This window comes from Anneissia japonica, unplaced genomic scaffold, assembly GCF_011630105.1.
Source record: "Anneissia japonica isolate Jap-2015-1 unplaced genomic scaffold, ASM1163010v1 scaffold8322_len84185_cov191, whole genome shotgun sequence".
Lineage (NCBI taxonomy): Eukaryota > Metazoa > Echinodermata > Crinoidea > Comatulida > Comatulidae > Anneissia > Anneissia japonica.
This window is the reverse complement of record NW_022700376.1, coordinates 1627-58243: the sequence shown is the minus strand read 5'-3', so window position 1 is coordinate 58243 and position 56617 is coordinate 1627. Positions and strand designations below refer to the sequence as shown.

The 56617-nt window shown below is 34.2% G+C and overlaps 5 protein-coding genes across 5 annotated transcripts in view; 2 read left to right on the top strand and 3 right to left on the bottom strand.

Annotated features, from left to right (window-relative positions):
• LOC117103317 (synaptophysin-like) overlaps window positions 1-12225 on the bottom strand; it is a 16361-nt gene extending 4136 nt beyond the window's left edge. The window contains exons 1-4 of the mRNA XM_033243858.1: window positions 12080-12225; window positions 7150-7206; window positions 6464-6585; window positions 2255-2441 (exon numbers count right to left, since the gene is read on the bottom strand). Of these exons, the coding sequence (XP_033099749.1) occupies window positions 2255-2441; window positions 6464-6585; window positions 7150-7206; window positions 12080-12103 (390 nt within the window). The 5' untranslated portion in view covers window positions 12104-12225. The remainder of the gene's footprint in view (window positions 1-2254; window positions 2442-6463; window positions 6586-7149; window positions 7207-12079) is intronic.
• A 6-nt stretch (window positions 12226-12231) lies between these two features.
• LOC117103318 (proteasome subunit alpha type-5-like) lies at window positions 12232-15906 on the top strand. Its single transcript, XM_033243859.1, has 9 exons — window positions 12232-12348; window positions 13278-13317; window positions 13435-13501; window positions 13723-13917; window positions 14097-14204; window positions 14606-14664; window positions 14846-14948; window positions 15106-15192; window positions 15375-15906. The coding sequence occupies exons 2-9, from the start codon at window positions 13289-13291 to the stop codon at window positions 15450-15452; spliced, it is 726 nt and encodes a 241-aa protein (XP_033099750.1). The 5' UTR covers window positions 12232-12348; window positions 13278-13288; the 3' UTR covers window positions 15453-15906.
• Window positions 15907-19853: 3947 nt separating this feature from the next.
• LOC117103319 (nicotinamide phosphoribosyltransferase-like) lies at window positions 19854-34818 on the bottom strand. The gene is made up of 9 exons (XM_033243861.1): window positions 34638-34818; window positions 31322-31552; window positions 28610-28738; window positions 27995-28153; window positions 27031-27161; window positions 24472-24700; window positions 23835-24095; window positions 21596-21715; window positions 19854-20537 (listed from the first exon to the last, which is right to left on the bottom strand). Exons 1-9 carry the CDS (start codon window positions 34680-34682, stop codon window positions 20424-20426), a joined length of 1419 nt encoding a protein of 472 aa, XP_033099752.1. The 5' UTR covers window positions 34683-34818; the 3' UTR covers window positions 19854-20423.
• A 10064-nt stretch (window positions 34819-44882) lies between these two features.
• On the top strand, window positions 44883-47214 carry LOC117103316 (meiosis expressed gene 1 protein homolog). The gene is made up of 3 exons (XM_033243857.1): window positions 44883-45037; window positions 46016-46166; window positions 46470-47214. Exons 2-3 carry the CDS (start codon window positions 46029-46031, stop codon window positions 46596-46598), a joined length of 267 nt encoding a protein of 88 aa, XP_033099748.1. The 5' UTR covers window positions 44883-45037; window positions 46016-46028; the 3' UTR covers window positions 46599-47214.
• A 6330-nt stretch (window positions 47215-53544) lies between these two features.
• On the bottom strand, window positions 53545-54712 carry LOC117103313 (toll-like receptor 2 type-2). The gene is made up of 2 exons (XM_033243855.1): window positions 54355-54712; window positions 53545-54203 (listed from the first exon to the last, which is right to left on the bottom strand). The coding sequence occupies exons 1-2, from the start codon at window positions 54710-54712 to the stop codon at window positions 53545-53547; spliced, it is 1017 nt and encodes a 338-aa protein (XP_033099746.1).
• Between the last annotated feature and the right edge of the window lie 1905 nt (window positions 54713-56617).

Sequence of the window (56617 nt, the reverse complement as noted above, 5' to 3'; positions counted from 1 at the left end):
ACATATCAGTTGGCAAAGTGTACACATGTTAGGGATTTCCCTCATGAGTGGAGGGGGAGGGGGATTGGCAGGTCTAGGCCTCTATTATAGAGGAAATACACAATATGGGAGGGAGGAAAAAATTTTATACAGAAGATATTCTTAACAATTTGTTAGATTCCAAATTTGTTAACCTTGTTCTTTTATGATACTTTCATTTAATCATATTTTACTGCTAATTTGCTGTACTTCCGATCCAATGGCACATTATACAAGTCTCGTCTCAATGCGCCAATTTGAGGGAATGCTCAGGCAAAAGGAACAAAAAGGGAAAAGGTATGTATGGGGAAAAAGCAGGAAACAGAAAAGAGAGAACAGACAAAAACCAAAAAAACAGAAGAAAAAGACAGAAAGCAAATCTCATTTTGAAAATATCCACAGAAAGCAATTCACAAACAGATCATGGGAAATCATTCCAAAGTCTAGGAGCAGCAATTGAATACGCACTACCACCGAAAGTCTTTGTGCAACTACTGTAGAGGGAACAGTAATAGAGTGGATGCAGAGGTAGTTGATCTCAAACTGCATATAAATGTGGAAGATTGCAAAGTTGAAAGTTCAGAAATATAAAGATAGGTAGTTCAGTGATTTGTATAAATATATGAAGATATGAAGATATGAAGAAGCCCATGAAACCAATCGTGCTGCCATGTTAAGCTGCAGCTTACTAACTGACTTTTGCGGCACCCCATACAATAGACCATTATACAATAATCTAGTTTTGAAGTGATGAGTGCATGAATGACTTTCTTTGATGTATCTTCATTTAAGTATTGATGGATCTTCTTGATATTCCGTGCATAAATGCAACTGATTTGCAAGTACCAATAATACGCTTTTCAAGGGACATTAGTCAAATTGTAATTTTGTCGTTTAAATAACTTCTTATATCCTGTTTGTTGTGCTGTATGTTGATTTTTGATGTCATATCGGCCATCTATTTTATTGATTTTTTTTAAATGTTACTTCTATGTTATTTCTATTTTTTTCTAGTTTTATCATAATGTAATTTTAACCAAGTTGCCTTCAATTCAATTTTTATTGCCAAGGGCTTCTGTTTTCGAATGTGAATTTGTATCTATTTTCATATTGTGTTATAAAATGAGTTTCTATATGTAATTATATTTAATATGTATGTATTTTTCTGAATAAAATATACCTGAAATAAATGGAACACAACAAGTTTTTGACCAATCATACTTGGATATCATTGATATTGTACGCTTTCATCTTGGATTTGGCTGCATAGAAATGAGTTAAACTGGGCTTAAAGGAAATGTACAGTTGAGTATCATCTGCATAAACATGATACTGAATGAAATGTTTTTGAATTACTTGATTCAGAGAGAGAATATAAATCAGAAACAGAATCGGAAAAGAGTGGATCCCTGAGGAACTCCACAATTGACATTAAAGCCCCTAGGGGGTTTTCAGCATAAGAGTTACAAGAGAATGCCGAGTTGCTAACTCGGCAAAAACTCGTAGGACGATTCGGAAAGCTCGATTCTGAACTCGTGGCGCTAATTTTGAACATGTTCAAAATTATCGCCACGAGTAGATAACTCGTAGTAAACTCGAAGAACTCGTAGGTAGCTTGTAGAGTACTCGGGGTACTCCTACCTAGCTCATACACTACTCTGGATACTCGTCGGTGGTTTTGTCATCTACGAGTTTGATGCGAGCACCCAAAAACGAGTACAAATAAGTACGAGCACACCGAGTTGGCTCGTACCCAACTCGTATCTAATTCAGTACAAACTTGTTAAGCTCTTAATAATCTCGTAGTTAACTCGGTGCTCTGCTCAGCATAATTCGTACATAACTCGTAACCAACTCCATAAAGTCGTACCTCACTCGTAGCTAACACGTAATAAGCTCGTATAGGTCCTTTCCAAAGATCACGAGTTTTAACTCGTAGAAATCGTACGACTCTTAGGTGAAATAAACCTAGGTGAGAGAGGGGCTTAAGTCGGCAAGTGCCTCAAAGTTGTTAAACATTAGGCATTACATAAATACTGATTATTTTACTGTAGATCTGTTTTATTGATAATAAACCAAGCACAGTGGATGGTAATGATGATGATAATGATCACAATGATGGCCATGACTTTCTTTGTGAATGACATGGTACTTACAGATAATGATGATGAATAACAACTGAATGATGATAATAGTGTTTCAAAATAACAATAAAAAAACAATTTTAATAACTTACAGCCATTGGAACCATATCCCAATTGAGATGCTTGTGTTCCAAAAAGACATACCAAGCGGTGATACCAATAACATAGAGAAAGGCAAGTACACCTATACATACAAAGAACTTAGCAGCTCCAGAAGCATCACCACCAAGGTAGTAGTCACCCATTGTACAACCTCCAGGTACAAGAACTTTGTTGAGTCTAAACAGGTATCAGAGTGAGGTATGATGGCATGGAGAAATATTGTACATATGACAAATACGAATTACAAATGAATACAAACTAAAAACATATACATTGTATCCATAAAATCAGATATTATTAATATGGAAAATGGGTGTTGTTATCTATGTGTGAAAATAGAGTAGAGATAATAAATACAGTTCGCTCTCCAATTCAAGACCCTCTAATTCCAAGACCCCTCTAATTCAAGACCACTTACCAAGTACCCACTAACCCCCTATCTTTTAACACTGAGCTCACGCTCTAATTCAAGACCACTTACCAAGTACCCACTAACCCCCTATCTTTTAACATTGAGCTCACCCTCTAATTCAAAACCACTTACCAAGTACCCACTAACCCCCTATCTTTTAACACTGAGCTCACACTCTAATTCCAAGACTCCTTAATTCAAGACCACTTACCAAGTACCCACTAACCCCCTATCTTTTAACACTGAGCTCACCCTCTAATTCGAGACCAAAACCAACATTATGGAAGTAACAAGTGACAAGATACCTCCTATTGAAGGAGAAAATAAAATAAAACAGATAAAGTTTTTAACAAGAAACATTCTAAAATTTGGAGAAATTGAACTTCAACATTTACAGATATATTTTCATTAGTTCATCCATACAACTTAAGGTTTCTAAGATTATTCTCTTTGTATCTTTTTGTGCAAGTTGGTTTTTGAAAAGGAATTTATAGGGCACTAGCTGTTAATCATGAGAATCATAGCTATCGGTAGAGCTGGGGGGGGGGGGGGGGGGAATTGCAGTTAACAAATTTGGTTTTTAAACCAGAGATCCCAAGTCACCCGAAAATCGCGGGTTTCTTCCGATTTTTTAGGCTGTCTCCCGCCCTCCCGATTTTTATTAATTTTCTCCCGGTTTTTCTAAATATCACAAAAAATGTAATTTCCACGATGTCATATAGCAATGAAACAAAATTTATTTATCTGAAGAAAATATATTATGGCACCCCCGCTCAGCCATAAAAATGTCATAAGCTATATCAGGGAGTTGTTATTTAAAGTTGTTTATCTAAATAACAGCTTCATGGCAAGGTTTAAGCCTAGATCTGTGGTAGACAAATGTTGCGCAGCGCGTTGTAAGGCGTCACGGCGCGTCGATACAGGAGGCGATCGCTTCACGAAAAAAATATCCCTATTTTTTGCTTTTCCAACTTAGGATCTCTGTTAAACTGACCTGCTACCCCTAATACAGATACAGGATTTCAAATTTAGTGGGGTATGAGATCATATCCACACCAGCCCCCAACCTCTAAATGTCTGGAAATTAATGCTGACAACCTGTAGAGCCACTACCCCTCACCAATGCATTCACAAGATTTAAAGTTAGCATGGTTATCGAGCCTATTGGAAATATGGCACCTGGATACCCAAAAATAGCAGAGCTGGCAAAGATGTAGAGCCTCATCCCTCCCCCATCCTCCTACACAATGACAGGCACAAGATTTAAAATTAGTGGTGACTAGAGTTCGCACCCTGCTCAGCCCCACCATGGACAAATAGAGGCAAATGTAGGTCTACTGTGACAATGATAAACTGTTGAAAATTTAATTTCTATCAGTCAGTGCCATAAATAGATGGATGAATTAAGTTGTTTATTCCTCTATGAATAAATAAAGAGCGAGGAAAATGAATATATTATAGTAGAATGAATAACTAACAGCGCCTGGTTTTGGTTGCATATTGTTAATATTTACACAATGTGCAAGGTATTGTGAAATATTAACAATATGCAATTAAATAAACACGTGTTATGTATTCACTGGAAGCAATATGCTATGCATTATGAAATGGGTCTACAAATATGAATACCGTAGAGTTTTAAATAACATACAGTAGTGCTGATACAATTATATTTACACCTTCCGGTCCTTGCCAAGTTCGGCCTGAAGTATTTTAGATGAGTTGTACTATCACTTGAATTGTTAAAAATCTTTTAAGTATGTGCTCCCTTACATTTGCTTATGGTAGGCATTACACAGATTTCACATTAATTTTCAATAGTCAATTTTTAGTTTATTTGTGGCAGACAGACCATGTAGATATACCTCTATGGACAGATCTAGGCCTTCCAGGTGATAAAGGCATAATTGACAGAGCACTAAGATTCAAGGGTGATCCACCTTTTTTCGTGAAAGGGTGGAGGGGCACACTGTTAGAATGTGGTTGGTTTTACAGTGGGGGGTCCAGAGGCCCTGCTGTGAAAACTTTGTTAATATGGGTGCCCAGAAAAAATATGAAATACAGTAGAACACCTGCTTTGGTACATTCCTATTCAGGGGATACCCCTTAAGGGGACACTTTTTGATGAAATGAGGAAAAATAGATCTTTTAACGCTACAGCCAACCCCAAAGAGACACTATTAAGAGGATGGGGACACTTTCTGTGTTGGCCAAATGGTCAAATAACCCCTATTAAGGCAGTGTTTAAGTTGTCATTAACCAAATCCTAATAAAAGCTAAATTTTAATAAAAAATTTTCATTTAAAATTAGCCAAAATTTTATTTTTGCTAATCAAACTTCTATTTGGCAAATTATTTTCACACCAAATTAGCCATATTGCTAAATATTTTTTTGCCAGCTTAAACTCTGTTAAGGGGACCCTTATTTTTTTTCGATTGTATTGCAACTGTGAGCAGTATTAAAAAAGAAAAACTCATTTAACTTTATAATATTTTGAGACCTTTTGAGCAATAAACCAGAATTTTCGCCACTGAAGCCTTTGATTGACCATCGGCATGGCCTAATGCATGTGTTACTTTGTATATTGAACCAATCTTGCCAATTTTTTACCCGTAGCCATGGGGATTTCTTTTTCTTTGTTTTTCGTGTACATTCATGTAGGATTCTAATCCATACCATAACATGCACCCTTAATTGGAAATCGTTACTCTATTTGTTACATCAAACCAATAGAAAGCTCATATTCAGAGTTCAAAGATATTTGGTCACTAAAATTGCACCATGAAATAATATTGGGAACATATAAAACAATTGTTGTTTTAATTATATTTTAGCTGATTTCATATGATAATTTAATTGTATATGCATTGAAAAATACTGCTATAAATTCGTTCTAATTCTACTGTAACTGATTCTTACTGATATGTCAATAAAAATAGTTATAAGAATGTCATGTTTTATAAAAACATGCTAAAAAACCCTATTCACTAGCCGAGTATGTCTTTTTTTTTTTTTTTTGCGTAATAATTAGACCATTTAGACAAACAGACCTGATAATTGGAACAAACCGGGACTTTAACATACGAAACCTAAAAAATATGATTGGAAAAAAAACTTATGATGAGTTAAAAAGGTTGTTTATGTTTTCATATTTTTTTCAATGTGTTTTAAACAAGTAGGTACAACATATTTAAACAGCAAACATAAGTTTCTTGGAAACAAATAAATGGTTGTCTCATGTTGTCTTTTGGAAACCACTTCGAGTTTCAGTCTTCATTTAGAGTTTCAGGTTCAGTTACCCTCTAATTATGCTCTTTAGAGACCACTCTTAGACTGTGGTCTCTATTTAGAGATTTCTAATTTGAGACCAAACCCCAAGACCACACCAAATTTCAGGAAAGTGGTCTGGAATCTGAAGGCGGACTGTATTAATTCAAAACTTAGGTGGACAGAACTGTCTTGGCTGCTAATTTAAACAAAAAAAACAAAACAGGTTGGTGCACTTGGTAGAGGATAGCACAATTTTGGAGACAAATTGACATATACTCATTCGCCGCTTACTATTTACTAAGCACTTAAGTATAAATACACATGCTCACTGGTATCTCACCTAGTTAGCGCTAAGTACTTTTTGAAATAATGCTAATGCTATGACTTATCATTAGTTGATGTAAAAAAAATGCAAACAATGGGCTTAAAACTAAAGTCAGTTCAATATGTGCAGCTAATACTGTTTAATACTATGGAATGGACTAAATACCAGAGTATAAGTTCAGTAGTACTTACTCAAAAGGATAAGCGATTTTGAACTTTTTATTTTGGGGCCCACCAGTTTTATTACAGGTGATGGTATACCGCAATTCATCACCATAACCTGCTGTGGTAGCAAACATACAAACAGCAAGAATCTAAAAGAAAAAGCAATGAAAGTCAATCATTTTGTTGTATTTCCTTGACATCCAACAACAAGTACACTTGCCACTTCAGGATGGAATGATGCTTTATAAACTAAGTCTCTTTTATGAGGTTTAAGGAGTAGAGTTGTTTTTTAGTTGAGAAAAAAAATCCTGCAGTGACAGGCTTTGAACCCAAGACTCTAGGACTGGAAAGCAGGCATCTTACCCAACAAGCTAAAGCTCCAATCCACAATTACAATAAGGTTATAGAAACATGTTCATGTAATAACATTTATAAAATTGCCAGTTTGGCAATTAATGACAACAATAAAAGTTTAGTAACTATTACAATAAAGCATGGATTGTTATAAAATATTACTTAGGGGCTAACAAATAAATAAGTAAAACATTATGTTTGAAAACCTAAATCTGGTATTCCAAAAATGTGATAACTTTCTCATAAACATACTGTGGTTTGTTGTTGTGTGTGTTGTACCTAAGCCTTTACTTCATAATATTTAAGTTTTTTTCAGTGGACTTAATGATAAAACAAACAAAATACAGTACAGTACTTACAAATTCCAGGATCTTGATAAATCCACGTGGCTCCACTAGAACTCTCAACCTCCATGGCTGTAAATTAAGAATACTAAGAACTTATTAACTAGCAACAATAAGAATCAATAAGTTTGAACACTGTGCAAGGAAATCTTGCAAACGCCAAAATTCCCCCCCACCCCCAAATAATTATCTTACCCCTTTTCCCCCACCCAAATTATATCAATCGCTTTAGTGAAGTTGACGCAAACTAAAATTTATCAAAAATCACCTAAGAACCACCATGGCCAATATGAGACTAAAGAGCCTAACAGTGTACACAGAAGACAAGCACTTTCCATCGACCTTGATGATTTTGTTGATAGATTTGTTAGGAAGTTTCCAAATGCTGGAATAACGCTGGTGCAAGGGATGTAAAATCCAATTGATAGCAATTTTGTTATTGGTCAATGTTTTAGCTTTAGTACTTTATTGGTACATAATTTATGAGCGCAGTTTAAATGTTTTAGTGACTTTTATTAATAGTTAACAATGCACCGTTTAGATGTGTTGAGAAACTCTTTCAAAAGAAGAACTGGCCAGGACACACGCTACAACTACCAGATTAGACACACTGTCAAAGATAGCTGGCATTAACATAACAGCACATGAGGAAAGCGAAAGGAAAAAGAAGCAGACCTAATCACTCATGGATAAACAAATAAACAAAGACCTCAAACCAATCAACAAAACAATAAATACTTTATAAAACAATAAATACTTTATAATGACTACGACAGGCTGAATTGCAAGAGAGTGATAGCAAGGCTATTAATGGCTTGACTAAACCAAAAAGGTCAAAAGAAGAAGTAGGGCCTAGGCCTGTAGTCATCATCATGCCATTAAAACCGGGCCTACAATATATTAATGAATATTCTTTATTCTATATTCAAAGTTTATAGAGAGGGTGACATTTCCAACTAGATCAAGAAGGCCAGCTGATTTAGGGGCCCTCTATTAAAAATATAAAACATACCTGAAATTAATTAGATAAATACAATATTTACAAAATGACAAAAACAAATATGCAAAAAAATGAACAAGCAGAGACAAACACACACAAACATTTAAGAATATCCTTGGGAAAAAAATATAAAAATAAATAAAGAAATAATAATAAATAATTTAATAAATTATAAAAAATATGTAATTAGATAAAAAATGTGATAAATAGATGTTATATTCGTACTACTATCAAATATGTTTTCAAAACTAGATTTAAAAGCAATGAGGTTTGAACATTAATATGGAAAATACTAAAAAAATAATACCTGTTGAAATATTTCAGAAAAAATATATAATTGAAATGCGGCTGAATGCCAATGTTCTGTATGAAATTTAATAATGTGATAATTTTCATTATTATTAACATTCCAATGATAAGCTCGTTCCGCAGTCACCCATCAATGGGAAAATAAATTAATACTTTAAGTAGTATCAAAATGTGAAAATCGATTAAGATGTGCACAAGCTGCTCTGTGCAGTTTCTAAAACTATGCAACATTCTCCTTACGTGTGTTCCGACAGAATAATAGAAAATAATGAAACAACTTCAGTAGTAGACTTTAAGAACACTGATTTATTATAAACTCGGATATTTCTGCCACTCCTGTGGCCTTCATCAGCGAGAATGAGGAAAACATCATGAATCAATATAATATAGGCTGTCTTATCAAAAAAGAATAAAGGTGACAGAGAGCAAATGAGGAATACTTATAAAACTGTACAATGATTGGTCTATTTATCTATGCATACTGAGTATCTCAGATACTCAGTAGATATATATATATATATATATATATATATAATTTTTTATTTATTTATTATTATTTATTCTTGGTGTTTTACTAATTCATATTTATATAATATTTTTATATTTTAAATACCAACCTTATATCTCGTTTTTATGTGTTATGTATGGGAACCACTTGCCAGTTGATTAAGTTCGCTTTTTTGTTTCCTGTCTCCTCTGTTTTTTTGCTCTTTGCCCGTCATTGTTTATTTTATTTGTATTTTTTTGTATTTGCATGGTAAAGGTAAAAGGTAAAGGTAGGAGAATAACCCATAACTTGCAGCGTCATTGTGCTGAATTGCATATGGGTGTGGTCTGTTACTACCTAGCAGCCGTATAGAGGCGCTTCTTGGTAGATACATGTTCACATCATTCCACAACGACAGGGGCTGAAATGAACCATAACATCGGGGTAACCCCTACTCTTCCGAAAGATGCAATGGGTTCTTTAAAGTGCACACGAGCCAGATGTATACACTGGACCTCCATTTTAAGTCCTTATCCGAGAAGGAGCGGCTGGAACAAGCGCCAATGTTAAGGCTGTAGCTAGCGGTGCCCCTGCCTTACCGCTCGGCCACTCGACTCGGGTTTGAGAGAGAAATAAATGAAATGAAATGAAAGATTTCCTTGGACAATTTGCAAATTAATTTGTGGTAGTCATTCAAAAACTGTGCAGGAAAAAATTATACCACACTATTGCAACAAAAAAATAGTGAGCACAGATTAAATTACAGATGCATATAATTAATACAGACATGATGTCTGAGTTAACAAACATTGAGCTTCTTCATATTTGTCATAAAATACACACTGTAGCTAGGTACACACAAAAAATTATATCCTTTAATTGACTTCAAATATAGTTTCACATTAATTCAGTGGAAAAACACATTTATGCGAGTAATCCATTGTTTAGTTGACAAAAATTAGCTATATATTTACAGTATACTAAATTTAATTATTTAAGAATACACCTTTTTCCTAATTTACACATGTTGGCCGATCTTCAATTTGTCCCCATATGCATGCACCGCATGTGCAGCCTAGCTACAGTAAGCCCAGACGTGATGCCTCCTCTCTCTTCACATGTTCTGGTAGGCTACACAATGACTCATCACCTGTATCATGGCCTAGAGTGGTTCAGAATCTACATAGCCTAGGGTATATAGGGTACACTCGGGGCACTGAGTTTATTAAATTACATCAAAAATATCATTACAAAGAGTAGGTACTGTACATTACAAACCGTGATGTCGCACTTCAATGTTACATCTCCCTGTTAAGTGGGCTTGCACTGCCTTGTTATTACTTAGGTGATATACCGGACGCAGGACTAATGTCCTCTATGTCCAGATCCAAATTTGTTGATCATGGAATTCTCGATTCTTGTTTTATGGTCAAACTTAACTGGTTGATCGTTCCAGTATTTATCTAGTCTATTCTCAAACGCATAGAGAGGGAGCTGTTACAACTTCATTTGGGAGTTCATTCCAATTGTCTACAATGCGATTGCCAAAGGAAAACCTTCTGAAGTCTACACAGGAAAGTTGCTTTAGCAGCTTAAGAGAGTGTCCATGAGTTCTGTCTGATACATTTAATTGTAAAAAACTAGTGACAGTCTCAGAACTATCATAAAAATTATTTAGAATTTCAAATGTCTCGATCATATTGCCTCTATATCTTCTGTACTTAAGAGTAGGTAAATTTAATGTATGGAGCCTATCAGAGTAACTTAAAACCTACAACCTAGAAACAAGTCTACTGTAGTCTACATTCTCGATCCGGTCAATGTGTTTCTTTAAATGCGGGCATCAGACTGAGATACTATACTTAAGATGGGGTCTAACAAAGGCTTTATATAGAATATACTCCATGTAGGTAAATACATGTCTTATGATGAGTCCCATTAATCTATTTGCTTTATTAACTTTCTCAAGGATATTAATTTCAAATGACAATTTGGAATCTACTGTAAGGTCACTCCTAAATCTTTCGCAAAAAGGACATTCTCTAAATACTGGTCACTATTAATAGGATCAAGAGAATAATTGTACTATTGAAAAGCTACATTTCTCCTTCCTAATGGTAAAACTTTACATTTCTGAGAGTTAAATTCTAATAACTAAGTTGATGACCATTTCATCGCTAAGGTGTTGGGTTTTTAAAAAAATCTTTAAAAACGCGTTTCTGATTGGATATTGGTGATGTCATGCTTTAATATGCAGATAAAAGGTTAAAGAAAGGTCACAAATTTGTTTTGCGTTCATCCATTGTGTATTTAAAATGTAGCTGACGTCTGAAGTTTATACTCAAATAAAATGCACTTTTTTAGTAGAACGGTGAATATACTTTTCTAATGATTAAAAAGTACATTTACATAGATAAGTAATTAACATTTGGCCAAATATGAAGAAATTTGACAGACTGCCAAGTGGTTTTTAAGAGCCAGGAAATACTATACACTAAATTATGGCATCGCTTGAGTTTCGTCAATGCACAGTGCTGTTAAAAAGGTCACAACCATTACATACAATCCCTATCTATGTCAAGTTTCCGCTTAAAAATATATTTCTAAAAAATTATATAAAATCAACAACTTGTTCAAATTTAATCAAATAAACTTTATTTTGATATTTAAATGCAGGAGAATTAACTTGCATACTATCATTTAGATCCAAACAAGATGATTTTTTTTTTTAACATACCTGTACCTACTGTACAGAGTTAAATTAGTCAGAAATTTTCATATTTTTTATAGGAAACGATATATCTATGTGAAATAAATAATGCATGTGCAGTCATACTTTTATAATAAACATATCACATAAGTTCTTTGAAGGTAGGAATTCCATCTTCTGAATCACTGATCAGATTGGCCTCTAGCCTAGGCTACAGGAGAGAGGCCAGGCCTGAGGTAGCTGACCTATAGGGAACCTACAATAGATTAGGCTGGTAGGAGGCCTAAGCTTGGTAGAGAGGCCTCTCTAGCTAGGCCTAGGCTAGTTCTAGCTATTGTTGGGACCTAGGCCTAGCCTAGCTAGGCCTAGGGCCTAGACCTGGCCTACTACTACTAGAAGAGCTAGGCCTAGGTGACAATGTATGTACCATCACACAAACCTGTTCTTGTGAACGGTTTTCCATCTTCCTTCTAAACAAGACAAAAGTGGGTGGGTTCCTTATAAAAATAGGCCTATACGTCACTCTCGTGTCTGGGGCGGGCGGGGCGGCGGCAGAGCGGAGATATGATGATGGCCGATAGGTGGCGCCCTTGTGGACAAGTTGAAAGTAAGTGGCGGATGAGCGTGTTGTTTGGGTGGAGGAGAGGAGAGCAGAGTGACTTTGCAAAGACTGGCAAAGTGGTATTGTTTAAGACTCATCAACAAAAGGTAGGCCTAGCCTAGTGAATATAGATTCCCCTTGTAAGTTGCTCTAGATAACATACAAACGATACTAGGCTAGGCTAGTCTGTGTGTATGCGAAAAAACAGTAGGCATAATTTATCCCATTATTTACGAACGATTAACTTTAGAATCATGGTGTGTAGCCTAGGCCCCTCGCTCGGACCTTTACACTACAGACAAGTCTAGCCTAAGTAAAGTAGGCATTCATGGCCTCCTAGGCCTAGGGCAAGTGTCATAATGCCTAGTCTAGGTTGGCCTAATGACGGATCCCAACTGCAAGGGGTGAAATCTTCTATCAAATCTGGTCAAATGAAAATATTACAGAGTACTAGGTTAGGCCCTAGGGCTAGGCCTACTATAGAATTATTATGACCCTAGGGCCTAGGTCCTGGCCTAGACTAGGCCTATGCCTATTTATATCTTTTTAAAGAAGAAAAAAAGATAGTTATTAGTAGGCCTAAGTTTAGTAATGTTCTGCAAATTTGAGTCGTTTGCACAATTTACAAATTGTGCAAGCTCTTCCTTGCGCAGTTTTAAATTGCGCAAACAATTTGCAAACTGTTCGGGGGTATTTTCTGATCGCTTAAATCTCCCAAAAAATATAGTTAATATAAATGTCAGTAAATAAATTTAAATGTCACATTTTACGATAATTTCTGAAAGAAACCTTGTGTAGTTTGCATACTGTGTGCACAATTTGAAACGATTTTTAAACAACATCAGCAATTTAAATGAGCAAAAGGAATAAACTGCACACAACAGAAACAAACTCTAACAAAAAAAATTAATATTATTGATTCAGTAACAATGGCTTGTATCACTTTTTCGGTTGCTTTATACTGTCTTGTATCAAACGAAGGAGGTATAAAATAGGATGAAACTTATGTCTTATAATAATTTAATAATTTTCACAGATTGCTCCAAGATGTTCCAAACAAGATCAGAATATGACAGGTACTTTATTTTATATTAAAATGCTCAGGAACATGATGGTAAATTGTGCATCAAAGTGCAAGTTTTAACACATTTTACAATAATTATTGCAATAATGGTTTTACTGTTCTTATTTAGAGGTGTCAATACATTCTCACCTGAAGGCAGAATTTTTCAAGTTGAATATGCAATAGAAGCAATCAAGGTAAAGTTATCAATACAAATCTTGACAGTCAATTTTTAATGAAACATATTTGCTGTTATTTTGTAGATTTTAACACATTTCAAAAACTGTCCAAAACCATTGAAATTAATGGGTGTTTTGAATTACAAACATGAATAAACAACTTTGTAGAAAAGGTTGAGATTTGCTTAAATTGTCTTTATATAAAAATGTCAAAATACATCCTTTTGTTTGCCATGAAGCTTGGCTCAACAGCAATTGGTATCAAGACAGCAGATGGTGTGGTCCTAGCTGTTGAGAAGCGGATTACCTCACCTCTTATCGAGCCATGCAGTATAGAGAAGATAGTGGAGATAGACAGCCATATTGTTTGTGCCATGAGCGGACTAATTGCTGATGCAAGAACGCTAATTGATAGAGCCAGGGTTGATGCTCAGGTGAGTGCCCAATACCATGATAAAAAAAATAAGTCCACACAATTTGCATGCAAGATAAACCTGCAGATTAACATACATGTATATGCGAGTATTTATAGGATGAGCATGTAGATTAACATGATGTATGGTAAATCAAAATAAGAATTATTACCTTTTGAATAATTATTTTACTTTTTCAGAACCATTGGTTTACATACAATGAGCAGATGTCTGTAGAAAGTGTTACACAATCAGTATCCAACTTAGCACTTCAGTTTGGTGATGATAAATCTGATGTCAAAGTCATGGTGTGTACCACTCATTTTTTTTTATTAACTCAATGTAGCAATCACTAATATGTTGTTTCACAATGTGGATCAAGTGCCCTAGAATGTATTGGTTGTTTAAAAAGGTACAGTATATGTATTGTTGATTGTAAATTGAACCTACTGTATTATATAACTGGCTATAGAACTCAACACATTAATGACTAACTAGAGTATACACATTTATTATCTCTGGCTTTTGTCAATACAGTGGACTTCATCAGGAGTCTGCTAGGAAAAATAAATGTATATAGTTAGTGCTGAGTTCTGTCATTTATATTGTATTGAAGCAGACTAACATGGCTAAATATTTTGTTCATCATTCACATTTTTACAGATCTATCTTTAGCATGTAATAATTGATTTCTATTATATTGTTTTAGAGTCGTCCATTTGGTGTTGCTTTACTCTTTGCTGGTGTTGATAAGGACGGTCCGCAACTGTAAGAATAGATTTAAATAATCAAGGCATCTAAAATCAACTTTTGGCCTATTTCACCTTAATTTCAGTTGTTGATAGATGAGATTATCTAGTGCATCACTTTACTATAAGAGAAACCCTCTAAATCAAATAATTAGGCAACTTGAAATTTGATTGATTGACATACTTAATATTCATGATAGGTTCCATATGGATCCCTCTGGTACATTTATAAAGTTTGATGCCAAGGCAATTGGATCTGGGTCAGAAGGAGCACAATCACAGCTACAAGAAGTATACCACAAGGTAAACAAACTTATGATTGATGGTATAATTTGATCTAATATTATTTCTAATACTCAAATATAGATTTTTGCACACCGATTTTAAACAAACCAACTAAAATATATTAATGTGGTATGTTGATAGCTACTGCTTAGTGTTTTTTATTTATCATTTTTAGTCAATGACGCTGAAAGAAGCAACGAAGGAGTCACTAGTAATTCTAAAGCAAGTAATGGAAGAGAAACTAGGTGCAACAAATGTGGAGGTAATTCATTTAACATTTCTATCTATGATTCTCCTAAATCATTCTACATGCTAATGCTGTACAATATTTATTTTCCTAATTGATATTTTTTTTATATTCTTCTTATTTATTTTCTGCTCATTGTTATTAATATTGATGTTGGATGTGGTCAATTTATACTTATACTCATGATTATTTCCCAGGTTGCATCAGTGACAGACAAGGGTGAATTCCACATGTTTTCAAAAGAGGAAATTGAAGCCATCATTTCTGAGCTGTAGACTTCATAATTAATACACAAATAAGCCTTAGTTTTATAAATGTTTATCCTATAAGTATCGTGATTGAGAGCTTAGTAACATCAACAGCAAGTGATCAAGTTTACCTATATGAGATATATATGAGATATCAAAAAGTTCAGTACATGGTCCAGTGTTTACTAGATTTATCTGATTTTGACACATACTGACCAAATTTAATACATATCTCAGTGTATATCCAAATAAAATTTGTTTAAATATGCAGCATGGTTAGACCTACCATAGGTGTTGACATTTAGATTAGGTTAAGTTTTGTCTCTGGTTTATTTAAACTATATGATCTAGCATTTAATATCAAAAGCTGCAATGAAGGAGTCAGTTGTTATGACAATGACCTAGATACTTTACGTAAAATACCTTTTTTTTTTAAATATTTGGCCATTCTAATAAATGACTTGTATTGTAATATACTGTATATGTGAATATATTTTATTAATTTCTGAACTGCTACATTATTGCTTCTAACTCGTTACAATTAAAAATAAATGCATCATTAAAAACATACAAATCATTAATAGGTTCACACCAAGGAATGATTCCAAACCTGAAGACCTAACATATGAGACAAAATCTAACAACATTGGAAGACCATAAGAGAAGTAGGAGACAGTAAATCCATATCACAAGTAAACACAGTTAGATAAAATGAGGCCTATTACAGTATACAAAAATGCAAAGTATCACAAAACAAGGACACAAAATAATCAATAAATGATAATAATAATTTTGAATTAATATACTGCATAATATTAAGACCTCTATGCACTTTACAGCTAAAAGTGAGATAAATTAGTTGACAATTCACTTAATAAATGAATAGCTACTATATACAATAAATGTTAACTTTATTTATTTGAAAAATACTGTAGGATGTTCAGCAACTGGAACTACAAGAGTGCTGCATCTGCCCACTCTGCTCAGCATTTAATAAAAGGTGATGTACAATTAAGTGTTGAACAGAGGAATGACTGAGCTGTATGGTTAACATCACATGTTTACCAATATAGACCTACAAACTATCATCACTATGGTTTATAATATTGGTCATATTTTAAATTTGGGGGATCATAATTAATGATTGTATACTAACATTGGCTGTTACTCATTTTCAAGAGAGTACTAAACATACTTTGACCTGCAACCCCCATCCTGCCCCTTCCTGACTAGGTCCTTAGTAGCTTTGGTCTACTTAGAATACAGTATATCATTCCAGTTCTATACAGTGCATCATGCAAACAAGTCTCCAAAATTAACATGCTATGATGAACAATAGCCACATAAGTATGACATTATTAGGCAACAGAGTATACAAGCCATGCTGATGGGCCAATCAAGAGTTCGCAGAACATAGGAATCAGAAGACTACTGTATACAAGCCATCCTAAAGGTAAAAGGTAAAGGTAGGAGAATAACCTATAACTAGCAGCGTCCATTGTGCTAAATTGTGTATGGACGTGGTCTGTGACCACCCTAGCAGCCGTAAATAGGCGCTTCATGGTAGATACATGTTTACATCATGCCAACACGATGGGCTGAAATGAACCGGAACATCGGGTAACCTCCTACTCTTCCGAAAGATGTAATGGGTTCCTTAAAATGCACACCAGCCACATGTATACACTGGACCTCCATTTTAAGTCCTTATCTGAGAAGACTTGGTTCCAACCGAACCATGGGCGAGGAGCGACTGGAACAGGGGGTTGTGTCAACGCGCCTCAAGGTTGTGTCAACGTGAGGCGCTATATAAATCCAGAATTATTGAATTATTATGATGGTGACAAGAATTCCCCGACGAGGGGGGCCACATCCGACATCACTCCTCCCCGCCCCCCCACCCCCGTTGGGGACAAACTGTGTTGACTGAGATGATGCCGCCTGTCGGGGGTACTATCAACCAGTCAGAGGGACCAGCCCCCCCTGTCGGGGAAGATCTGCCGCTACCACCACAACCCATACAATCGCGATAGTATACAACACCTCACACATACGGTAGCACTGCTCGCACAAAACAGTTTTTAATCCCTAAAATTTGACAGTTTAGTCAGGCATACCTAAATTGTACTTTCGGTGGTCGAGATTTCATTTTTCCCCGACGATCTTGCTAGAAATTCCCCGACATGGGGTCCAAACGAGGTTCAGAGGTCCCCGACGGGGATCCTTTTCCCCCTGGACCCCCCGCTAGAGCCACCCCTGGGCTAGAACTAGCGCCGATGTTAAGGCTGTAGTGTAGTGTAGCGATTTTGTGTAGTGATAACACACACATTGCCTATTTTCACTGTTCGACCGAATCATTTAGCATGCCTGCCATATTTTCAGAGGTCATGTTACTTAAAGAATCATAACTCCTTAACGGAGGGTCGTATCGGCATAATTTTTTCTTTAAAGAATATATCGAAGTACTGTATGAGTAACAAAAAAACTAAAATTTGTTTAGTCTGTCAAAACTTAATTGAAATAATAGCAACATGCACTGTACAAAATCTATTTTCTATTTTCCAGTTAAGTTTTGGGACTAAACAAATTTTCATTTTTTTTTTATTCATACAGTACGTAGATATATCCTTTGCGAACATTTTAAAGAAAAAAATATGTTGACACGACCCTCTGTTAAGGATATACGATTTTTTGAAACATGACCTCCGAAGATATGGCCGAAACGCTGTGTTATTTCTGTTGGTTACGCTTCACTGCTCAGCATTGTTTGTCATCGATCAAAGATGTCTACCGCAGCGTGAAAAAGGCCTATCAATGGTTCGCTCCTCCATAGGAAGTTTTCCATAATACTAATGCTCACAGAAAGCTAAAATTTAAAATTTAAAAAAAAACAAAAATAAAATTTTCACGAAAGTAAACCTTTATTACCAACTATTACATAAAACTGACAAACTAAAACACATTTTAAAATGTCACATGCGGTACTTCTGCAATGGCCAGCACATAGCTTAGTCTTACAGAATAGCATGTGGTACCGCCGCAATTGCCAGCGCCTAGCTTAGTCTAACAGAATAGCATGTGGTACTTTTGCAATGGCCAGCGCCTAGCTTAGTCTAACAGAATAGCATGTGGTACCCCCGCAATTGCCAGCGCCTAGCTTAGTCTAACAGAATAGCATGTGGTACCCCTGCAATTGCCAGCGCCTAGCTTAGTCTAACAGAATAGCATGTGGTACTTTTGCAATGGCCAGCACCTAGCTTAGCGTCACAGAATAGCATGTGGTATTCCTGCAATGGCCAGAGCATAGTTTAGTCTTAGAGAATAGCATGCGGTACATCTGCAATGGCCAGCGCAGAGTTTAGTCTTACAGAATAGCATGTAGTATTCCTGCAATGGCCAGCGCACCGCTTAGTCTTGCAGATAGCATGTGGTACACCTGCAATGGCCAGTGCCTAATTTAGTCTTACAGAATAGCATGTGGAACCGCTGCAATCGCCAGCTCCTAGCTTATTTTAGGCCTCTGATACAACAAAAATATCAAACTAATATTGTTCTCTATAACATTTTAACACCTTGACTGCCAGACATTTTTTTAAGGTTCCTTTCCATGTGCCAAAACAAGTTTATATGTACGAACATACTTTTTGAAATTTTATCTAGTCATATATCATCAAAATGATGTGTTTAAGAAATTGGCAGGAAAATATTAGGGGACGAATAAACTCATCAAAGTCACTTTTTATTGACTATGCCAAGTGCGAGTTATCGAGTCTGTGGTTCTATAATGTATAACAAAGAAATTGAAATGCTAGAATGTTACCCCAATTTTGACGAGTAAACTCATCAAAGTCACTTTTTATTGACTATGCCAAGTGCAAGTTATCAAGTCTGTGGTTCTATAATATATAACAAAGAAGTAATTGAAATGCTAGAATGTAACCCCAATTTTGACGAGTATACTCATCAAAGTCACTTTTTATTGACTATGCCAAGTGCGAGTTATCGAGTCTGTGGTTCTATAATATATAACAAAGAAGTAATTGAAATGCTAGAGTGGAGTCGGATGGTGACCCCCTTGAAGATTTTGCATTTTTGTTGAGCCAGTTTTATGTTCTACTTCATTTTTTTAAATAGAAGCTTTTTGCATTATGCGCTATAGAAATGTAACATTATTTTTATTATTATTATTATTATATTAAATTTCTAAATTTACTTTGTCTACACCCTGTTAAAAATAATAGCATTTTGAATGTAGAATTATGTATTACATCTTTTTTAAGTCTGAAAATATGATTCAGAAATCTTCCCCTTCACAGACCTAAATCAACTGGAAGTGTATGCTTACACAGTGGATGATCCAAATTTACCTACAATTATTACTTTTTCTCTACAGTAGAATACATTATTAAAATTTCAATACAATCAGAATTACCAGTACTTAAAGAACAATTTATTACTTTAATATTTGGTACTATTTCAATGCTCCACATTGGTTATTGGATTTATTGTTCTTTTTAAGAGCAAGTTCTGTCTTAGTAAAGCAAACATCATGGTTAGCCCATTTTTATTAAGACTTAGTAAAATAATTCTCATCTCAATAATTTTAGGCCTCTTACATGTCTTAGAATAGGAGGAATCACCATTGTTTTTTGTATCTAGGTTGTCGGGCGAAAATATTACTGTTAAAACTTCTGTCATTTTTAATTGTATTCTGGGTAAATTTTATGTGCAGTATCAGCCCGGTATCAAATATGTTGCCACTACATGTCAAAATGCAGTTGTGTGCCCTTCTTATCTTGGTATCCGATAATCAACCGATTTGTATCTCGATTTTCAGTAAAAACACACCAATAAGATTCTTATATACAGTATAAAGGGTACCCAAAAACAGATGCTTATGATATAAACAATATGTATATCTTCTTAATAAAAAAAAAAATTATTACTGAATATAATATTACAATCCATTTTTACAAATTTAAGTTTCAAGTTGGTTTATTAAAAACCATTGGTTGTTTTTTTCACTATTGGTAGCTCTGCTCGTTTTCTAATTTCAGCAAAATTATAGTCCTTCAACAAATAACCATTCTCAAACACTGGTACCATAATATCCTGTAAAAAAATATGAAGATGATAATGAAATTAAAAACAAATGCTGATATATCACAAGGTATTGTTACTACACACAAAAGAGCAGTGGACTAAAAACTGAATGGACCACATTTTATGAAAATAGTATATAACTAAGTAAAGAATTTCCTAGAAATGCTCAAAATATCTTCCATTACCATGCCCTGCCATGACATAAGAAAATAACAAAAGTAATCATCCTACACAAGCCAAAAAAAAAAAGAAAAGAAAAATCAAACTAATTACTTTGTAATCAGCACAACAAAAAGGAAGTAATTTCAATTTTCTAAAGAAAAACCAACACAAAATTAATCACTGGGCAAAATCACCCTCATCACACCAGCCAACCAATCAGCAGGTAGAATTCCACAAGAGCATAAACAAATCATAGGACTTAGCAGCATCAATTTATCATTCACATGCACACAAGTTAAACCACTGCAATTCAATTGATCTTATTGAGTTAATGACTATTTAAACTCACTGAACGATGGCATTGAAACTGCTCAGATAAGTTTACTCAAAGATTATTTTTAATTGTTCAGAAGCTGGAGTTGTGGTTACTGGAAGTGGTTTGGCGCAGTGGGAACGGTTTGGTTTCCCAACCTCGAGGTCGGTATTTCAATCCCTCACTGTGCATTTCACTTGTGTCCTTGGGCAAGGCACTTTATCTGCATTGTTTCTCTCCACTCAAGAGTAGGTCTATAAGTGGGTACCTGGTAGGGTTAAATGCCAAAATGCACTGATGTAGCTGCTGCAACATTACAGAATACTCCCCCAGATTGAGTTTGTGTTCCATAGGAGTTTAATCCAATGACCGGGGTAATAATAGTGTACTTTTATATAGCTCCATATCCATCTAACATAAGATGCTCAGGGCGTTTGATATGTGGACTAGGAACTCGATCAATGATAATTTGAAGTGCACAGATTTCTTAACAATATGCGCTATATAAGTCTACCATTATTATAATTATTACTCAAGGATGAGATATCAGTTTCATACTCCTCAGCAATGAAGTAAAAAAAAGGTAACTTACTTCATCTACACCAGTACCTTCTTGGAATGTTTCAAGTTTACCATTTTGCTGAACTAACGACAGGATTCCCTTCTTGGATTTCTTCCCAGGATCAGTGACAGGTTGTTTGAACACATTACGCTATGAACATAAATATAAAGAAATCCAAATTCAATGTGCTAAAATAATTGGAAAAGCCACAGAAATATAAAATAGAAGACAGTCAATGGCTTGTCAAAACTGATTATGACAAATAATTAAACTTAGTTCAACCTATCAAATTCTATAAGGTTAAAAAAATATTAAGGAAATGGAAGGTCCTCTTAGGTTATTTTGAGTGAATTAACTTGAAGAAAAACAAGTCTTTGTTCAATGCGACATAGTACATAGGTATAGAACTTTAATGTTGTTATAGCAACCATCATTTACTAAAACCTACCAATAAGCATTCAAAATGGATGCCAATTGGTCTTTTGTTCGTCAAAACAATCAGATACATTTACATGGGATTGGCCACTACAGCACCATGGATGTAGTGTGCTTACATGACCCAGAAAAGACTGAGTTAGAAAAGAAGCAATGCTATGTAAACAGTGGGTAATTATTACAGGAGTAAATAATGACAGAATAAAAAGCAATTAGAAACAGACCAATATACTCATAACTGGGCTCGCGCCAACTGATTGCCACATCGCCATAGGTGAAAAATAATTTGGATTTGCGAAAAAAAAAAATCAACTGATTTAGCTATTTTGGTGAAGGCCTAAAATAAAAAACAGTTTTAAATGCTTGCTAAATACATCATATTTTTCATTTGAGCTTCATTATTCGCTAACTCTATGCAACGCTTATTTGCGTTGTTGTATGTGTAGTCTTGCTGCAAACATCATTGCGTGCCTTGCAAGTTTTTTTTTATTTGTAATTGTTATTTTAACGCGGTAGATGCAGGGCAGTGGCTGTATGACATAGACTAATATGAAGGTACCACTGGCTTGGGTTTTTTCCACTAAAACACGAGGGCCGATATGCTGTGATGTTGGTAGAAAGAGAAAGGGCATATCTTAAGTATTGTTAATAAGAATTTATTCAGTGATTTTGTGTTATCGTCTAATACCTAAAATACATTTAAATAATATGTGTAATAATTTAAGAATGCTCCGTGTGTGTCGCTTTGTAACTGTTACACGGGGTACCTACTTGTGTTGTAGAGCAAAGTAACGGTTTAATCACGCAAGCAAGGCTAGTCTAGCCTAGAACCTAAATCGTGTATGTTCTTCATTATCGCTGAAAACTTTGTGTGACAGACGGCTGGTGTGGACGATCAGGCCCCAAGCCAATTTTGAATATACTGTAGTCTAGTACACCACCGCTAACTTTCCACCCCCGATATCGTTCAAAACTAAAAATTAAAAAAATACTGTATAGGCCTATGCCTATGCAATTTTTTCAACTTTGATAGGCCTATATATTCATTGGTGTTCTAAAAATATTAATCTGCCTATCAAATAACGTTACCAATCTCTCCCCCACCATCCACCCCCACCCTACCAGAGATTTTTTTCTGGTACCCTCATCGAGGCAGGGGTGTATTTAGGGGGAAACCACCCCCACCCTTTACTTGTAAAAAAAAAAAAATTTTTAAAAATACTCTAGGGACCCCCTAGAGTAGTGTTGTCTCGATCACCACACCATCCCCACCCCCTTGTACATTTCTGGATCCGCCCCGGCACGACTCTAGTCGGCCCCTTGGTTCGGACTCCACTGTCGAACATGTTGGACCCATGTCCTGTCAGCAAGTTTTGGCTAATGATTTTTAACAATTTTCGTCAAATTTTGGCTAAAGATAGATTAAATTGGCTAAAAAAAATTGACTTTATTATAAACAAAAAAGTTAGCCCAGCATAAATTACAATTTATTAGAATTTAATTGGCTTTGATTTTATTTATTCATATTATTATATTCATTACTGAAAGAAAGTATGGGAAACAATAAATGGACACTGTTGTTTTAACTTACGCACAGTACCGATCACGGACTGCACTTTTTGCCCACAGATATAGTGTTCCACATTCACCGGCTGCTTGCACGGGCAAAGCCAGTCCGCGGTCAAGATTTTGATTCTGTCCGCATCCACCGCCTTCAATCTGCGTCTGACAAAGTGCAATGCCCGCGTTCGGTACTGTAAATAGTTGTTTTAAACAAAAACTAGTCCAAAGACATGGAAGATGCTACTGAACAGTGCTCTTTATCTCCACTTACCGGTGTACCATCAACCTCTGCATAACTGCATTTATATGCACACTTCTGGGTGTCTCGATTCAACTTTTGTAAGAGAGCACCACCACTTCCAAAAACAATGTTGTCTGCACTCCATTTGTGGTTCTTCATGTGCTCTAAGACCTTTCCCAACATTTCATAATTAATTCCATCTCCTTGTATTACTCGGATGCAGTCTGGTAATAATTTGTAGCTTTTGCTGTTCACTTTCGTCCCAAAGGCCTTTCCCAAAATTTCAAGAACCTATAACAAGTTTTGATTCATAAATTTACATTTGCTTGGAAAATAAATTACTTACTAATACTCTATGGCGTATACGACTGGTTCATTTCGTTGACAACGATTTCTCGTTGAGTATTATTTTCAATTCGGCTGGCTCATAAAATAGACTTCGTTGACAATGGAAATTAATGTAAACCAGAGTGGGTTAATTTGCAAAGTTATCCACGTGACCAAAAAAAAACATGGCTGATTGGACAGTTTAGCAACAACATTTGCATTAATATAACTTACATTACATTTCAGAAAATAATAATTATATTATTTACCCACATAGTCAAAAAATATTTGTAGACTAACAGAATTCAAAAACTGCATGAAAACAAAGAGTGACCAGTACCTTAACCACAACATCTGGTGGGTCCCCTGAGTCTGGCCTAATGACAAGTTGTCCACCATTTTCGCCTCGTTTCAAAATCAAATCTTTAAGTTCCTTTCCCCAGATATTTTCACAAGCATTAAAGATGTCATAACTATCGGACACTACTGCAACAAGACCATTTGGAAAACTATTCAGCATGTTCGCAAATGCTTTCTTTTCACCACTTTTTCCCCATGATGTAATAGTACTGTGGAGAATATTATTTTAGTAAAATTATTTTCAAGCATGTGTGCCTCAAGCATGCCTAACTCTATGACCAATGGCTATAGCTCAATATGATTACCATTGGATTGTTTGGTGTAAAACACACCATGGATACCTTATGGATGACTTATTTTCAGTGATGATTTCAAGCCCGCAGGCAGGATTTTTAAAGGGGGGTTCTAATTTTTATTTAAATGGGCATTTCTGGAAAAAGGGGGGTTCTTTCGAACCCCTCAAACCCCCATGGCTATGGGCATGGAGTTTTGGTTAAAAATTGGGCCAATTTGCACACAGAGGACCAACTGCACAAACATCTATTCTAACAATTTGCTACTGCAACTGCAGCCATGAAATTAAAATAAGGAACAAAGAAAGGATCTCTATGGTTCAGCACGCACACAGTTGCTACAGTATCAACAGTTTATTTTCAATTTTTGTCACTGATATTATTCATATTTCTTGCTCAACTTGTTTACAAATGATTAGTACCTTTGATACCCACAGATGTACAGTATCATTTATATACCAGATAACACAATGTTATGTAAATACAAGATTTGAAGCATTTGATTCACCTGAATTGGATGTGTAAATACAAGAGATTACCGTGCTATCATATAAATACAAGAGATAACACCAAGTTCTTTGAAGTCATTCCGCTGTTGTTTGTTTTTATACCAATGAAACTTGGACTGTGATAAATATTGCAATTAATGATGCCCTTCGTACTTCTCATTTAATATCTCAAAATAAAGAGCTTTAAAAAAAAAAAATTAACAAATACTGTACTCTTAATGTCACTAATAATCTCTTGCTTACCATTGGACTGCCCCTCAATGAAAAAACATTGAAATACAGTGGCATAAAATAGTGACCTTTGATTGCTGTACAAGACTACTGTAGCATAAAATACTGAGCTATGACTACTATAGTATAAAATACACTGACCTATGACTACTAAAGCATAAAATACGGAGCTTTGACTACTGAAGCATAAAATACATTGACCTAGTACCACGTTCAAATGTCTCGCTAGCGGACGATCAGCTCGCAAGCCGGGCCTTCATGTGAACAACCGCTCAAGAGCAGTTTTTGTCGTGGGTGACCCACAACAAGCCGCTCTCGATTGACTCTCAATGCAGCTCACTCTCGATCAATGTGAACAGCCGCTTGCAAGCGGGTCGTCAGTGAGCTGTGACCTCTTTTGTGTGAAAGCCAATCAGATACAAGCATCTCTCCAGGGTCAAAGTAGTTAGCTTGTTTGCACGAATATTCGCAGTTAAGAACGCTTTTTTCAACATCGTTGCAGTTTTGGCTGTTGTATGTTACTTTTTATTTAAATATCCCTAAATATCCTCCATGTCAACTTCAACTGGATCTGGCCTTTGAGCTTGTTGGACCAAGGAAGAAATTAATGACTTGATAGAGATTTGGGCAGAATCCGAAATTAGAATGTTAGTGGAAGACAAGAAATCCAACAAAAAAATGAGACAACAATACACGAGAAAATCACAGCTAGATTTTCGTTTGTGCCAGGCAACTCACCGACGACAGCACGGCAAATTCAAACAAATTTGCAGGACCTAAGAAAACAGTACAAACAGTTTTATCTTGAGAAGGTGAATAAATCGGGATCTTGGGCCCAAACTGGCCAGTTTACCAGAGAATTGGGAACATCGGCGATCGCCCAAAAATGTCAGGTGGGGACTGTTGGAGGATCGTCGATGCCACCTCCATCCAGGCCTAGGATCAGAAATCGCAGGCCTAGCATGTCTAAGTCAACCAATTGGGGATGTGATGTAAATTTATTTCCGGTTGCCTCAAAAGCGGCAGCGAACGCAGTTTGGCCATTTTTTTATCTAACACTATCTTGCTCACGACCTAGCGCCTCAACCGCTCCTGATCGATAAAGATGTGAACGTGACTTATGACTACTGTAGCATAAAATACTGATCTATGACTACAGTAGCATACAATACTGACCTATGACTACTAAAGCATAAAATACTGACCTACAATATGACTACTGTAGCATAAAATACAGACCTATGACTACTGAGGCATAAAATACTGACCTATGACTACTGAAGCATAAAATACTGACCTATGACTATTGTTGCATAAAATACTGACCTATGACTACTGAAGCATAAAATACTGACCTACAACTACTGTAGCATAAAATACTGATTTATGACTAATGTAGCATAAAATACTGACCCATGACTACTGAAGCATAGAATACTGAGCTATGACTACTATAGCATAAAATACTGAGCAATTACTACTGAAGCATAAAATTAAAATACTGACCTATGCTCTGCTGCTGGTATTGAGAAGCCTGCCATTGGACATCCATAGTATTTACGGCACATGACCATACCAGCAATGGTGTCTGAACCAACAAAATTTATTAAATGTGCAGCACCACCAATCGCCGCACTCTAATATCACAAAAATAAAAGATATACAGTCACTTAATCAAAAACAAAAAAAAATATAGATATTAAAACAAACACTATATATAAATATTAAAACCAAAAAAAATATATAAATATTAAAATAATGTGGAAGTTGCTTATGTCCTTAGGCAAAACACTTTATCTATATTTGTCTCAATCTACCCAGGAGTGTAAATGGGTACCCACATATGCTGCAGGAGTAAAACAGACTTGCTGTGCAGGAGAAGTGGCGAGTCCCCACCCCACCAAATGCCATAAGAAACAGCGATGGGTACTCTGGCTTGTGAGCCTAGGGCCTCATGTCTTGACCTTTAAAACAAGATCAGACATAATCAAATTTAATCTAATAATCACTAATTATTTCTATGAAACAATAACTCTTTATTACAAATTTCTTTATTTTTGTTTACCCTCAGGTAAAAGGTTATAATCACAATCCTATAAAACAACAAGATACTTAACTCATTTGTACCACTTTCCATATTAGAATATTAGAATACTTAACAATCAATGTATACTTTTGTTCTGGTGTTGTTTTGTTTTAATTTGAAGTATATCATGTCATCTTCCGAAAGGACACAAATACAATATATATTTTTTCATTTTTTTTTTCTACTATCATTATTACTTACATTAATATGATAAAATGCTTAGTGTTAATAATTTCAACTCAAGATAAACATTTAATCAATTAATCAATCAGACAATGCTAGTCATTATCTTAAACAAATTTGAGTTATACAGTAAAAATCGTCAATGAGAATCAATTTGAAGTCTTAAATACAAACATTAAAAAAATAAAAACAAAATCTTACTTCAACAGAGGTTACCCCACGGAATCCAAAGTCATGCAACATGAATGGAAGTTTATCTAGAGTGTCAGCTGTTTCAAGCATGTTTTTGGCAATCACCTCCTTCTGTGCCCTTGAGTTTGTAGCTACTGTCATCGGATACCATACTTGTACTAGCAGTGTCTATAAGCAAGATTAAATAAGGTGTTTTTTGTTTTTTTTTGTTTTTTTTTAATCAATACTGTTTGTTTGTTTGTTTTAATACAGAAAGATGAACATGGATAAATGAATAAAAATGTAGGACACTTAAATTTTAAATAGTAATTGAATATTTGGAATTGTAAATAATATAAATGAATGTCAATTTGATGACACAATGTTAAATATTTATTTTTATTTCTACTTTGAATGTACTGCTAGTGAGTTGTGTATTCTTGTAATTCTGTAATAATGTTTATGTAAACATAAACGGGATTGATGTGAGTTTTTTATACCAAATAAATAAAAAAAAATAAATAAGTAAATAAAAACATAAAGGAATTAAATAATTATCATGATAAACATGGGGAAATAAATTAAAATATTGGATAAACACAGATGATTGAATGAGATGTAATTTTAAATAATAGGTAACCTTACTTCAAAATAGTTAGTTATCCAAGGCACTTCAGGATCTGTACTTTCGACTGTAAAGAGGACATTCTTGACAGGAACAACTGTGCCCTCTGGGACTGCCCTTATCTTTATGGGAATACAGCCTCCATGTTTCTGGAAAAGTATGGAACAAAATCCAAACATAAAAAATAACAATTGGAAAACATATTCTAATGCTGTTTTGGAAAAATTGGTCCATGCAGCGTCAGTTTCCCAAGGGATATACACAAATATCCACCAGCAAGTTTGATTAACATGAGCTTCTGTCTCAGCCTAACGCTTCTGGTCTACTGCCATTAGACTGCAAAGGAAATGACCATGCCCCAAGACCGGGAGAGATAAGCCCTTGCCTATAACATCATTACGAATGATTTACCACATATGTAATATGTACAGTATCTGTCCAGATATCAAATTTTATTCAATTCAACTGTTGTATGCACATATAATTGGATAGTCTAGACAGGGCTTTAAAAAGAGAAAAGAGGTAACCCCAAACCTAGTATGCACCTTCACAGGGGCTCTGCGGACTGCCGCATGAGATCACATAGTCGTTACGCCACTGAGTACACTTAGGTTTAAGCAGGTGTGTGGTTACTCAAACAATAAGTGATGTGCAGCAGATCAACACACAGTACAATTAGTTTTAAGCTGGTGTGTGGTTACTCAAACAGTAACTGATGTGTAGCAGACGACCACCCAGTACATTTAGGTTTAAGCTGGCTACTCAAACAGTGAGTGATGTGTAGCAGATCAACATACAGTAAGTTTAGGTTCCAGGCCTGTGTGCCAACTAAACCAGATCCAACACATAGTATCTTGAGGTTTAAACCAGTTTGCAAACAAACAGAATACTGTCAGTGGTCTCGCCAGATACTTGAGTGTGGCAGGACCGCCACACTTAGGCACAAATAATCAAGACTGCACCATGCTTAAAATATCAGCGCTAAGCTAAAAAAAAAAATAGGTACAGTCAATTTTATTCAAAACGTTAGATAACTACTGAAGTGTGGTACTGTAAGCAGTTCCACAATGTTTCCATGGCTCTATATACTCCAATCACATACTGAAGTGTAAGGAACCCAACCCAATCCAACCGCAGGAAACATAATCTTTTGTACATTGCCTGTGTGCGTGCAAGAACTGACAAAAGTATTGGGTACACTCAGGGAGGTCCCTGGTCGATTCTAAAAAATAGTCAACTGGGTGGGATGTCATTCAGTACCGTCCATAAACGAAACTATCATAATATTCAGTGATTTTACGAATCAATATAAACGTTTAAAAAATCCAATTTTGTAGTAATTTCTAATGTGGTTGCAGTCCATCGTCTTAAAAAGTGCAATCGCCCTCATGTGCTAACTTCCATGGCTAAGGTAGGGAACTTTACTTGCCGTTGAAAGAGATTACGTGCTAAATTAGATGTCTCCGAAAACGTTGTCCATCATCAAAATAGATCAAATTTTACTATTAAAAGCTAAATCATATTTATATTTCATAAAACAACGTTTATTAATTGAATGTACTGTACGTGAATTACATGCGAAACATGTTTTTTATGTCAAATTTCTGCTTGGAAATTCCATAAAAAAACATGTAAGGCTAAACCATTGTCTACCCGGTGAAAGATATCCTTATCTCTGCACCATCTACACCCAAGGCTCGGGATCGCTGCAGTTTTTGTTGAAAGAAGATACCGCAGTTCGATTAGTTAAATAATAAATAATAACTCAAATCTATTAAGCTGATTTGTTTCTAATATGACATTATTGTCTTTATCTAAATTTTACTAGTGAAGTAAATACACATCTCTCGATTCGGAAGACCTACCTGTACAGTAAAACTTATTATGAGTAACCAGCCGTGTGCAAGTATAAAAAAGATAACCTAGATTTGATTTTATATTTAGGCCAGTATGTAACACCGACTTACTGAACCATGGCATTTAAAGTATATTTGAAGTATATTTGTGATTAATGCCAATGCTACGGTACCATCTTTATTTTAAAAAAGTTATTGAAGCATGTTCACTTTAGCCATGGAGGTAAATTATAGATGCTTTAGTCCCGATCGTCCCAAGCAAGGTCGCGACTACAATCGCGAAATGTTATCATTAACATGCACGCCCTAGGAATTAAATTATGTACTACTGGTGTGTTTTCCAGGCTAGGCTTAACTATTTTAAGTTATTGTTGAATTCTGGTAAAAAAATATCGCTTATGGTTTTATGGATGAGGGAAGAGACAAAAGAAAATGATATATTCCCACTCGTTGCTTTTTCTCTAGATCTTCCCCTACCTGCTCTCGTATATTAAAAACATACAGGATAGGCCTATCAATTTTTTTTTTTTTTTTGGGAGGGGGAGGTGGGGTGGGGTTCCAATCGACTATTTATTTTGAAGTATTTTGTTCATGGAAAAATTCTACTGACTTGATATTTTTTGCATTTAAATTAAAGTAAAGATATTGAGTAAATGAAATAAAAAATGTGGGACATACAGTCGGCCAAGCCGAGTTGTGTCAAGGCAAAAACATGTACCAAAAATGGCAACGAATATATTCACCCTTTAGAATTTTGCGCACCACCCTTTACATTTTTAGGACAACTTTTTTTTAAATTCCACCATTCTTTAAAAAGTACCTGGTGAGAGAGCTGACTGTACATCAGACTACAAGAAATAGGACCTACTACAGTACCTCTAATATGTAATTCCAGCCTTCCTCATTAAAGACATCATTTCCAAAATGAAGTTTGTAAAACTCTTTGGCTTCTTGGATTTTTTCTTTGGTGACCACTTGACCCTCCAACCATCGCTTTAAAATATACTGAAGCCCAAAGAAAACAGTCTCCTGGAACTTTCCACCTCGACTTTCAAAATAGGAATATATCTTTGTAGTACCTTCAGGATACTGCTTGTGATGGGTTACCTGCAAGAAAAATGTTCAAATATTTATAATACTTATCAATATACCAGATAACTATATTGTCCGAAAGGAAATTAAATTTGACATTTTCTGTGCAGGGTTTAGCAAAACTGTATCAGAAAAAGCATTTTTCGCAGACATTGTCCTTTGCTACCTATCACCTCACAAACTGGAAAGATAATGTTTTCTGAAGCTGCATTCACTTCGGATTCTAACTAAAATTTGGACCGCATGTCTGATGCACTGAATGAGAGTGTCCCTATACCGACTCAATTTTCTTACCAGTTTGGTAGTTTCCAATTTGAAAAATCTGACTCGGAGTGAATACACCGAAATTAATTAATTATTATTTATTTTTTATTTATTTTGTCTTTAACATGAAAACATTTTCAGTGACCCAACAGTGATCACCCTTAGTGGATCATATGGAAAAGAAATGAAAATCAGTAAATTAAGGAGGAATTGTTAAGAATTTTATGAATTGTATATCATTTCTTGTTGATTTTCATGGTTCCATATTTAATATATACTGATCTTTTGTAACTTATGTGCTACCTTTCGAGTATTTCTAAATTGATTAAATAAGAATAAATAAAATAAATTATTGCTTATAATTTCAATTTAATTTCAATTTCATCTTTTTTGCAACTGATCTAAATAATATTAAATAATAATAGTTGGATGTATAGCGCATCATGCGAAAAAGCCTCTACGTGCTTGGTGATTGAGCTCTTTGAGTTTGATATATTCTGCCACACATCAATTACTAAAAAAAAATGCATACTTAACCACTGTATGTGGTTAAGTATGCATTGTTATTTAAAAAGATATCTATTTACCATAAACTGATGAAAATACAAACAAAATATATAACAAAATAAGCTAACATTTATAAATTTTAAAAAGTTGAATTTTGAGTTTGGTCTTAAAAATAGCAACTGAAGGTGAGTCAGTAATGTTTTGGGAGGGAGTTCCAAAGTGTGGCAGCTGAAAATAAAAATGATCTGTAGCCGTAGGATTTGGTGTCAACTCTTGGAACAATGGGCAAATTAAGGTAAGAAGGACGGAGGGAGGATAAAGAGACATACTTAGGAAGAAGTTTGAGTAGGTAGGTGGACTGTTGGAGTCGCCATGCTTTAAAAGTTAGTAGAATTTTATACTTTATTCGTGAATTATTAGGAAGCCAGTGCAAATTATAAATAATAGGAAATATGTGTGATCGTCTATTGATAAGTGTTAGAATACATGCGGCAGTGTTCTGAAGACGTTGTAACCTATTAGATAGAGATATTTACATTATATAAGTTCACAATTAATATTATTACAAACTCATTATCCATAAAATTAATTATTTTACCTGCAAAAATGTTGGACCTTTGGTATGCTCTACTATTACAGTAATGCATTAATAATCAATTATTTTAGATGATGTAGGCACAGGTTTGGGGGAATTTGCTAGATGCCAGCAAGTACCAGTTTTCTTTAGCATCTGAATTGATGAATGTTTTGGATGTTATTATCCTAATTCAATCTATACACGCAGTAACATTCATTCATAGTAACAATCAATCCATCCATACTTCACCCACAAAATGAATTATTTTTAAAGCCCCATTCCAAGCAAATTTCAGCAAATTGCATGCATTACTCTCATTATTATAAATCATAAATAAATATTGGCATTCAAAAAAATGAGATTTAAAGTCTAGGCATATTTCTCATATGAGATTACTATTTTCTCTTCGACTTCCTCCTTACTAGGTAAATTCAGAGGTTGTAGATCGCATCCACCAGCTGCTTTTTGTGTATACTTTATACAGTCAAGTGTCCGAGGTAGGCAATTGTTTCGCAAACCCGCTGGATTTTTATTTATATTTTATTTTTTATCTCGCCCACAATTAACAATTAACAATGGTAAATAAAAGGAATTATTAATCAGATACTAAACTGTTTGAGTCTCAGATACGACCGTGTGCAATAAAGTAGCCCACTCCTATGAGATTAGTTTTTTTTTCATCTCGTACACTGCGGTCAATCAAGTTGGCCTTGGATAAGTTTGTTTAATTGTCAAAATCTTGGTCAGAATAATTTTTTAACAAGTTCGAAATCATTCCAATAAAATACTATATTTCACAAGTGTCTACACTCACTAGCAAAGGAAAATATCATGTCAGTTTTTTTGTGTTTTTTTTTAAGGCTATAGCCTAAACTAGCAGTGTTGCTATGCTAATGTTTCCGAGGCCTACTATATTTCAATAGAGCTATTGCAAAATCAAACAAATCAAATTCATCTGTGTTTATTTTTTTGTGTGGAAAACAAAAATCAAATTTGAATCTTATTTTGCATATTTTTTTTTTTTTTTTCATGTTTAGGAATGTCTAAATTCAGTTAAACTCTAGCAATTTCATATTGTATTTATAAATCTTTCTAAAATATAATAATCAGATTTTTCTTTAAAATGTGGCTTAACTTTAAGCCCCATTCCCAGCAAAATTTCAGTTCTTAGAAAAATCTGATTTTTATATAATTTATATTATATATGGCAATGTAAACATTTCAGTAAAACAGATTTCAATTAATTGTGAGATGAATTCAATATCATATCATGAGAGTGGTGGGCGAGATAAAAAAATAAATAGGCCCAAAGAAGATAAGAATGAGGCGGGTTTGCGAAACAATTAACCTGCCTACCTCGGACACTCAACTGAATAAAATACAGTATACACAAAAGCCAGAGTATACACAGAAGCCAGAGCCAGCCCCTTTGTTTGGTGGTCTACTTAAAATGCATTCAAATCTTCATAAAATATTATTATAGACGATGTAGACACAAGGAATTTTGCGGGAATCTGCTGGAGGTGCCAGGTAGACTTAAAGTTCTATTCTATATTGTTGGTCCTGGTCTAGCTAGGCCTAGGCCTTGTAGTAGTACGGGAAATTCCCAGTGAGAATTCAGTTGACAGTAGGAATTTCCCTCAGAGTAAAGTGCATTGCTGGTGCCACACTGGTTCGCGGCCGAAACGATGGCATTCGTCCAATTATTTTAGGCTTAGGGCCTAGGTATAGGGGGGCCTAATACATGCTTACCTTATAAGAGTCGGTCACCAGTAAAATATTATCAACACATTCCATTTTGTTGATTTAGAGGCCTACCCTCGCCAGTATTACCCAGCTTTATGTACAGTACCTAGCGACGATTCTACTGCTAAGAGGTCTTGGCTACAAAAACAACAGGACTTGTTTGAGCATGCCCATGATCGAACACACAATCAAAATCGTGAATCGAAAAGCGTATGATGGCGTCAGTTCAGTTCAGTTCAGTTTTATTTGGCTCTCACTTTTTAAACAGTGGCACACACAAAAATGTGGTGCGTCCATAAAACATACAAATTACAACAAGTTGAGAAAAATACAAACAAAAATAATACAAAACTATCGGTGAGAAGAGAAATACATAGCTAACTAGATTACAGATTAACTAGAACAACAAAAATAATAATAAAAATCAATAGCAACAACAAAAATAATGAAATCAATAATAATGAAAATGAATATAATAATAAAAATAATAATATAATAATAAAAATAGTAATATCATACTGTAATATTAATTTAAAAGATCAATTACAAGCAAACACAAAGTGAGATGTATTGTACAAGGAGTAACCATGAAATATGAAATCAAATGGGATTTTGGGATACCATTTTGGCATTTACCATCAGTTTTATTGGTTTTAATTTTGTTAACATTACAAACTACAAATTAATAATTAGTTGAGAAAAGAAAAAAGAAAAGAGAAAAAAAAAATAAGGTAAATAAAGAAGGAACATACATGTGTTTCAAAGGAAATCATGTTGTTTGATCCATTATAGAGGGGGGTACAAACCGGGTTACTTCATTGTATTGTATACATATTTTTTCTAAGTGTCCAAGCGGTAATGAGGTATTTTTTACAGTAATGATCAAAAATTTTGTCTAAATAATCAATATTAATCATCTCTGTTAAACTGTCTAAAAACAAATGATGTTTATATTCCATAGAGCCTTTTTCAAAGTCATCCCAAACTGTTGGAGATCCCAGTAAATCAATTAATTTTTTAATTCTTCAAATAGGTTATCTCTGATTGTTTGAAGTCCATTACATTCGAATATAAAGTGGTCGACTGTTTCTATTTTATCGTCATTGCATATTTTGCAGATGCCAGTATTTTCATGTGACCATGATTGTTTTCTACCTTCGAGTTCCAATGAATTAGACCGTGCCTTAAATTTTAGACTTACACCAGTAAAATTAGTTTGATCAAGTACCGGTTAATAATGTTCGAAGTCCGGTACTCCTTTGTATTTTATATATTCTTTAAGGGATGACTTTGATTTTGCTCTTTCATACCATTCTTTAGCGTCATTCTTTTTGTTCTTAATTTTAAATAGTTTTAACCAGTTACGATTTTCAGGTTCTGTACTATAAACATCCAATAGATTATATTTTTGTAATATACTTTTGATCGTATATGGCCATTTCCATTTCATAGTATCAAACATTAGTTTCGGCCATCTATCCTCATTCATGCATTTTAATCTATTAAAATACGATAACCTAAAGTTGTTCTGAATGGACTGAATAGATTGCCAACCTAGGTCGCCATATAAGGCTTCTTTTGCCACATTTCGGGGTTTGAGAAGTATTCTGGCCATCTGGTATTGTAGATTTTCTAATTTTTCCATATGGGTTTTACTGTTGCAAAGCCACACCGAACATGCGTAATTTATAGTTGGCAATCCGATAGCATTCCATAATAATTTTCCATAGAAAATCCTATTGAAGTTATCTTGTTCATTAATGATAGATTTAATATACGCAATGATTCTATTTCCTTTTTTAAATACTTCGTCAAGGTGGTGCGTGTCGGTCAATGAACGAGAGATAGTTACTCCTAAATATTTATAGCAATTTGTTTCTGAAATATAGTCATTTCCAAGTTTCCATTTTTTTAAGTTGGTTTACTCTTTGTCCTGTGATAAGGACATTTGATTTATCAATGTTAAAACACAACTTAAATTTGTCGGAGAAATCACTTGCTGCTCTGAGTAACATTTTCAAATCATTTTCAAGTACCACTTCGTCAGCCCAAAAGAGGCTACCAATTTTTACATCATAAATGCATACGCCAAGATTTCTCTCTATAATTATTTTTTTCAATTCTTTTATAAAAATTGAAAAAAGGACTGGTGATAGAGAGCAACCTTGCTTAACACCTTCATTAACGGTGAATAGTTCAGATTCAAGGTCATTGAATGATACCTTACATTTTACATCAGTATATAGACCTTTGATAATATTTAACAAGCTACCCTTAATACCAATATGTTTGATTGAGTATATAAGTCCATCTCTCCAGACTGTGTCAAAAGCTTTTTTGAAGTCTAAGAAGGCCAGGTGGGTTTTTTTGCCTTCTGCTTGACGGGTAGCTATTATACCTTTCAACACAAATATGTGATCATAGCAACGTCTATTCTTTCTAAAACCACCTTGCACCTCTGTTAAAAGATCATAGTCTTCAATGAATTTTGACAGAGTCTGGAAGATGATTCTATTATAAACCTTAGACACGCATGAATTTAATGTGATCCCTCTATAATTGTTCAGGTCTCTTTGGTCACCTTTCTTGAAAATTGGTATTATTGTTCCTACATTCCATTCTTCAGGTATTTTTTCCAAGTCGGAAAATCTTTTAAATAGATTATACATTGATATTATCATAATATCCCCTCCATTTTTAATAATCTCATTCGTTATTGAATCAATACCTGGACTTTTATTGTTTTTACACTGGGATACAGCGTCTAATACAATGTCATAAGTTAGAGATAACTTGTCTAAGGTAGGTTTATCATTATCAAAGTGGAGCACATTCGTTAAATTATCGTGCAGTGTGTTTGTTTTGTTAATCTTATCATTAATGTTCCCTATGTTACTGAAATGTGATTTAAGTGAAGATCTAACTGTGTCTTAGTCTGATGAAGTTATATTTGAGCCCGGAATAAAAATAGATTTTACGTTATTTTTATGTTTAATTCCCTTTAGTTCGGTCCAGAAATCAAGTAATTGGGGTCCTCCTTTTTCCATTAAAGAGGAACATCTCTGCACTCTCTTTTGCATTATATTTATTTCTAATCAAAGTTTTACAATCATTTCGTTTCTTTTGATAATCCTTCCAAAGCGAATTGCATATATCCTCGTTAAAGTTTGAATTTGGTTTGCCTTTAGTTTTTGAGTAACGACGGTGTTCTTTACAAGCCTCTTTCCTAATTTTTATTGATACCTCTATTTCTTTGTCGAACCATAGTTTACCATGGTTTGTTTTATATCCAATAGAATTGTCAGCAGCCGAAATGACTAATGATTTCCATTCATTCCATGCTTCATTTTCATCTAAAATTTGTGGGTTCCAGTCTTCTAATTTATATTTTATTTCTTCTTTGAAAGGTTCCCAATTCTGATCTTTTGAGATGTTCCAATATAGTTTATTTTTCGGCATATGTTTATTGTAATCTTTTTTTGATGTGTTACTTAATTTAAGAATTAGCATATTGTGATCACTGCCTATATGGTATATTCCAAAGTCATCGATTAAAAATTCTTGTGTGATATCAAATACATTTTGCGATACAATGACATAATCAATAACACTTTTTTGATTTTTTTGGAACCAAGTGTGTATACCTGTACATTTAACACTTCATTAAGCATGATAAGTTCACTATCATCACAGAATTCAATAAGGCCTTTACCGTTGTAGTTAATACAATCATCCCCACCATTTATATTTGACCCAACTTTACCATTGAAATCACCTAAAATTATTATGTTTGGGTCTTCATAATTTTCTTTAATTGTTAAGGTTTCTGCTAGAAGTGATATGTATAGTTCATCCGTTAATACTTTATTTGTTCCATCACAGGGGAAAAACACAATGGCTAAAAAGAAGAACGAGTCAGGCGAATCATTAATTTGGGCTTTAATCCAAAGTCGTTCTAAAGTGTCTGATTTTGTATCTAATATATTGTCGTCGATAATTTTTATGTTTTCTTTTATAAGAAAACCAACGCCTCCTTGCCTTTTCTTCAAATCATTACACCTAGTTTTGCTTATCCAATTATAACCATGTATTTTAACACAGTCTTCATCTTTTAAAAATGTTTCTGTCATTCCAAAAATATCAATATTATTAGTTTCAATGAATTTTTTAATTTCATACTTTTTACTTTTAAAGCCGCGGACGTTATTATAGGCTAGTTTGAGGTTGTTAGTAATGTTCACTTTTTTCTTTTTGCCTCGTCTAACAGGTTTATGGCCATTGTGCTTTCTCTTATTATCTATTACAAAGCGTTCGTTATCATCACAATCATTGTGAGAATCTTTCATTTCTAAATTAGGTTTATTTATTTGATCTATTAATGTATTATACCTACTAACCACTGTACCCCGCAGGTTCTTCCTGGTGTCAGGAACAACATTTTCTTCGTAGCTGGACCTCTATTCAGCTCTACAAGCGTTCTGTTTATGGCCGAGTTTGTTACATATACGGCAGCGCAGTGGTCGACCATGTTTACAATTTTTCATATGTTGGTTCAGTTCACCACAAAAGTAACATGATGGGCGTTGTTGGTTATTTTTGAACTGCTTATGACTTCTTGGTTTTCCTATTATTCCCTGTCAGTTGATCATTCAATGATGTCTTGGAGTTGAACGTTGGGCTGGTGTGTCTTTCTTTCGTATGATTGGGTGGATTTGGTTGATGTTTCTTAGAAGTTTCTTAGTACCGAGTGTGCTTAGATGAAGCCCACTCCAAGGGACCCATAGTCGCACTGGTTGATGTTGCGTCGTTGTTGATTACGCTACAGCTGTTTTAGTCGCAATTTGCTTTATTCCGTCATTAAGTTTATCAACGTTAACTTGGTAATCAGCGCAATCTGATCTTGGGCACACTGTTGATAAAACAATCTTTGCATTTGGTGCTTTCGATTTTACTTCCCGGATCGTTGCTTCATATTCACAGTTATTCGTTCCTACGTGGAAAATTAATTTTGAGAATTTCTCTGGTCCTTGTTCAACGATTGATTCTCTTATATCATTGATCGTACCTCCACGTATACAAGATACCTTTGTGTTGTTGGCGTTACTCAACAATTCAACTTAGAGTTGGAACTCTAATTCAACTTTTACTTGATCTCACTTTTAAAGCCGCATTCAATAATAATGAAATACAAAAATATAAAAGTGCAATAAAAGTCACTAATTTCTTCCCCTAGTGTAAGTATAATTAAATATGCCGACGAAGTCATCTGTGTTTTTGTAAAAGAAAATAATGTTTTTGATTTTAAATGAAATCAACAATTTTGCTACATGTGTAAGGATAGCATTTTCTAATTTTTAATGTAGGCCACAGAAGACGAAAGAGCTCATTTATGATTTCAGAAGAAATCCATCTGTTCACGATCCGGCGTTTGTGATGAATGTGTAGACAGGGTACATTGCTACCTCGGATTTAATTTAATTTATTTGACCTTGACCCTCAAAAATTTACACCCTTTTAATACCTGGATCGTCCCTAACACATAATAATTTCTTCGTTGTAACTTGGTTAAATTTTCCCGAAAGTTTATTTCAGGTCGATTGACCCATTTTTTAACTATCTAGTGTAGACTGTTTGCCCTTAAATCAATTTAATTGGTCCTCACAGCACACCTCACTAGACTAAATATTAGGAGGCATGATCATTGTTATCTTAGAGATAATGATCAGCAATGCATTTTTGTAAAAAAAATCGGTAGAATAGAAAATCTGTATTAAGAATGCGTACGAGAGATATGGACTTATATTATAGATTTGTATCGCCTATCAAATAAAATAAACTAATTAAATCTGTTGGGAATAAGTAGAGCCATATTTTGTTACTTGTTAAAACAACTTATTTATGATGACTCTCAGGGACTAAAAATGTTTCTAAAATCAGAAATATCAATAGAGAAAGGTAGAAAGAAAAAATTTATTAAGAAGTAGAGTTTATTCACCTCATTATTAAACTTTTGTTTTTATTTGTATTTATTTTATTTTTTTTCACCTCATTATTAAATGAAATTAATATTGTCATAGTTAAATTTTTATCTGCCTGTCATCACAATCTTTTTTTCCCTTTGTTCTGAAACAATTTTTTTTTGTTTTAATTTTTATTTACAATGCTGTAATCTATTTTTTTTTTTTTTATTTCTGTAATCAATGCAGGAAATAAATAAATAAAAAAAACATAGTGCTCTGATTATGATATTTGGCATTGTTTTGCCTATGCATTTATATATTAAGTATTAAGCACAAACTCCTGTAGACCAAACCCAGTATCGTTACGATTTTTCTTCATTGTGGTCAGGTGTGATCAAACGTGTGAAAATGGAGGGGGGTGGGGGACGCGCGAAAATGGGGCCGATCTAGACAACTAGTAACTGTAGGCCTATGTATAGATAAGGTCCGGGTTCCCCCCGCGAAATTTCTAAAGAGTTATGCTTAAAATAAGCTGCTCCCAACCATTTTTTCTGCTGTAGGGCCTACTGTTAGGCCTACAGTATTTGGTCGAACTTTACTAAACAAATACAGTATTATAAAATTTATAGGGCCTACTCTTTGAACTAAATCATGACACTCATCATAATGACTGGCTGTTTTGACTGAAAGATGGGGAACAGGTCAAAACGGCAAAAAAACCAAAACGGCAATTAATAAGTCAAAAAGACAATGACCAAAACGGCATCACTTTTAGACCAGAACGGCAATGGACCAAAACGGCCGCAAGTCAAAACTTCAAGACAGGGGTGGCGCCAGGACCTGCCCGACGGAGGGGCTAAAGGCCCCGACGGGGGGGGGGCTAGTGGAGCGAATAGAGTGTCACTTGGCTGGGGGCCGCCTAGGGCCCCCGGTGGGGGTCCAGGAATCCACGGATATTTGATGGATTATGGCGAATTTTTATTACTTATTTGATAGGCATCGAGTTACTATAATATGACTTCATGTAGGTTATGCTTTAATGTTGACATCAGCTTCCAAAACCAAAACATTTTGAATAAAGCAAGAAACAAAGTGTATGAAATGTAACCATCTAATTTATTTTCAAATCCTCATTCTTGAAAGTGAAATTCTATATTTTGGAAATTTTACATTAAATTTGTCAACCACGTTGTCATGGTCTAGGTTGCTTCACCTATCACGATGTATTCCAACCATCATGAGGCTATCTAAATGAGCATTTGTCATAACAGAACGCAAAAATTATTAGTCTCATTGAATTATTATTATTATTATTATTATTATTATTATTATTATTATTATTATTATTATTATTATTATTATTATTATTATTGTGGTTGTTGTTGTGATGAAAAGTTAACACAAACGATATGGTGGCTAAACGAATACCGGTATTACATGTAAATATTTTTTTTTTATTTGTTTGTTCCCCGACATAATTTATCGTCTTCCCCGACGGGGGGCCTATAGCCCCCAGCCCCCCTCTGGCGCCACCCCTGCGGCAAGACCAAAATGGCAATAAGTCAAAACGGCAATAAACCAAAACGTCAACACTTCCAGAATGACATACTGTATGGTAATTGGCAAAATGGCTAAATAAAATACTACGGTACTAGGCTACTAGGCCTAGAGACGAGGGCGTAGAGCCTAGATTAATCATTATAGTTATTGTTATAAAAATGTATACTGTAAATCGCCTAAAATTGCAGAGACAAAAAATATAATAAAAAAAACGAAGAAAAAAGTATATGCACTTGTATTTACGACGTTGTATTATAATTAGTAATAGAAAATGATCCATTATAAGTAACGTACACAGCACTTGATGATGGTGAAGTCGTTGTTGTACCGTAAACGGACCCGCTTGCATGATGTTTTCAGTTGACCATAAACAGTAGGCAACACAGTTAATAACTGAATAACCGAATCAACAACAGTTTGCTTAAAACGCCATTTTTAAAATTAAAAGTTTATTGAAAGTACCGGTAACGTTCCATGGGCATTATCTTAAAGTCAGGGTCCGGAGGAAAAAAATTTTTTGATATGTTGTAGAACTGATTTTTCTAAGACAGAAAAAAGTTGTTTGACGAAAAACTGGGGAACGGTGAATGAGATACAGATTTTTTAATATTTAAAAACTGGGGGAAAAAGGGGCGTACCTGCCTATTTTTACACCTTATAATAATCTACAAAATAGATAAAATTCGCACAAGGCAGGACAAAAAAAAAATATTACAATAAAAGATGATGGTCATATATAAAATTTTTCTTTAAGAAGTAATAATTCGAAAAATACCGGTATGTGATTTAAGATGATTCTAACTACTTGACCGTGATTTGAAACCAGTGTCAGTATAATCTTAGGTAAGCATGTGGTTAACATAACCAATAATTTAGTCCAATGAAATTGACCCTACCGGCGTCACTACAGCGTCCTCACCGATCTCTAACGTGACGTTGTTATGTGGGTGTTTTATAGATTATTGGGAATGGTAATATCACCGAAAAAATAGTGACAGTTGAATGACTAACAAAGACAACTGAAGACAATAGTTTGTCATTAGAAGTTATTTAGTATAACTTTATTCGAAAAAATAATCTCAAAATCGTTTTCAGTGACGTCGTACGGTATGATGTGCAATTTTTACCAATTAAGCCCTTAGTAAAAAATATTTGAGCCATGTAGACCTTATCAACCCAGAAACCCGGTTGTTGATTGATTATTGGTAGCGTCTCTTCGCTGCCATAAATAGTTTTTTGGCAGTTGCGTCCCCGGTGACATCGTGAGGGCATGGTGAAGGCTAGTTACGATTCGGTGGAACATCGATTGAGTATTTTCATTCATCTGGCCATGTAAGCCAGTGGTGTGTCTAGATGTCTTGAAATGGGGGAGTGATGCCGGGGCGCGAAGTTGAAGTGGGGGAGGTGCTCGATGATCAGTTGTGAGCCGGGGCGCTAATTCGCAAAATAAGGTGATTTTTAACTAATTTTCGGGGAGGGGGAGTAGATACGCCACTGATGTAAGTACAGATTTGTGCTTATATTTTACACATTTTTATAGCTTATGGTTATATAAATTTAATAATTAGACAAAGACCCTGCAAGTCTACCCATACACTTAAATTAGTGTAGAAAACTAGATGACGTCGGTACGATGTTTCTTTAAAAAAATAACAAATACGATGAATATTCTCATTTTAAGTCTAAAATGCACGGAACTATAATTAGTATTTCATCATATACAAATTGTAAATAGGAAGAAAGTTATCGTGCATGATAAGAAGGTAAAACGTTCCCAACGTCAACACAATGAGAAAGGTACGTAGCGTCTCGATTATCGTGTGCATGTGTGTGGTTGAAGATTCATACGTGCCGTCTTGATCCAAATTAATGAAAAGTGTACAACGATAAATACGGTGAAAATGAGGCTAAATTTTCATAGAAATAAAAAACGCGAAAGAATCACAACATTAATAATAATAATAATAATAATAATAATAATAATAATAATAATAATAATAATAATAATAAAATAATAATAATAATAATAATAATAGTATAATACAAATTCAATAATAAGATTGGGGGAATCACAATATAAAAGCATTAAACATTTAAATAAATAAAACTTTAAATACAGACAAAATGAGGCTAAACAATGTCATAAAAGTGAAAAAAGCGCGAAAGAAAAAAAAACTTAATAGTAAAAATAATAATAATAATAATAATAATAATAATAATAATAATAGTAATAATAATAATAATAATATTTAAAAAAAAAAAAATTTGTTTGCCGTGGAAAAAATGGTCACTCGTCTTGTGTGCTTCTCGTGCACTCTAGTAAAACATACACTTTCTTCTTTTTTAAGCTGAAAAGTGCGCAATTCTATTATAGTTTTAACTTGTTAGCGGCCATCTTGGTAGTCGGAGTTGCCAAGACTGTAATTCAAACATGGAGTAATTATCAAAAAGTACTACAAACCTTTCAGAACCTTAGTAATCAGAGCATTTTTTTGCATTTAAACAATTACAAGAATACGGCGACGATAAATTCGCCCTTGTTATAGTTCGCACTAAATGCATCCGCTCGAACTGGCATCCGCTCGAACTGACATCCGCTCGAATTGACTGGCCTTCCGAAAGATGCTTACTGCACACCCGACGACTTTCTCACGCTAAATTAACCAATCACCATTTTGCTTTGAACTTTACTTTCCCATCATGCATTTGGAACGCTACTGTATCTAGGCAACAAAGAAAACATTACGCGTCGAAAACAAATAAACCAGCTTTTGTTGTATCTTGAAAACCGTTTCTTCATTCATTCATCGACGACATCACCGACGACGAAACTAGGGGTCTGATTAGTAACTCAACCTTTCTCAAGATAATTTTGCCATACAGCAGGTATGTTTTACCCTATACTATAAAAAGGAAATGCTTGAAAATACGGGCGAGGAGGAGTCCGGTCTAGGCCCTAGTTTGGCCTAGGCGGCAGGCCCAGTCTAGGCCTAGGCACCCAGAGGATTTGCTTAGGCTGGGCCTCTTTCTCTAGGTCGGGGCCTACCTAAATAGTGGTAGCTGCTGTACTCTGTCGTAGTAGTAATGGATTTTAATAATAACCATATAGGCCTAGGCTGCTTATCTGATTAATGTGAATTTCAATTTCATTTGTGATGATATTTCTTTGTCAATTTTAATTTTATTTTTATTTATTGTTTAAAATTTTATTGTATTGTATAGGCTACAGCAGTATAAAAAAAAAGTATTAGTAATTAATAGATAGATGTAGTAGGCCTTAGGCATATTGGCTTATTTTTTTTTTCATTTAATTTCAATCTGGTTTTAAATTTTCCTGGGTAAATGAAAACATAAATAAATCCTGATATTACAACTTAAAGCTTACTGTACTCCTGAAAACGATTGAAGTAACTCAACCAAGTAAAATATCGACATTCTCAACCAACAATCTTTTCAGAACTATCTACGTGGTGTACCAGAAGCATTAGTATTATAAACTTAAAACTTGCTTTAAATTTAAATATACTGTGGGTCTACTTTAAAAATTGAATGTAGGCATAGGCCTAGTCATCTGCATTATTGAATAAAATATACAGATGAAACTTCTTTATTTCAGATACTCAGATACTCACAACTCAGTTTATATCTATAATGCTAACTTTGACCGATGATTTCCTATTGCAATACCTTGTGCTATAATTATGTGAGTGCTGTTCACCGATTTGTGGTTTTTTTTGTACTAACCTCTGTGTTTATTTTTGTATTTATATTTATATTCATTACATGTATAAGCATCAAGAAAAAGAATTTTACTTGTGAATTTTTTTAATAAGTGACAATAAAATATCTTGTATCTTGTACTAGTATAACATTTAAAATGAGTGCAAGTGTTGACGCACCACAGCCAAAGTCAATCAGGAGGCCTAAGACGTGGTCAGATGAGGTGGAAGAGGCCTATAGATTTCAACTTGCCGGCTATAGAGATGAAACTGAATACTTATCTACTCAGAGAGAAGTAAGTACAAACTGAATACTTATCAACTCAGAAAAAAAGTAAAAACTTAATACTGTAAGTTGATTCAGGTAGCGAAAGTATTGATACTTTGAGCTTTACAGCATTGGCAAATAATTGAAAGGGATAGGAGTTTGCTGTATGAGAAGCTCAAGAAATAAAATTGGTTGTCCCGTAAGGACCAGCTTGATCTTATTTTAATGTCAATCTTATTCTGATGTTTTATAATGTTAATTTTTGTGATAGTGTTGCTGTTTTTGATAATCTTGTTAAAGTTTCTATATACCTGCATCTTTGTTTTCCCAGATTACTAGGTGGCCGCATAATGGTTACATTAAGAAGCTGACACGTAAAGATGGGTATTTCTACTACTACAACAAAACGAGGGAGTGCGAAGAGAAAGATGTTCATAAAACAAAATTATATGAATACTAAGCATGGACTTACTGTTATTTCATATCTGTGATTACTTTCGATATTGGTTATTGATTTATCTATTTTATTGCTGGATAATACAAAAAAAGAACACTATTTGGAATTAAGCCTAATAACCACAAACTCACCACAGTCAAAACATTACTGAATTGGCTGCTGCCAAGTTAGCAAAGAAGTCATAAAAAATATGTTACACTGAATGAGGAAGGATCTGCTTGTGTGGACACATAGTTTACTTTCTTTTAATTCAACAGGACTTTCTCTGATCTGATGCTGTGGTTTGTGAATCTCAATAAAACCCTTCTGGTATTACAGAATTATGCATTCACATAGACTTAACCATGGTAAGAGCAAAAGTGTGTGGTACTGTATCCTCAGTTATAATAACCTATTGAATCTACCAGGTGCCCAGTGTTGTATAGTAATTTCATACTCAACTTTATTTTTAAAATCGTTTAAGGTCATTATTATAGGTTAATACTGTACATAAAAGTTGTAAATACCAAGGATAATGCAATGTTGTTTTTGTTTAGATGCCTAAAAATACCTTAATATTGATTTCTCTTATCTTAATAAATTAAAAAAATTGTTTCCATACATTTTTCCTGGTTTTTATTTACTGTACAATGTTTGAAATTTCCACTTTGCATCCTCTATCACACAGTTATTACAGTACTATTCTTTGAACAAAGATTGGCAACAGTAGAAAAGTTGGTATTGCCCACCAGCACGCTGACTGTTTGCCTTTTGTAGGAACATTGCTGGATATTGCCCATCAGCACCCTGCCCGTTTGGCTCCAGTAGGAACATTGGTTGGTATTGCACACCAACACCCAGACTGTTTTGCCTCAAGTGGAAACGTTGGTGGATATTGCCCACCAGGACCCAGACCATTTGGCTACAATAGGAACGTTGGTGAATATTGCCCACCAGCACCCTGACAAATTGGCTATAGTAGGAACGTTGGTCGGGATTGCCCATCATCACCTTCACCGTTTGCCTTCCCGCATTATCTTCCATTAATGGACAAACTTCAATGTGAAGCCTCGTGTCCGACTAGCCCAATATGATTTGCAACCAGTGCACAATTGTTTGGATGTGTGGCTTTCTTTTTAATTCATTAATTTAAAAAATTTAATATTTTTAATGATTTAGTTAAAATAAAGTTTTTGCATTATATTTTCCGTAACCCAGGATGGGATATCCCTCCGAGATATCCCATCAGAGGGAACCTGAAACTCATCAAGGGTAAAGGCGTTCACTTCCCTATTTAGACCACACTTTGCCTAATGTAATGCAATCACTCTCTTTTAACGTTAGTTTCATCTGAATTTTATACTCAAACTTTCATCAGTTGCTATAGTGAAATCATCAGTATATCTGTGCGCGTACTATATTTAACTGTTGTTGAACGGAAATAAAGATCTGTTACATGGTATGCAATTCCAATCAATGTATCTAGAACAATAATGAGCATGTACAGGATTCTTGCATACATCACACCCAATTATAAAATGACTATTGTCTATAGTTTTATTACATATTTCGCAGATCATTTAGTACAAGAAAAAAAAGACAGTATAAATATTAATCTTAGTTCACATGCAACAGTTTTGTATTCACATATATATTCACAAGCTAAAAAATAATCCATTTAAGGGAAGTAACATTCATTAGTGATGATGTTTCTAGCAAAGTTAGGGCCAAAAGGAAAACACTGAGAGATAAGCTTCTTGGAAAAATACGCAACATGGACAATGTTGAATTTGCAACTTGTTATCCTCCAATGTTCAAGTGGTAATTGGAAAATTTTAAAATACTGTAATCTCATTATTCCTTCTAGAAGAGCATATAAAATTAAGCAGGAGCCTAACATTATTAATATTTTGATCATATTATTTTTATCGTAAGTTAATGAATCCAAACCATTGAATTATTAATGTTCTTGTATCTTGTTCATTTTTTATGTTCATTGTGTGAAACAATAAAACTGAAACTGAAAACTGAATATTATACTGTAATTTCACTTGAAAGCAAATAATTTTGCCTACAGACGAAGCAATTCAAATATTTAAATTTATTTTAATATTTTGTTAGCATTTCATGGTAAAAAAGCAAAATGTATTAACAATAAGTACTTGTAAAATTAATGCTAGCATTTAATGTACAGTAATTTTCTGTATGTAAAATAATACAAATTTCCAAACATTCTTAAAACAAAACCTGGTTTCTTTGAACTTGCCTGTCAAAAATTGGCCTACTGTATACCGCAAAATACAAATGACTAATAAAGTAATATTACACTGATTATAAAAATTCATCAGGGTTATTTAATTGTTCATGATATCAAACGTCGCTAGATAAAGTAAGTGTTTATCATTGGATTTTCATAAAGAAACATTTGATATAATATTACACTACTGTAATAATAATAATACACTAAAATAACAATGAAGCACATGTAACTATCAAATATAGCAAATGCTACTACACAGCTGTTTATAATACAGTACTTATAATACTGACTTAACTAATTTTAAACTATTTCTACTTTCTGTACATGTTTGGCATACATGTACCAAATAAATGAATTACTGTATTGTTTTATTTTCCTTTTTTTGTTGATACAGCATCCCATACCCTGATAAAGTTAGATCCTTGTTTCTTTTTTTGTTGATACAGCGTCTCATACCCTGATATATTTGGATTCTTGTAGATAATTCTTTATACCCAACTAATCTCTCTATGTACAAAAATTTGTTGCAATATAAATTGTGCATTTATCACTAAGATGTCTGCACAGTTAAGGCTGTTAACATGTTCGCTGCCAGCGACGAGTATACTTGTCCCACTGGGTGCTGCTGAGGGCGCTATGGACGACTATACTCGTCAAAACCGGGGTAACATTCTGGTGTTTATTAATTTATTGTTATACATTGTAGAACCACAGACTTGACGGCTGATAATTCGGGGAATACTGTACAGAATACACCTAGATGATAATGTACAAATAATTTATGTATGTTTGTTGTGTTATGTTGCAGGCAGCACACTAGATTACACAAGTGTGGGTGCCCTCTGAACATATACAACTCATGCAAAAAGCGGACTAGAAAACTCGCACTTGGCAGAGGCAATAAAAAGTACTGTCCCATTGCCGGTGATGAGCTTACTTATCTCCCAATATTTTCTTGCCACTTTTTTAGACACGTCATTTTGATGATAAAATTATGACTTAATCAAATTTCAAAAAAGCATGTTTGTACATGTGTACTTGTTTTAGCACATGGGAAGGAACCTAAAAATATGGTCTGGCAGTTAACGTGTTAAGCAAAAGCTTTTAATGTAGAATTGGGATTACGGATTTTCTTTTTTTTTTTAAGATTAAAATGTAACATTTTATCTTAGGCCAGGTGCACATTGTATCAGCTAACATAATTTTATGGAGATATCAAATCAACAAGACTCAAGCAGGGAATCGTATTCTACAAAGATGTGACAAAAATACCACTGACAACCAGCAGACGCTATTGCGTTGTCAAGAGCAGAGACGGATTTTGTGTGCCCAGCTTCACACAACATGAGTTACATAGTATAAACCTAGCTTAGAATGCTAATTTCTAAATATATATTAATGGGAAATAGTTAAAATCATTTGTGTCTTACACAACATAAAAATATACAGTAACACCAGTGGTGGCTCCAGATATTTGCTGACTAGGTTTTAGACCACAATATTAGTGATTGCCAATCAAAATAACATTTTGAATAGGAAAATTAATATTTTTGTGTAATAGCTCCAGACAACTGGGATCCAACTGGCATCACCACTGAGTATTTTAAAAAGAACCTACAGTATATTTACTTAATAAAAAAGAGTTTAACTGTGTTTTACAAATGGAAATAAGTATACTTAACAATATACAGATCAAAATATTAATATAAAAGCTATAATAATTTCTTTTAAATAGTTAAACTATTCAAAATTGTATTTTACAAAACGTGAAACCATGTAAAATACAGTAGTATACCCTAAATATATAAGAATAAAAAGTGGTTAAAACCATCTGTTTTAATACACATTAAAATATGTCACATAAAACAATATTTTAAAAAGAAAACTAGTTAGTAAAAAGGAGTTTAACTGTGTTTTACACATGAAAGTATAAGATACTTAACAATATACAGATGAAAATAATAGTTAAACTATTTAAAATTGGGTTTTACAAAATGTAAAGTAAAATAGCATACCCCTAAATATATATCAAAGATAAATAGTTAAACGATTTAATTGAGTCTTACACAACATGAAATATGTCACATAGCATATTATTTTTAAAAGAAACTATATTTAATTAGTAAAAAGTAGTTTAACTGTGTTTTACACATGAAAATAAGTATACTTAACAATATACAAATGAAAATAATATAAAAAATCTATATTTAATTTTTAAAAACAGTTGAGCTATTTAAAATTGTGTTATACAATAAAGTCAAGTAAAATAGCATACCCCTAGATATATATCATGAAAATAAGTATACTTAACAATATACAAATGAAAATAATATAAAAAAACTATATTTAATTTTTAAAAACAGTTGAGCTATTTAAAATTGTGTTATACAATAAAGCCAAGTAAAATAGCATACCCCTAGATATATATCAAAGAAAACTAGTTAAAACTATTTAACTGAGTCTTACACAACATGAAAATATGTCACATAGCATATTATTTAAAAAAAACACAACTATATTTAATTAGTAAAAAAACAAAACAGTTTAACTGTGTTTTACACATGGAAATAAGTATACTTAACAATATACAAATGAAAATAATATAAAATCTATATTTATTTTTTTTAAATAGTTAAACTATTTAAAATTGTGTTTTACAAAATGTCAAAGCAAGTAAAATAGCATACCCCTAATTTTTTTTCAAAGAAAAATAGTTAAAACCATTTAATTGAGTCTTACACAACATGAAAATATGTCAAATAGAACATTATTTTAAAAAGAAATTGTATTTACTTAGTAAAAAAACAGTTTAACTGTGTTTTACACATGGAAATAAGTATACCTAATAATATAGAGATGAAAATATTAATATAAAATTTATATTTAAAAAAATACTTATTTAAATTAATTAAAAATATTTAAACTAATTAAAATTTTGTTTTACACAACATGGAACCAAGGACAATAGCACACACCAAACTTATAAATGTACAAATGAAAATACTGTATTAATTTTTAAATCTATAAATCAACTATGTGATTGCATCTTACAAAATATGAAAACATGTCACAATCACCTAACATATAATCACAGGATCCGGTGATATAATGTACAAATGAAAATATTTTAATCTAAATTCATGCACAGTATATTAAATAAAAGAATATTTAGTTAATTGTGTCTAACACAACATGAAAACAAGTCACACAGGCTACACCTTGTAGGTTTTAATGCACAAAATAAAATACTAATTTACCTAATAATGTATTGAATAAAAAATAGTTTATAACTATTTGACTTACAAACAAGTCATGCACAAATGAATATATACATTTTAAAAATAACATAAATCAGCTTGTTTTAAATGTGATTTATAACTAGAAAACTATTAGCTAATAAAGCACAAATAGCTGACACACACACTGAGGAGGGGACTGGTGGGAATATGGAATGACCACTGTGGTGGGGAAAGATTAATAATAATAAGAACCTTCTACACATTGTCATCATACACAACAACCTGGGTAAAGACTTGTGAAAACAATGGCCTGTTTTCAGTACCTTCTCAATAGACCTTTTCAGAGAGTCAATCTAACTTGACAACCAACTAATCAGAACCAGATCGGGAATATGGGTGTGTCCTACAAACACATGTACTGTCCTACAAACGGAAATGTTTGCATATGTTTTCACTCTGTCGTTTTGTGGGACCTTAGCAACAATATCCAAGGGGCGTGGCTTAGCGGAATGGTTCATTGTATCCTTCAAAACAAACTAAGGGAAGGGATTTGTCGGTACAATAGGAATGGCCTGTTAAGAACCTTCTAAAATGTGTCATACACAATGAAGTGGGGTAAAATAAGAAACGGCCTATTTCGGAACATTCTAAAATGTTTAATACGCAACAAACTGTGGAAGGGATTTGCGGGCAAAGTAAGAAATGGCCTGTTTCAGACCATTCTAAAGTGTCATACACAATGAACTATGGAAAGGATTTGCAGGCAATATAAGAAATGGCCTGTTCAGAACCTTCTAAAGTGTCATAAACAATAATCTGCAACATATAAACACAACACAGAATAAGCAAAGAGCACTATAACTATAAATAATGAATAAATATTATGTAACTTACATGCAAAATTAAAATTATATTATTTGTGAGAAGACCATGTTTGATTGAACACTATATTTCACAAACCTTCCTGTGAACCATCAAATGAAGCTTCAATCCAACCACTACACTATCTCCTTTTTTATTTTGGTACTTGTTTACCTTTCGTTTAAATGTGGTCATCATTTTGTCTTTTACATTCTAATTTTCCTATATTTTGTTACTTTACATGGCTTTGAACAACCTTCAAGAAAAAAAAACCACTTGGGTGAATCAAGTGTATCCGTGTAAAAAGACAGTGTATTATCATCATTATTATAGGCTTCATTTAGTGTTAATAATGAATTTGTTCACTGGTTTATTTATATAATAGTATACAAAAATACATAATTAACAATTTCTCTACATTTTATAAAGCTCCATTTCATTATAGTGAACCAATTCTCTACACCTCTGGCAAATACATGCAGGAGATACCTAATCAATAGGCGCATCTGAGCAAAGGCCAGCGGGGAGAAGGGCACAGTCTTTGGGTCTAGTGGCCACATACAAAAATGAAAAATTTGAACCTTTAAAAGAAATTTAAACTCCACAGTGGTTATCTTAAAGAATCCTTCAATTTTTCCCAAAATGCAAGTTCTTCATCTGGATTATGTGGCCACTCGATGTACGTATTATCTTTAATGAATCTTCTAATAAGGCGATGCACCTTTAATTGATCGGTCAACAGCTGATCAGGAATTTTCTGTAAAAAGATCAAAATAATGACCTCCTTACGTTCCTTGAAAAGCCGTGACAACGCAAACTGTAGTTCGTATTTGCACCAGCCACTATCCAAAAATGCTTCTGTTATTACACAAATTGTATGACGACTAGCATCAATGCTTTCAATGATATTTGTTGCTATCGGTTTTCCGATGTCAAAATCCCTTTTATGAAAGCAGAGTTTGAACCCATTTTCTTTTTCTAACTTTTCACGCATATCTTTAACCCATTTTTCATCCTCACTACTATGGGACACAAATGCATCATACACATAATTATTATCCTCATTGTCAAGTGGTTGGTAGCCTTTTGTATGCGCTCTGACAACATAATACAAATACTTTATATAGTATCTCTTTTTAACAATTGCAATTGTAATTATAATAGTTAATATCAAACCTGTTCCGATAACTATCCAAATATATAAAGGAATTTTATGGTCACAGTTAAGATCTTGCGGGTGGAAACTTAGAATAGGTTTGTTGCGGTAGGCTGGAGGGGAATCACAAATACACTCAAGTTCAATTTAAAACCCCCTGTTGGTTGGTAATGCCACACGAATTTTGCCTTTACAGTATACGAACTATCGGTCCTGTCTCTTATACACATCTAGATGTGTATAAGAGACAGCCTTGAAACAAACCGGATTCTGCTTCATGTAGTTGGTTTTTCCTCAGGATGAGAGTCTCCAGCTTGGTTAAATGATTGAAAGCAGCAGTCGAGATCTTGGATATGGAGTTGTAGGAAACATCAATTTGTACTAAGTTATGTAGTCCTTGAAAGGAGTCGTCATCAAGCTTTCTTATACGGTTGTGAGAGAGAACAATAACTTCTAAAGTTGAAGGTAGCCCCTTTGGTACTTCTTCCAATGAATGATGGCTACAGTTGAAATATTTGTGGTCCACCACCTTAGGACATGGTGTTGGGGTTGATGCACTAGAAAGCACAAGCTGTAGGATAAGGCACAAAATCCAAAGCGAAAGACCATTTGTTTCTGCCATAGCTTGGATTGGTGGCTGACTTCAAATGCAATTTATCTGGTTCTTCTGCAAAGAGTAAAAATAAAAGAAATATTGCAACAAATTTTTAAAAAATGATTAACACAATGATAATGCACAGAAATATAACATAAATTTAATGGACTTAAAAACATTCCAAAAGGGTAGGCCTTTACCAAATTTCAGAGGTACTAAACAATTATGGTAAAAACACAACATGATACATATTTAAAACACTTCCAATACGGTCATGTTTGATCACTCTGCTTCATTTCTAACGTCTAATATCTAGTTTTTTTTGCAATGGTTTTCAATTTTGATATCTGATGATTTCTAGTGAACCCCCTCGAATTTTTGAATGAGTCCCACTCGGACTGAATGTCTGTTTTTAACTTACCTTGCATTAAATCAAAATTTAGCACCTAATTCATTATTTGGTCACCCGTTTTTAAATTGTAGCCCTGCGATACAAGCCTACATTCATAGGATATCTCAGCTTCAGAAGTTCGAAGATTTAAATTAAACGCAACTCCAGCAAACCATGACTTTACGATGGCACACATACGAATGGCAAACATCGATAAAAACCCGGCTGCCGTCTCAACTTTCACTGGCCTTTGGCTGAATGTTTGTAAGAAATGTACCAACCGTTAACGAAACCAGTCGCCATCTACCTAGAGTAAATGGTGCCATAAAACGAAGCTAAAGTTTTGCGACTTAATCCACCAAAGGCAGATAAAGTTTTGCGACTTAATCACCTGATTGTGGATTGTGTGGTTAGTAAATTCCATAGCCATACTGTCCATAGTGCACAGTAACCTATGTGCTGTTGGAGCATTTTGGGGAAATTGACTCTCCTTTTTTCCATCCCAAACAAAATATTATTAATAAATAACATGGTCCATCTCAGTCATCATAGCCAGTCACAATAGGCTAGGAAGTTTGTTTTCAACAGCAGACACACACTACAGAACGGAGTGCGTCAAAACGAGTGTTTGTTAATTTTTAGTGATAAAGAATCATGAAACGTCCTAGAATAACCATGGAGGTATTATTGAGAAGGAGATTACTCGGCAAAGCCACGCGCACGCAGCGCTATGCAAACGAACCAAGATCAAAGTTGCCGCAGCGCGTAAAGAACGTTTGCGCGATGCCTTTGAAGTCCCATGTGTTCCCCGCCATCAAATTTTCAGCAGGCATAGTTGACCAAAAAATTGAACATGACGAAATGGAGAGCACCTTCTTTTCTCAATGCGCACTACATACTGTCAATCATTATGGCTGCGCAATCTTTTCTATTTAGAAGCTGATACATTCATCTCTCATAAAATATTAAACATATTAATATTTTCCTCCAAGAAAAGTTTCGAATTTTTATGGAACATTTACATGACCTATAAAAGTATAGTATATTTCAACTTCAATTTTCATAAATTGGCCAAAATAGTCGAACCAGTCAATCTTTAGACGAAATTATAATGAACACAGAAGTAATTTTAACACTAGATTTGAACTTGTCACTGAGGACGAGTTAGGTGATCCGCCGTACTTTGACCCTCACGAAGCACGCACGGTTCTGATTGAAAAGTATTATATGCTAAAAACATGCTCTATTTAAAGAGTAATTTTGAGCATTTTAAGGACTTACGAATGTGTACACATACGTCTTAACGTCCGTGCGCACGGTTTTATTAATACAGTGTCAGAAACCCAACACATGTAACCGAAACGTAATTTCCAGCTTCAGTACGTGCTGTGGGCGTGGAAATGAGCGTACGGCACGTAAATTTTGGAAAGTTTTGGAATATTCAAAATGACCTGAAACGTGCTTTAAATTATCTGAAAAGTGATATTAACAATTTTAAAATTTTAACGCACAAGTACGAATACCTTATACGACGTGCCTGA

Excerpts from the sequence above, each read along its gene's own strand:
- LOC117103318 (XM_033243859.1), top strand. The coding sequence starts at position 13,289 with ATGTTCCAAACAAGATCAGAATATGACAG. Across the intron at positions 13,318-13,434 it reads ACAAGATCAGAATATGACAG|AGGTGTCAATACATTCTCAC; the intron begins GTACTTTATTTT and ends GTTCTTATTTAG. Across the intron at positions 14,205-14,605 it reads AATCTGATGTCAAAGTCATG|AGTCGTCCATTTGGTGTTGC; the intron begins GTGTGTACCACT and ends ATATTGTTTTAG.
- LOC117103319 (XM_033243861.1), bottom strand. The coding sequence starts at position 34,682 with ATGGAATGTGTTGATAATATTTTACTGGTGACCGACTCTTATAAG. Across the intron at positions 28,739-31,321 it reads GCTGGAATTACATATTAGAG|AAACATGGAGGCTGTATTCC; the intron begins GTACTGTAGTAG and ends ATACTTTTCCAG. Across the intron at positions 21,716-23,834 it reads CAGAGGTTGATGGTACACCG|CGTAATGTGTTCAAACAACC; the intron begins GTAAGTGGAGAT and ends TTATGTTCATAG.
- LOC117103316 (XM_033243857.1), top strand. The coding sequence starts at position 46,029 with ATGAGTGCAAGTGTTGACGCACCACAGCCAAAGTCAATCAGGAGGCCT. Across the intron at positions 46,167-46,469 it reads ACTTATCTACTCAGAGAGAA|ATTACTAGGTGGCCGCATAA; the intron begins GTAAGTACAAAC and ends TTGTTTTCCCAG.
- LOC117103313 (XM_033243855.1), bottom strand. The coding sequence starts at position 54,712 with ATGGCAGAAACAAATGGTCTTTCGCTTTGGATTTTGTGCCTTATCCTA. Across the intron at positions 54,204-54,354 it reads ACTACATGAAGCAGAATCCG|CCTACCGCAACAAACCTATT; the intron begins GTTTGTTTCAAG and ends ATTCCCCTCCAG.